The 69598-nt window shown below is 44.1% G+C and overlaps 7 protein-coding genes across 8 annotated transcripts in view; 4 read left to right on the forward strand and 3 right to left on the reverse strand.

Moving 5' to 3' along the window:
- Window positions 1–11600: 11600 nt before the first annotated feature.
- LOC100832668 (transmembrane 9 superfamily member 2) lies at window positions 11601–15590 on the reverse strand. Its single transcript, XM_003573402.4, has 8 exons — window positions 15277–15590; window positions 14994–15191; window positions 14283–14323; window positions 13581–14160; window positions 13355–13492; window positions 13113–13269; window positions 12553–13037; window positions 11601–12104 (listed from the first exon to the last, which is right to left on the reverse strand). Exons 2-8 carry the CDS (start codon window positions 15137–15139, stop codon window positions 11885–11887), a joined length of 1767 nt encoding a protein of 588 aa, XP_003573450.1. The 5' UTR covers window positions 15140–15191; window positions 15277–15590; the 3' UTR covers window positions 11601–11884.
- A 3683-nt stretch (window positions 15591–19273) lies between these two features.
- LOC100832977 (dnaJ homolog subfamily B member 4) lies at window positions 19274–21481 on the forward strand. Its single transcript, XM_003573403.4, has 3 exons — window positions 19274–19845; window positions 20237–20655; window positions 20815–21481. The coding sequence occupies exons 1-3, from the start codon at window positions 19678–19680 to the stop codon at window positions 21257–21259; spliced, it is 1032 nt and encodes a 343-aa protein (XP_003573451.1). The 5' UTR covers window positions 19274–19677; the 3' UTR covers window positions 21260–21481.
- A 718-nt stretch (window positions 21482–22199) lies between these two features.
- LOC100846311 (choline-phosphate cytidylyltransferase 2) lies at window positions 22200–24055 on the forward strand. The gene is made up of 8 exons (XM_003571403.4): window positions 22200–22405; window positions 22540–22653; window positions 22746–22841; window positions 23006–23048; window positions 23142–23297; window positions 23393–23461; window positions 23560–23670; window positions 23756–24055. The coding sequence occupies exons 1-8, from the start codon at window positions 22203–22205 to the stop codon at window positions 23849–23851; spliced, it is 888 nt and encodes a 295-aa protein (XP_003571451.2). The 5' UTR covers window positions 22200–22202; the 3' UTR covers window positions 23852–24055.
- Window positions 24056–24747: 692 nt separating this feature from the next.
- LOC100846616 (secretory carrier-associated membrane protein 5-like) lies at window positions 24748–27589 on the reverse strand. Its single transcript, XM_024462081.1, has 12 exons — window positions 27540–27589; window positions 26977–27079; window positions 26844–26906; window positions 26620–26653; window positions 26413–26535; window positions 26231–26293; window positions 26063–26156; window positions 25917–25962; window positions 25707–25774; window positions 25584–25632; window positions 25417–25482; window positions 24748–25095 (listed from the first exon to the last, which is right to left on the reverse strand). The coding sequence occupies exons 1-12, from the start codon at window positions 27587–27589 to the stop codon at window positions 25063–25065; spliced, it is 792 nt and encodes a 263-aa protein (XP_024317849.1). The 3' UTR covers window positions 24748–25062.
- Window positions 27590–27984: 395 nt separating this feature from the next.
- Window positions 27985–31340, reverse strand: LOC100833291 (NADH dehydrogenase [ubiquinone] iron-sulfur protein 6, mitochondrial). The gene is made up of 3 exons (XM_003573404.3): window positions 31122–31340; window positions 28553–28637; window positions 27985–28382 (listed from the first exon to the last, which is right to left on the reverse strand). Exons 1-3 carry the CDS (start codon window positions 31269–31271, stop codon window positions 28273–28275), a joined length of 345 nt encoding a protein of 114 aa, XP_003573452.1. The 5' UTR covers window positions 31272–31340; the 3' UTR covers window positions 27985–28272.
- A 7199-nt stretch (window positions 31341–38539) lies between these two features.
- Window positions 38540–44747, forward strand: LOC100833713 (alpha/beta hydrolase domain-containing protein 17C). Of its 2 annotated transcripts, none has more exons than XM_014901678.2 (5): window positions 38540–39467; window positions 40272–40308; window positions 41145–41381; window positions 41481–41528; window positions 44016–44747. In XM_014901678.2, the coding sequence occupies exons 1-5, from the start codon at window positions 39166–39168 to the stop codon at window positions 44442–44444; spliced, it is 1053 nt and encodes a 350-aa protein (XP_014757164.1). In that variant the 5' UTR covers window positions 38540–39165; the 3' UTR covers window positions 44445–44747. The 2 variants fall into 2 exon arrangements, with proteins under 2 accessions (XP_014757164.1, XP_003573453.1); XM_003573405.4 differs by having other exon boundaries at window positions 38544–39493.
- Window positions 44748–63791: 19044 nt separating this feature from the next.
- The window catches only part of LOC100834026 (probable mixed-linked glucan synthase 6), a 6270-nt gene continuing 463 nt past the window's right edge, over window positions 63792–69598 (forward strand). The window contains exons 1-3 of the mRNA XM_003573406.4: window positions 63792–64243; window positions 66267–67014; window positions 67779–69598. The exon at window positions 67779–69598 is cut by the window's right edge and continues 463 nt beyond it. Coding sequence (XP_003573454.1) covers window positions 63948–64243; window positions 66267–67014; window positions 67779–69554 — 2820 coding nt within the window. The 5' untranslated portion in view covers window positions 63792–63947 and the 3' untranslated portion in view covers window positions 69555–69598. The remainder of the gene's footprint in view (window positions 64244–66266; window positions 67015–67778) is intronic.

Consider the following 69598-nt stretch of genomic DNA (forward strand, 5'->3'; position numbering starts at 1 on the left):
ACTAAATTTATAGTAAAAATATATCTCATATACGAAATCAATAACTACAAAAGTTTATTCACGATAGATATAGTGATTATGATTTGGAAACGCAAATGTTAATAGTTGTGCTACACGCTGTATCGAACTTTCGAACGTCCGACAGTCAACAAAAATTATACTTGATATATTATGTATGACTTATATTCTGTAACAGAGAGAGCATGCGTGTGAGTTATTATATATGGCAACTTCTTGGTGGTGCGGTTAGAGCGTTACTTGATACTCCCTCCATTTCACAAAGATCGGCGTATTTTGTTTCGTTAAGACAAGGCTTTGACCAATGACAACTCTATTAATATGTGTTTTTACGTACATGAAATTTATATCAATATATTCATCTTTAAAATTCTTTCTAATAATCATGATTTTGTATGATATAGGTTACATATTAATAGTGTAATTCTTGATCAAAGCATTTTCTTCACGAAACAAAATACGTCAATCTGTATGAAATGGAGGGAGCATAAAGTAACGACTAAATTTCCTAAATCCCGACACTTATAATGGATCCGACGAAGTATTGACTTGTCTAGATTCCTCCGTCCAGAAATAAGTGACTCAACTTTATCTAAATTCGCACGTATCTATACGCTAAAACACGCCTAGAAAAGTAAAATCTAGACAAATCCGAGTCATTTATTTTCGTACGGCGGGAGTACTGAACGTTGCGGCAACAAGGCAACAGCCCGCGTGTGGCCGTAGCGGGGACGCCGATTGGCACGCCGCGTACGGCCGGCGGGGGAGCGAGCGAGAGCCGAATCGAATCACACATCCAGCAGACACACTCGTGACAGAAAGAGAAGCCCCGCCCCCCGTCTCCCCCCTTCCCCTCTCTCTCCATCGGTCGCTGTCGTCCACTGCTCTCTCCCGCAAGGGTTGACGAAACTGCCCCCCGCCCCAACGACCACCACGCCTCGCAGGGGCAAAACCGTCCGCTCCGATCCTCCTCCCCTCCGGAGAACTTCCTTTGCGTGTGCTTGGGTGGGGACCCCACACACGCGCATCTGCATCTCGGCCTGTGCGCACACACACGTCTGCGTCCGTTTCTCCATCCGTCTCGGCGGCTTATCGCGAGATATACATGTGCGCGCACGCACGCGCGGTACGATATGTACTCCGGTGCGTGGGAAGGCGTGAAAGGAGAGACGAGATGAGACGAGACGTGGGGGTGGGGAGGGAGTCTTTTTAAAGCCTGGAGCTGTACGCTTCTTTCCTGTGTCGCAGAGAGAGCAGGCGGGGGGTGGGAAGGGGTGTGTGTTTCCTGCCGTCCCTTCTCGACACGTCCCTCTTTCTCTACCTCCTCTCCCCGTGTGCCCTAGTACGTGTATCTACTCTCCGTGTTTGCGTACAGTTGCGTACCTGTCTATACATCCTTTTCTCTCTACAAATAATAATACTAGCTTGGGGACGAATTGGAAGGCTCGGGGAACGAAAAGTCACACTGCCCTGCGTTACAACGTAGAGCGAAATGATTCGACAACGTCGACACCTGTCATCTCGAGCTTACCGAACATTTTGCATGTCCAGCCCTGCAGACATTAAATGACTCGAGCCTGTCTAGATGTCCATTTAATATGAGACGGAGAAAGTAATTCCTACCGAATTCAACATTTGTATTGATTACGAAGGGAGTACTAACTTGATGATTTAAACACTTATTTAGTTCGCCAATGTTAAATGACTCTTAGTGAGGTTAGTTTTATAGAGACTATAGATAAATACAAACATTACATAACAAGCCAATGTAAGATGAGAGAGAATGAATAACCTCACTCTAACGTACTAGAAGTGCAAAAGGATGACCTTGAGAGCAACTTCTGGCCCTACCTTAGTTCAACCATGCAAATGAACAAAAATTTGTAAAATCACATTGCTTTATATAAAACTAGTTCATTTTTTTCAACTAAAAAGGGTTGGAAGGTACTCTTAGGGTCGTCTTTTTGCACCTCTAGTTACAACTACAAGGGCACAGACCCGCCCAAAAAAGCATCGGGTGTATTACAAAACATCGAACACCCGAGGTCTGTTACCCATTACATTCTTTTTCTAAGATGTTTAAACTTTATACTAAGTCAAACATTTAAAATTTGGTCAAGTTCATAGAAAAAACACTAACATCTACAACTCAAAATTGGTATTATTAAATCTGTCACGATATATACATATATAAATTGATAGAAGATATACTCCCTCCGACCGGTATTACTTGTCTCAAATTTTCCAAATACGGATGTATCTATGTGTAAAAAGCGTCTAGATACATGTAATATTTCGACAAGTAATTCCGGCCGGAGGGAGTAGTAGATTCCTATAAAATTTAGTCAAACATTAAACTTGGTCGACAATTTGACTTGGAACACAAAGCCACGATATGTTATAAAAAGATCGGAGGGAGTTGTACAATGCTAGGTGCTTATTAAAAATAAAATACTCTGTTCCTGCCTGTTTCTGTAAGATACGAGCTTAATTAGGACATCTTCAACAGGGCACAGTTACATAGCTTGCATGTCATCACTTCTTTTTCTATTTTAATCTCATCTATCCTTTATTATATAGGGATATTTTATTTTGTACTTTTCTCTTTCCTAGCAGGCCCACTGTCATCCCCTTTTCTAGTCTTGGTACCCGTGTAGTAGTGGTATCTTGCAGAGAAAACCATCTCTTCAACTTTGGTTCAACCTCAGCCCAAGAAGTAGGAAAAAGAATATAGGTAGTCCCTCCATTCTATAATTCTTGTCGAAATCTTACATGTATCTAGACACCTTTAGAAATAGATACATTCATTGTTAAACAAATTTGAGACAAGAATTATAGAACGGATGGAGTACTTGCTTAGTAGTACCCTGTTGGAGATACCCTTGGTACGGAGTAAAAAAAATAAGCATCAATGTTTAAGAATAAATCGATTTAATCTTATAAACACCATTACGCATGAATGCTCAGAGGAAAATAAAACACATGCTAACGTACTCGTTCATCATGAGACGGAGAGTACCCGTCAAGAAATGAGGAAATTGTACATTCCACTCATCTTTGTGAAGGTTGCTGCGGAAAACACCTACTCGACAATTTTTTTGTGGAAAACACCCACTCGACGTCTAATCCGTTGCACACAAGTTCTAATCCGTGTTTGATCTCGTTAACAAGCATTCTGACCGATGGGGCCCACATGTCAGAGACACCCTGGCCTAAGGGGGCTGCCACGGTGGCTCATCCCCTTCCTTGAGGCTCTTCAAGGGAGTGCGCTGCGGCGGAGGCGGCGCCCAGGCCCGCAGGGCGCGACAGCCCAGACACCGCCCGCGCGCTCGGCTTCTTCGGCCGCTCCATTATCTAGCTGCCCAGCTCCGACCTGCTCTGCAGGACCTTGCACGGGCTCGCTGCGGCGCACGGCGTGCGTGAGGCGTGATCAACCTCATGTCGAGTGCGTTCTGCTCCGCCGACGTGGTCGCCGACGCCAACCTGTCTTCCACGCTGGAGCTGCGGGAGCTCATGGAGGACCTCACTGTGACGGTCGCCAAACCCAACGTCTCCGGCCTCGTCCCTTTCCTACAGTGAGGTAGGTGCAGACGGCGGCGGCAACGAAGGATGGGATCCATCTGTCTCACGTGGCAAGCCGGAGCGGCCAGGGTGGCTATGACATGTGGGTCCCACCGATCAGAAAGCTTGTTAAGGAGTCCAAACACGAGTTAAGACTTGTGTGCAACGGATTAGTCGTCGAGTGGGTGTTTCATGCAACACCCTCCCCGTGACGGGGGTGGAAGGTACAATTTCCTCGTCAAAAAATTTACGTCGACGCTCCCTGGAAAAGGTCCTAAGCGGCGTTTGTACATGGGCGGTACACACTACCACGCATAGGATCCTCGCCACGAAAGGACTGCCCCGTCCGTACTATACTGGAGTACTATAAGCCAGAACCACACACATAACAAGAAACCAAGAAAACCAAAAAAAAAAAAACGGGGCGAAAATGAAAACCCTAGATAAATGGAGGCAGACCCTGACAACCACTTTCGTTTTCTTTATCGGGAGCCTTTCCTTTTCTTCTCTTCTCCATACGAGAAGAACAATCAAGCGCGATTCATGACAACACGCACCACAGAGGTCCGAGATTCTCTCCTGCGAGATATCTTCTCGCGACACGACACGGTACGACAAGTAGGCGACAAGGCACGATACTAGGTAAAATGGGCGCTTTTATTTTTTAACGGATGCGATGGCTTTAAGTTGTTCACAGGTCACCAGCACACGAGACCGGTCAGGCAGGCAGGACGGCTCAGGAGGTGTCAGTGCTAACGTTAGCACCAGTGTCACGTTCACTCGATCTCTCTCCTTGCTTTTTTAACGTTTTATTTTTCGTATTCTTTGGATCAGTAATTACTGAGTACGGAGTACGTGATTTATTTATTTTCTGGGTGGAGCCGCGCCTCGTGACAAACACGCTAGACTGGTCAAGGCCAACGCTAAATCCACAGGCATTGTACTCGTAGCACTCCCAGAAAAATAAAAGAGGCTTCATCGTATCTTTTTTTTTAGAAATGGGTACGAATACATAGCGGCAGATTACTCCGCCTACAAAAATGAAAAAAGTAATCTTCTTGTTAGTATTATACAGAGGTCCAGATATAGAAATGGCATCCTGTCCCGTGGTAAACTTTTCTGAATTTCAGACACGGTGTCAAATCAATATGCTCCCCAGTAGTAAATTATCTGTCCCAGCCTTTTGACCTAACTTCATTTTGGCGCAAACTGAATAAGCTAGGGTTAGAGTGTTGGACAACAACATCAAGAGAATCTAAAAGGGGGACCGCTAGCTCTTTGTTGAAAAGAATAATGTTTCTTAAGACAAATTAAATGTATACTCGTAATATTGTGGATCTACCCAAGGTTTTTTTTTCTTTTCTTCCTTTTTTCTTAGATCATGGGTGTCCCTACGTTTCCCGCCTATCATCATGGAAAGAAGAATGTCTTTGCGAGAATTGGCCAGGAGTTGCTGTCCGAACCAAAGCAGAATTAGCACAATGTGTACAGATGGCACTGTCAGGACCATCAAAAAGGCTAAATTAAACATTTAAGCAGCTGCAAGGAAAATGATTAAGATGGTTACACTTCTCGATCAAATGGTGGGCCACTGAAATTGACCTCGTCCCCTGGTCCAGAATAGCATGTTTATTCTCAATTATTGAGTCCTTTCTGTGGGTTTTTTCAAAGGACATGGGTAAGTGCACCCAAAGCGTGTTCAAAATTGTTGGATTATTTAATCAATTCAGTACTTCAACTTCAAGCTACGATTTCAATGTGATGCTACTCCACTGGGTTATGCTTGAGTCAAATTAATTTGTGGACAAGACAAAGGATGGGCCTGGCTCGAGTCAAAGGTATTTATCTGAATACCAATATTTTGGCCAAATAACTAGATACTACGTATATGTAGCACATGTGTGTATAAGGGCCTTTTTGATTCACAGGATTTCAAAATCGCAGAAATAGGAAAAACATAGGATTTGAATGTCATGTCATGTTGAATCTTATGGAAATTCAAAATACAGGAAGTTGTTTGATTGAACCACAAGGAAAAATGTAGAATTTGCTTAAAGGATTATGTGCTACTCATTTTTGTCATAGAGACAAAGGAAATTTTCCATGAGGTTGAAATTTTCCTTTGGAATTGCATGCAAACTAGTCCACAGGAATTATTCCTGTGGTTTCAAATCATGTAAATCAAACGAGCTATAAAGGAAATATTCCATAGGAATAGAACCCTTCAAATTTTCTATGAAATTTCTTTGAATCAAAGGAGCCCTAGATGGAAAAGTAAGTCAAAATGATAAGATGTTTAAGCTACTTATCCTCAAAACAACTCCCTCCTCCCTTGGCCTAATGGCCCAATTCTCAACTGAATCAAGTTTATATCTCCAAAAACATGGTTTTCAAGTGTAATTTTTTTGACATCTTGAAACTTTGAACACCAACTCTAAAAATCGTAGGCCCGTCCTTGGACCCAAGCTGACGTATCCTGTTTGCTTTTTTCGAAAAGGGAAAGCGATCCCCGCCTTCCCGCCCTCTGCATCAATTGATTCATTCTGTTTGTTGTTTCTATGTGTACGTCAGTGCACGTTACGGTAGGATTCATTCAAGAGGATTATCTTGGTTTCGTTCATATTCTTTTCTGATAACTTCAGGTGCACAGATTTATCTGGAAAAACATGAAAGCGATGGGTAATATAGTTACAGAACTTGGAAGTAAGAAAGAACGAGCTGGCCTCAATTATGGTGTTCCGCAGGCCGGTAATTGCTTTCCAGAATCCATTTGGGAATTTCAAGCAGAAGAATACTTTTTGCAGTAACACATGACACGTCAGTCTCATCGTCAGAGCACGCAGCCAAAGAGAAAACTGTATAGCTAAGCTTCAGGCGTTTCTTTTATAAGAACATGCAGAGCTTGCACGCCACTGGTCATTAAAAATACATGCGTTTCTGAGTTCAGAAAACAAATCCGATAAAAGATTGCTGGAACAAATCAGTATTTCCTGCATTAGCTCTCTTTGTTACTTCTTCCGTCACATATTTAATGACTCAATTTGTCTAAATATGATATATCTATACCGAAAAAGCATCTATGCATGTAAGGGCATCCACAGTATTTAGAGATATAATACCTCTAAGCTGGGACCCACCTCTTATCTCTAACCTTATCACCAAATGCTGCAGTCTTTAGAAACAATTTCATCTCTATCAGTACAAAGTACTATGATGCTCTCACATAATCTTTTTTCTTACTTATTCTATTGGACTTCTATAGCATAGAGGCTGCCTCCAAAGAAAGAGGCATTTCTCATCTCAGATTCTTAGAGGTAGGAGATTGGAATGCTTAGAGGTTGCCTCTAATGGTTAGATGCATCTATAGAGGTAGAAAAGCTAAAGACCGTGGATGCTCTAATATTTCGTTCACTTAATATGGGACGGAAGGAGTATAATTTCGAAGAGGACATGGCGAATAATTTCTTCGTCATATTTTACGGAATATGTATATCCTTATGCGCCTATACACTCGGGGGAACTTTTAGAAACGAGAAATTACATTTTGCTTAGTGGAAGATTTTGCAGGAGCTCGGTAGCCAAACAAGATTTTGGACACGTAACATATCCATCGAGGGGTCATGCCATGCACGTTGTTGGAGGGGGCATTTTCAGCTGCAGAAGAGTATTTTTGCAGTAACACAAAAATTCTTCAACGTACGCTGCGGTTGCCGACCAAAGTACCAAACTCGGAGCCAAATTCTTCAACGCTACGGCCACCGTCCAAAGCTCGGATCGAGATTGACAACACCCATCGTCGATCTGATATATCGGAATCGTCGTGTCTAACAGACCGGATTGAAGCACCTGGTAGGAAAAAGATCCAAGGAATGTAGCCGTGCAAAAATACAGTCATGCTTGGTATTCTACAGTTTTTAACAAGTAAACTGAACTCTTGATAGACGGCTCTATACAAATCTGGAAGGAAAAAAAATTCAACCATACAGCTCAAAAGCAGCGAAGATGTTTTTTTTTGTTAGTCTTGACACTCTAACCCAGAAGTGTACGGTAAATCACTCCGGTGATGATATTTCAGACCGTCTTTGAAAGGATTTTGGTTGTAGGCTGGTAATTGATCACAACTCTAGCTAGCTATTTAGGGCCTCTTTGGAGTGAATACTGTCGGAGATCACCTTAACTATATTTGTCAGCGCATTTTTCCTGAATTCAAAATTGAGCAGACAATGTAATGAAAATCGGTTCATGTTGGTCATAAAACCTTATACGCGACTTCCGTCCGGTGTAGAACAATCGTTCCAGTTATTCGGGCAACAAAACCTGGATGAGGCCAGAATTTGTCACTTTGTTTATGTTCTCACAGTTACCACAGATCATCAATCCTCAAAGCAACGGCATTCCAAAACAGAAGCAATATCCTTACAAGAAAAACACAAGCAATACACCAGAGGGATTCATTCCTAAAATAAAACACACAAACACCAACCAAAAAGTAAGGAGTACTGCTCGGCATCTTCATCTTTTTCATTTTTTACTCGTAGAAGTACCTACGTACTTCCTCTCTCCCATAATATGAGGCACGTACGCATCTCTAGATTCTCAATTTGATTAATTAAATATGTATGTTTCTTAACAAATAGTACATCATTAGATTCGTTGTCGAAAAAACTTTCTAATGATATAACTTTTTAATTATTTAATTTATATTTAGTTAGCAAAATTAACGATTTAGGGATGCGTACTTGTGCCTCGATATTATGAGACGGAGAGAGTACTGTACTGCCGTTTTACTTTTCCTTCTCTCTTCACAGGCGAGTGAATCAGTAATACTAGAGTGACAGAGAGTATTCAATATAGGCATTCCAATTAGGTCAGGGCACATGCGCCTGCTGCATCTCGCAGAAAATGGAAGCACCTGCTCTTGCGCTCCCCACCAGTAGTACCTCTATTTTGGATTGCTGCCCGGTTCCTATATATACACCATGTTTCAGTTTTAGAATACTCATCCCAATGTTGAAATACGGTCCTGTGTTTGCCTTTCAAATTTCCCCCCTTCCATTTTGTGTTTTGATTTCAGGAAGACTCAGCTGTTATTTTCTCTCCTGCAAAAGCATAGGTATGCTATTTTCCTCATTGTTAATAGGCTGTTTAATTGTCAGCTCTCTTCCTTCATTTTTCAGCCTTACACTGTCTATTAGTAATGATTTCCTTTTGCTCTTATTTACTTTGTTATCTTGCTGAGATTGAAATTTATGCGTAACTAATGAGATAAACTATATGTTCTCTCTATAGTTTTTGCCCAAGTAACTTTGCTGTTCTTGATCCTCGGTGACATTTCCAACCTTTGGAGCTTTCTTAGGCCATCTATGTGTCTGGTCCAAACACACTCCAAAGAGGATGCAAGAACCAAGGAGGAGTGTATCACCACGAGCTAAACAGTTGTACAAAGGCAGGTGCTCTGCCAAATCCATAGGAAAAAAAAGAGGGTCAGCATCATCTTCTGGTGAGCCTAGCATTTCCCAATCCCCAGTGCTCTGCCTGCCTTCCAAATGAGTACAAACACAAACTGAGATTTCTTTTCTCTCCCTCTCTCTCTCTCCCTATACCTCTTTCCTTTAATGCGACTAGACTAGACTCATCGTCGGCAGAGGACTCTGGCTGGCTCCAATATATGCCCCCACAAGCCGCTTTTGTTCCTTACACATTTGTATGTTGTCCACCTATCATTGGCCCAAAAAACTGGAGTAGTACCACAGCACGGACTAGGTCCATTGCATATGGTCTAAATATTTTTGAGGGATCTCATCTTGTGTTTTCAGTCCAGATATTTGTGGGAATGTTGCTGATTTGGTCTTATTGCCTAATTTATATGTCTGGTTTATACCTGTAAGGTTTACCTTATTTTTTACGCTTTCCAGGTATTACTATAAAATGTCACCCATGAATAATGGGAAATTATTATTGCCAGAGCAATGAAAAGTAGAAACAACTTATTGTAGCCATGATGGTTTGGACAGTTTTTGGAGACGGACCGAGAGCACCGTGGTACCCATAGATTCCGGCGACCGATATATTTGAATAAGCTATTTCTAGTCCCCAACCGTTAGAAAACATTTCGTGGAATAAATCAAAGGAGTGTCTATATTTTGCACGGGCAACCGATTTTTTTTCTTGTTCCAATCATGACCGATCGAAAATGTAACATGTTTCCAGACAACTAAAACCAAATTGGCACATCTATTTTACGAAACCAAGACCGAATGGATCGACAAGCGGGTGCATGTAAACGCGACACGGAAGCAAAAGCCACATAGGATCGTGTCATTCTCCATTGGTACGCGTAGCAGGCCGGTCCCCCAAAGCCTACACTACACACACCCTCCTTCTCTCTAGGGAGGAACTAGGAGAAAGAGACCCGGTGGTAGTGTTGGGTTGGATGGACGTCGACGTGGACAGCTCTGTCTGAAAACCGCTGATCATCTTAATTAGACTCTCCAGGACATATATAATCTCTTCCACTTTACACAATATCTTCACTAAAAAAATTAGAATAACAAAGAACAACGACCGATTGCTGGTAATCAACGTCCCCATCATCATCAGAGTCCTTAAAAGAAAATTAAGACGAGGCATGCGATGCAAATTAAATGTGGAATCCATCCCAGGCTAGTTCCCCAACTAACATCACCAAGAATCTCTTTCTCGCCCGATATATCGCCACAGGTACCCTGATACCTGTCGCGAGACGAGATATCGTTGGCCGTTGCGATATGGGGAACGATGGGTGGCCTCGCATCACTTCAGCCAGCTCCATCGCTGTCTGAATTTCTCTCTCTGTAGACATGCAGCATGAACAGACAGCAGGGCTGGGACTATATAATTTGATATTGATAGAAACGATAACAATAATGATACTAACAATATTGGGAATATGTCGCTGGCTGAAAGGGATTGATGGATGGATGGACGCATAAACTCCTTTCTTTCTTTCTGACCTTTTCTTGTGGATGGCTACTCCTGCCTATATTTCCTCCTCCGCCATACACATGCAAAAGTCTAGCCTCAGATTTTTCCTTATATGCAGTAATTTCTCCGTTCCAAAATAAATGATTTGAATTTGTATCTGTACAATCATCTATACAAATTCAAGTCACTTATTTTGGGACGGAGAAAGCACTCACCTAAGCTAAGATCACCGAAAAAATTCACAAACCTAAATTTATGTAGTGACTTAATTGGCTGGGATAATAATCGTCGCCGGTTTTCCTAGTTTTCGAATTACCGGCAATTTGCGTACAGAAAATACTTGGATAAAAGACCCTGAAGAATATTTCGTACGTAAACTTTATGAACAGGCAGCTCCATGTATATCCACAGATGTATTTGATGGGGGTGAGTTGTCTGCAAGCAGAGGATTGTTGGGTTTGGGACAGCGACGTATCTGGCCCTCCCGCTTTGGAAAAGCCATCAAATGGAGCTTTCAAGGAACAAGGAGGAAACTAATAAAGGATTAGCTATTCCTTTGTAGCCTTGTCGGTCCAGGGGCAGGCCCTCTCTCTCTATATATATTCCATTCGAGCTGGAGTGTTAAAGCTAGACTGGATAGAAAAGGCTTTCTCATTTGCTTCCCAGATTGTTTTAGTTTGGACAGTGACTATCGTACACACATGTATAATGCAGAATTATCAGCTTTGCAGGCAATTTTTATTCTTATTTTTTAAAATGAATCCAAGTTTGGATAACCAGGTAATTCTCCAGACTCCTCCACAGGAGTACATGTCAACCTTTTCTAGTCATATTCAAAGATACAGCCATCAAGAAGTCTCAACTCATACTTTTCTTACCACTTTTTAAGAGGAAAGCTAGAATAGAACGTTTGGAAAAAGGTCCCATACTAGGCCAAGCCCATATGCTTTACAGCGCTAGGCTTAGATTGGGCCAATTTGCGTCCCATGACTGGTTTAACTTAGGCCCATCTGCCTCCCAGGTAAGCACAATGCTAACAAGAAACTGGGCAAACAGGCGATTCAGGACACTGAAGTGTCACATTGACTAGACTAAATAAGAGCACAGGTACCATCACATCATTATAATGCCGAAGCTATAGTATCAGTTCTACGCTACATAGTCATTCTTTAAGAGGACAGCAAGATAACGTAACAAGAGAAGAGGTTCATACTGACGACATGCAACTTGCTTGGACACAAAATTCAGGCGCAATCTCGTGAACAATCGTCCGATTCGTTCCACCCGAGCTTCTCTGGTAATAGCCATGTCTGGTGTCGCCACCATGGTCTAGGTCACTAGCTCACTCGCACTTGATGGAGCGGTAAATGTGCCGCACAAATAGCAGTGACGCACGGAAACCAACTGTGCCCAGCATCAGGAAGAAACCGTAGCAGACACAGGTCATGTAGCCGAAGAAGAAGGACGTTTGCATGAAGCCTGACATGTCTGACCGGGCATGGTAGTAGTAGATGCAGTAGAAGAAGATGAATATGCCAGTGGAGCCTCCACAAAGGACAGATCTGCAAATAGAAGGAAAAACTTTCATTCCACAGGCACAAACAAAAAACATGTGATGCAAGGAAGCATTAGGTCTGAGTAATAGAATCCGAGAATATGGAACATGGTTTCCTAATATGTAATGTGTTTTCTCCTGAAGTGCCTCTCAAGTTCTGTTGTTTGTAGTAAGTGTTTTATGTATAACTAGAAGCATTACTATAGATAACTTTCAAACACAAACAGTGGATCTATGCTCATTGCTCATTATAGCATAGTACTGAATACTGATCTAGCATGCCATGTACCAAATAGTTGCTGAACTGCATGTTTTTCTACAGTTTAAATTTTGGTTTGGATCTGTGGTCATGAGCAAACATAACAGAGAAGTAACCAAGTAAATATGACAAGAAACAAAAACATTAACATATGAGGATAAAAGCATCAAGATGAATAAATGTCCTGAACACTGACCTCCACCACCACTTGTGATCCTCAACAGCAAGCTGGAAGTATGTGAGGGCCACTGTGACAAACGCAGTGACGATGATGAGGATAATGAAGACAATGAAGAGGATGCTGTAGATGGTGTATATCTTATGCCCCCAGATGCTGGCAAATATGTAGTACAGCTCAATGTAAATAGCACTGAAAGGGAGGAACCCTGCCATTGCCATCTGAGGAATGGTGCTTCGGTACCAGGGCAGCTCAGGGATTTCCCTAGGATACTTGGTTGTGCGGCAGGGAGCTTGGAACTCTGTATTGCTATTTTTCCCAGCTATACCACCTAGCACTAGCAGGGGAGAGGTTACAAGTGCCCAAATGAGAATAATGACAATGATAGTACCGAAAGGCAAAGCTGCTGTGGCACTATATGCTATTGCAACGGTGTTTAGGAAGGAGAATGTCAAGAAAAGCGGGCCACAGAACAAGCAGCCAGTCAATATCAGATTCCTCACCTGAAACATAAAGGCAGAACATGTCAAACACAGCACCAAAGACTTGAAGAAACCAACCAATAATGGATGCCTTACCCAGTTTGTTCCTTCCAGCTGAAGATAGAAGGAAGTGGCTGTGTATCCAGCAATACCAGATGTAAGAGCGTAGATGACAACAAGGGCAGTAAAAAGGGCTCCTCTGTTGTATGGATAGAAGACGCCAACAATTGCAAGGAGAAAGATGAAAATTGCACTATCGAACAAGAAGAATTTGTTACTTGTTAGATCATTACAACATAGTTTAGATCATAGATTAAACAGACCCAGTAAGTTCTTACAGGGCAAGAAGCTGAGAACCAGATCCAATAATCGCTGCAAAAAGAGATTTTTGCTGCGGAAAACGGAAGACGTCACCATGTATATACTTCCATCCAGTCTCTTCCTGGTCTTCAAGGGACTCATCTTCATGGGAATATCTTCAACAAAAGTGAGGCATTAAGAATGATGTTAGTAAAGCTGTACAATCCATGCAACAACAATGGAATGTATTGATTAAGGTCTTACTTGATGAAATCGTTCTTGAGCACACGCATCAGGATTGTTGCCAGAAAGCCAGTCAGGAGAAGTACAGTTACACATGAGTTGATGATGGAAAACCAATGGATCTCTAGGTGTTGCGGCATAGAGGAAGACTTGGAGTATTTTTCCATTCTTTTCTCAAAAGGAATATCCGTCTTTTTCCATGCTACTGAATAAGAGAATTCTACTGGTACTTCCTTGTCCTCTGTGATATCTACAGCCACATTCGGGTCTGTTTGGACATTAATTTCTACGACACGGTCATTGTTGTACATGATGTCAAAGTGGATGTGCTTAAAAAGAAGGTACTTTCCAGCCCCTTGCTCCTTATCCTTCTCCAGTTTACCAAGGAATCCCCATAATGGCAGGTCATCATAGTACATCTGGAAGTAGTAATCCTTTGCAACTGCATCCCGGAGCTTGGCAACTTCCTCCTTGGACAATGTTTTCTTGCAGAGAGTCTTGGAGTTCTTATCTTCCTTAAAGTTCAACTCGTATGGTGCATCAACCAACCGATCACCGTTTAGAACCTCCCCGAGAGCCTCCTTTTTGTCCTTCGGGTGTTCTATTACAGGCCCAGCAGCAGTTAATAAGAAAGAGAAATGACTTGGGCATAAACCAACAAAGAGATTGCTAAATAAAGCAAGTAACATAAAGGCATGCGGCATTAGAAGAAAGCTCACAAACCTGGTGCACAAAAGGGTAGATCATAGTAGCGGTATGTCTCACTGCAACACACAAAGAGTAACTCAATTATTGATCTAAAGAAAAGTAAATCAATTTTAACAAGTGCCGATTAAGTAACAGAACATGGTTGCAGTCCTATTGTAGAATTGTTTTTTGATGTACTTGAATTGTGACTCGAAAAAAAAAGAGGTACTTGAATTTTGAAATACTGAAATTACCGTACAGTTCATGTGGCGTTTTTGTCAGGCCAGCAGAGAGCTACTTTGGGTATGATAGAGCTATCCATACTATTTACTACTCCCTCCGATCCATAATAAGTGTCACGTTGTACTATATCAGCGACACTTATTATGGATCGGAGGTAGTATCGTGCAAGTGAATTACAGAACTTATGTACCAACTACTCTAGCTCCCTCTCCTGGCACTGACAAACCCCGCACTTGCAGACTTTGGCAACTCATAGCTACAAGTAACACCCACCGCCAGAAATGCTTAGAATCAATTTAGCAGTAACACCATTCCAACTTAACCACAGTTACCGGCAAAAACACCAAACCAAGTCCTAAGTCCTAACTCATCCATCTCTACCCAGACAATGTACTCTTCACACAGTGCAAGGGCGAGACAACCGACATGAACTACAAATCGCAAGAGTAAAGACAACAGACAAACGTCGATCCCTGGTTGCCGAGCACCGCAGCAGAATTATACCTTGGGTTGTGGAAAGGGCCGACCTTGTTGGCGTAGAGCGGGACACGATCTCCCTCCTTGTACCGGTGGTCGGAGCCGTCGGCAGCAGCCCCCAGCAGCACACAGGCCAGAACCGCCACCGCAAGAGCAGCAATCGCTCTCGCCATCTCTTCCTCAGCCAGCACCTACCACGACCCCGAGTTCCAAAGGGCGGCGGATCTAAGATGACGCGCCCCGAAATTCCGAGGAGGTCAGTTCGGGTTTAAGAAATCAGTGGAGGAGGATGAGTAAAACGAGCTCGTACCTCAAGGAGACCCAGCCAAAGGCCCGAGATTGCGGACGGACGGGGCGGCGGAGAGACGGCAGGGGGGCCGCGATCTCGCGACGAGGCAGGACGGGGGACGGTGAGGAGGCACCGGCGGTGACACTAGGAAGAGTTGCGGCGTCGGCTGGTGGCGGCGGAGCGGCGAAGGGGCTAAAGGGGAGAATTTAGAGCCGCATTGGGGGAGAGGGATCGGAGCTCGGGTAGGTCAAACCATGAGAGGGAGGAGAGTCGGAAGGTGCGTGCGAGAGAATGCGAGATGGCGGAGAGGAAAAAACGCCGTGGAGGAGATGACGTTTTTGACTAGGGATCGGAGAATTGACGAGTACAGTACAGATTTGGTAACATATAAAACGAGAAATAAAAATAAATACTGTATATAAACTTGCTCGACAAAATAATAGTACTTTCTCCGTCCCAAAATAAGTGAGTCACCACATTTTATTAGCTTAGTCCGAGTGAAATATTGACTTGCAAGTACTCCATCCGTCACATATTAAATGTCACGACTCTGTCTAAATATGCATGTAGTGTCTAGATACATGTGTATTTAGAAAAAGTTGCGACACTTAATATGAGACAGAAAAAGTACTATTATTTAAGCATTAAAGACTATTGTTACTTAAGTTGACAATTAATCTAATACTAGCAGTGTTATCTCTTATGTAAATTTTTGGCGATTAAATTGATAACACGTGGTTTTTTTTTATCGGGATTACACGTGGTTATTGTGACACAAAAGTGGTAGCACTGGTTTGTATAAGAAATATTTTTTCAATGGTATAATAGAGCATATATTTTTTCTGTGCCTATTTGTTGGTCAAAGTTCAGCATAAGTTCATTCCAGAGTATTTTGCAACAAAGTATTACACAAATTAGGTATTCCATCGAGATGACTTTTGTTTTGCAGGACGGCATTCAAATTCCATCTTATCGGACGGTACATCATTTAAGCTATTCAAGAGGTTGTTTCCGGTGCCAGGAATTATTACCGTATTTAATTGTGCTGGCACGAACGTTCTTTAGTTGTGTGTGTCATTGTAACCGAATTAGGCTTGAACATCAAGGTGAAAACAAAAGATCTCAATAAAAGTGCACATATGACTACTTTCTTTGTTACTAAATATAAGACGTCTTAGTTTTGTCCTAAGTCAAACTTCTTCAAGTTTGACCATGTTCTTTAGTTGTGTGTGTCATCGTAACCGAATTAGGCTTGAACACCAGGGTGAAAACAAAATATCTCAATAAAAGTGCACATATAACTACTTCCTTTGTTACTAAATATAAGAAGTCTTAGTTTTGTCCTAAGTCAAACTTCTTCAAGTTTGACCATGTTTATAGTAAAATCTACTAAGATTTAGAATATCAAATAAATACTATGAAAATATATATCATGGTAGATTTGATAAAACTATTTCAGAGTTGTAGATGTTGCTAGATTTATTTTCTATAAACCTGATCAAATTTGAAAAGGTTTGAGTTAGACAAAGTTTGGATTTTTACTTTTAGGAGTAGTAAACAAAGTGCACCAAGAGACGCTTCTCTCCCTACGTACCATCCAGTGCACACCACACCCATATAGCGAGAAAGTGTAGGTGGAGATTCAGAGTCAGCGATGTGGTTATTTGAGTCTTTGAGGAGAAGCTCTGAAAGATTTAGTAGCTCAGAGGTCATAAAAGGACAAATAATGGAAATATGTATAGGTGTATTTTTCCATTAACTTACTTTTATCATGGAGTTTGGCAGGTTTGCATCCAAATTGTAGCTGACCGTTTGACACGATGGGAAAGTTTACCTACTCCCTCCGTCCAACAAAAGATGTCTCAAGTTTGTCAAAATTTGAATGTTACACATGACTTAGTGTATAGATGCATTCAAATTTAGTCAAAATCAATACATCTTTTGTTAGACAGAGGAAGTAAAACAATTTTGTGTCGTTAGAAAAACACACAAGTGCAGTGAAGTCGAAGCCTAGATAGATTACAAAATAGTCAAATTGCATATCAGGGTCAATCAATCTGCTTACCGCTTGATCTAGACATTCAAAATCAGAAAAAGTCAAACAAGACGTGCAATATACAATTAGAGATGTCAGTACGGCGTGTATGCCATCATTGCCATGCATGCGTGTAAACAAATTCAAGTACTCTTCCCTAGAACCGATTCGAGATAATACATACTACTCCTGTACGTTTGCATGCTAGTAGTAGTAAGCATGTAGAAACATGCATATCAAGTACTGGTAGTGCTGCATGCTAAGTAAATGTTGCCATTGTCATATACCACTGCATCCTACGGAGTACTATTTTCGCCATCATGGCTTGGGTTCAATAATCCTCACAGCCGTGTTAATGAATTGCACGACGTAACTTAAGATACGACACAAAAGAGATATTGTCACATTTATATTGGAAAACTCTATCTAATGGTATAATTTTTATATACATATCTTCAATGTATTTTTTATAAAAGTTTGGCACAAAACCCAACAGAGACCTTATAAATCCCAACAGAGATAGTATTTCTGTTCCGAATTAAATGACATTTTCGAAACTAATTTAATTATTCAAAACTTCATTTAATTCGATGCATGTGGATCCCACATATCTGCAAGAGTGACCTTTCTAGGCCAACCTTCAATTCTTCAAGCCAAATTTCGAACAAATTGTTTGAACCAGATAGCTGAAAGCGGGACATAACCGACGTCCTGCGCTTGCATCCCTAGATATGTTAATTCTGATAGTGAAAACAGAAAACAGAAGCAAGGACTAACTAAATGGATTGAGATTGAGCTAGCCATGTCCCGCGATTCATGGAGGAACACGTGCCTTTGCACCTCCAAAACAAAACTACGAAAGTGTGTTATCAAAAGGCTAATTGGAGTGTCAGCCACGACAAAGTGGGCAAAAAAAAAAGGAGAGACATATGAGAGCGACCATGCAAAGAGATTGCACCGCTGGTAATATTAGCCATCTGTTGGACGCACTGGCAAACAAGCAAGCAAGCAACGTGCAGAGATCCTAGTCGTGCCAGCCTCAACCAAAGAAGAGCTTAGCGAGCTAGCATCCATGATCTGTTCCTCTCCTTTGCTACCGTCACTCCTCATCTCCTACACATGGATGACATGTTACTTTTGCTTGCCTTTTCTTCTTTCAGCCCCTACCAGCTCCACACAGAATGTGCCAGGTGGGTTAATTAGTTTTGACCTTTGACTATTGAAAGCTAAGGTTAAGCTCCACAAACCCAACACTCTCGCCGTTTTGAAACATGGTCGGATTAATTTACGTAATACAAGCATATATTATATTTCTATGTTGTTAACGATTGCGAAAAAGTAGAAGCTCTGTGTCATCGTCCATCGGGTCAGCTAGCGATCATTCCATCGTTCAACATGACCGATCGATCATTAGCAAGGAATTACATCGATCTCTGTTTCTCTAAAAGACATGTTGAATTAGCATTGCATCTTTACTGATGTGTTTCACAAAAGATGGCTAAGACTGTTTGTTCCTCCTCCCCGGTTGCTCAAGAAAGTCAGAGCAGGAGGAACAAATGTCCTAAACCATCCCACGTGAGGTCCTTGTCTATTCCAAATCTCCCTCTAAGACCATTTCAAAGCAACACTTATTAAGATTTCGCAAAAGGGAGAAAATAAATAAATTCCATTAATGTTTTGTTCGATTTCATAAATGACAAATCTCATCAAGGTCTTACTATCAATGTTCCATCCCTGTTTCAAAAAAAAAATGTGGTCTCAATCCCATCACGACTCTCGAGTGCGACATGGATTGCGATCCACAGAGTTGTTTTTAGCAGCATTTCCACATCAAATAAAGATAGACAAAGAAAGAAGGATAAAGATAATACCTGCGAGCCAGGTGGATCACGCGGCCCCACATGTCGGCCCCACGTGACACGCCGGCCTGCCTGATGGCGCGTAGTAGTAGCTATTTTCTGCAAAAGCAAAAGCGTGGATTTTGGGCGGAGGGATCGTCCGTCGTCCCCAATAATGCCGTGACAAGCAGCCAACGAACGCCTCTTTCCGAGATCTCATCCCCCACCTTGTCTCTTTCCCCTTCCTCCCCAGCGAATCACAATCGCCCCTTCTTGACCCCTTCCAATTCCGATCCCGTTTCGCGACAAGCCACCGCTTTCTTGGCTGGTTCTTCCGGATTGGAGACAAAAAAGCCGCCGCCGCTGCTGCTCCTGCCATTGCTGCTGCTTCCTGGCGTGATTGGGACTAAAAGAGGCAACCAGGGCTCGATTCGAGGCAAGCTTGTTTTCGGATCCAGGGCGGGAAGGGACTGGATTGGCGGTGTGTTGTCGGTCTTGTTGTTGTTGTTGTTGTTGTTGTTGCTGTTCTTGGCATGAGCGTAGGGGAAGATGGGGCTGGACTACTACAACGTGCTCAAGGTGAACCGGGGCGCCACGGAGGACGACCTCAAGAAGTCGTACCGGCGGCTGGCCATGAAGTGGCACCCCGACAAGAACCCCGGCGACAACAAGGGAGAGGCCGAGGCCAAGTTCAAGAAGATCTCCGAGGCCTACGAGGTATATATCATATGGGCACTGTATAATTAATTTGTTGCAGCTAAACCTGAATGATTTACAATGCTAATCCTTCTTGGAAATGCGCCGTGCGAAATAAATTTAGCAGCAAATGATAGCATCTGTTTCGTCGTGCGATTCAGAAAATGTTTCTGATGATGCAAAATCGGAGGGAATCCTCTTTTTTTCTTTTTGCAATCATGTCGTTTATTGCACATTGCGTTTCAGGTTATGTCAACCTGGATTTTTGCAGGCACACAAAAAATGTTGTGCCTGCTTTCAAGGTTCATATGTATATGTTTAGACAGTTCAAGAAATCTGTGATTAGTTCTTTTGTTCTGAAGAATGCTGCTCAAATTGCTGAATTTTGTGACCAATGTCTATTGCCTTTCAGGTTCTGAGTGATCCTCAGAAGAGAGCGATATATGATCAGTACGGGGAGGAGGGCCTGAAGGCATCTGCAGACAACGGTGGCTCGTCATCGTCATCGATGAATGGCACCGCTAACCACCGTTTTAATCCCCGGAATGCCGAGGATGTGTTCGCTGAGTTCTTCGGTAGCAGCAAGCCTTTTGAGGGGATGGGGCGTGCCAAGTCGATGAGATTCCAGACAGAAGGCGCTGGCACCTTTGGTGGGTTCGGTGGTGGTAATGACAGCAAATACAGATCATACAATGATTCCGCTGGCACCAGCTCTAGCCAGCCCCGGAAGCCACCAGCTGTGGAGACGAAGCTGTCCTGCACGCTTCAAGAGCTATACTCTGGTTCAACGCGCAAGATGAAGATATCTAGGAACGTGGTGAAGCCTAATGGGTAATCCCACTGTTTCCTGTGAAATTCCTGCAAGATTTCAATGAATCCCTGCTTTCCAAACTGGAAGTACATTGAGATGTCAAGAACATGACGATTGATGCATTGCCATTTCGTTTCTGTCCCAAAATGCATTTTACTTACCTGCTGATTTTTTAACAGGCAACTGGGGACTGAATCCGAGATTCTGACGATCGATATAAAGCCCGGGTGGAAGAAAGGGACCAAGATCACATTCCCAGACAAGGGCAATGAGCAGCCAAACCAGCTCCCTGCAGATCTCATCTTCGTCATCGATGAGAAACCCCATGATCAGTACACAAGGGAAGGCAACGACCTCCTGGTCTATCAGAAGATTGACCTGGTGGATGCATTGGCAGGAACCACGGTTAACCTGAAGACCCTTGACGGGCGTGATCTGGTGATAAAGCTGACAGACGTGGTGACACCAGGGTATGAGCTTGCAATCGCAAAGGAGGGGATGCCTATCGTCAAAGAGAACGGGAGGAGAGGAAATCTGAGGATCAGGTTCGACGTTGATTTCCCAAAGAGGTTGTCATCGGAGCAGCGGCAGAATATTAGGAAGGTTCTTGGAGGGCAACCTTAGCAGCAATGATCAAACCCCGGATGCAAATTCAGCTACCCTCTAGTTCTCCACGAAATGCAGACTAATTCAGATGTTCTTCTTTTTCAGTTGGCTTGTATGTCTAGTTACTTTTGGTTTGCAGGAATTTCCTGATTTGCTCCTTTGTTGACAAGATAGCAATATTAATTGTTGACTAGATACAGATTACAGTGTGACATTGAATTTTTTTTTTCACCTCTTCTATTGCATGTTTCAACATTCATTTGCAAATATAACAGATTTCGATCTCTTGCCTTTTGTGAATTGTCATGCTCTTTGAAGTAAAAATATTCTGAGTAATGCCGAGCGCTCAAATTTGAAAACATTGCCAAATTTGTTTTTGATCAGTAGGATGGCGGTTTAGTTCATCATCTTCCAACAAATCTCTCCTATTTCAAATTCGACTTCAACCGATAAATATGAATCAAATCACACCAGCAAATCCATACCCTTGATAACCCATACAATTCAAAAGAAAAGTGTCATGCCACGGTGGGGGAACTTTGGGTTAGACGGACCAACTTTTACATAGATTTAGGCTAATTTGGAGAGACAAATAGGCTAAGTACTTCAACAAATGTTTTAAGGTGAAGGAGCATCAAATCTCTACTTATAAGCATTAACATTGCGCAACTCAAAAAAATACGTATTGCAATTAGAGACAAGTGGATCCAGACATGTTTCTGAAATTTGGTTTGAACATAAATTTGAAACCTATCAAACATTTCTCACCCAGCACAGACCTTACCCACCTATTCGTAAATAGCAACGGCCTCGCTTGAAAAACGGGCCCCACCCTCTTCCTCCCTACAAAAAAAACGACACTTTTCGCGGTTCCCTTTCCAAGCCGTAATTTTTTTCGCGCGCCCGCCGAAACCACCGCGTCCGGGAGCCGTCGGATCGCGAAACGGACGGTGTTCGATCGATGAAGCAGGCGGAGGAGAACTCGGCGGCGGCCGCCGGCGCCGCCCAGGAGCCGCCAACGCCGACGCCGACGGTGTGGTACGACCCGATGTCCCCGACGTCGTCTCCGACGGCGCCACGGCCGCCCGTCAGGGTTTACGCCGACGGCATCTACGATCTCTTCCACTTCGGCCATGCCCGCGCGCTCGAGCAGGCCAAGAAATCGTGAGCCCCGTTGGACCCTCTTCTCAATCACGATTTCCTTTCTTGTTTCTTTCTCTGAAAGCATTGACAACATTGTTTCTGAATTTCTGACACCAATTTCTGAATCTCTGGCATGGATTTGTTGTCTTCGTCAGATTCCCCAACACGTACTTGCTGGTGGGCTGCTGCAGCGACGAGGTGACCAACTGGTACAAAGGCAAGACCGTCATGACCGAGGAGGAGCGCTACGAATCGCTTCGCCATTGCAAGCAAGCAACCTTCTGTTTTCTACTTTACCTCCTCCGTTTCTGAATTTTACCTTTTGTTCTTATTACTGTCCCATTTCTGAATCTTGTTGAAGATGGGTGGACGAGGTCATACCCGATGCTCCATGGGTCATCGACGAGGAGTTCCTCGACAAGCACCGCATCGACTACGTTGCTCACGACGCTCTCCCGTGAGTGTGTACATACTATATTTATGCAGCATTGCATATTTCAAATCAATCTATGTATCTAATATAGATGACAGGTGTTCGAGAAACAAAAATCTATGACTCTGTGTTTTGTTGATCAGTTTGTGAAAAGTGTAATTGACTCACTTCATGTGATTTGTTTTCAGGTATGCAGACGCAAGTGGAGCTGCCAACGATGTCTATGATTTTGTTAGAATTGAATATCTGAATCCCCTCCTCATTTTTTTTTTGGACTAAGCAATGCTGATGGTCAGCTAACTGGAAAATGTGTTGTTTGGGCAGGTCAAGTCCATTGGCAAGTTCAAGGAGACGAAGCGCACCGATGGCATCTCAACATCGGACATCATCATGAGGATTTTGAAGGATTACAACCAGTACATCATGCGGAATCTGACCCGGGGGTACTCCCGCAAAGACCTTGGTGTGAGCTATGTCAAGGTGATCATCAGTTCCAGCAGTAACATCTCCCAAAGCAAAGGAAGGACACCAAGCACTAATGAATTACGTGTTTTCTATTACTGTAATGTGATCAGGAGAAGCAATTGAGAGTGAACATGGGGATTAGCAAGCTAAAAGAGAAGGTGAAGGAGCATCAAGAGAAGGTGATCCAAGTTACTCTACAAACCCCAAAAAAATTCGGCATAGATCTTCACATGATTTTGCAAATGATAGTGATAGTAACTTGGTAACGCATATGCAGATTCATAGTGCAGCAAAGATTGCTGGAAGCAATCCTGTGGAATGGATGGAGAATGCCGACCGTTGTATCGTTGGGTTTCTTGAAAAGTTTGAGGAAGGTTGCCACATGATGGTAAGCAAGTCTTTGATTAATTTAATTTATCCGCAGTTGTCAATACAGTATTTGGTGATTATGGATCGTGTTATTTATTTGACAGGAAACTGCAATTAAAGATCGAATTCAGGAGGGGCTGAAGAGGAGATCCAAATCAGAGTCGGAGCTGAACCTTTCTGGATCGGACTCGGACTCATAAAGATGTTTGTGGGAATCAGATTCCTGCAGTAAATGTATAGTATTAGATTAGCATGTTGTTATAGCCTTGTAAGACATCAAACTGCAACGGTGGTTTATAATAGGAGGTTATGTACCATTGAGAACAATAATTTTTTGCGGTGACCGATCAGTCTCTGTTTCTTAAAGATTGCTCATTTGCATTTTGCCTCCTAAATGACATTATTCCTCTGAGAAACTTGGATTTGCAGTACATGATCTCATTCTTGTGATTATGTTTGTCAATGGCCATGTGTTATTTTTATTTATTTCTTTTCGAGGAACCGGCAGGATAGAAGTTATTTACAGTGCTGCCTTTTCATTAAGAATGATAGAAGTTATTTACAGTGAGGAGCAGGTTTTTTGAGGGGAAATGCCGAGGAAACCCCAACGAGAACAAGAAAAAACTAGTCGGGCTGTAGCACTGTGTGATGTCCTCGAAGCTCGCAGGCAAGATGAGTGACTTCGACCTAATTGAGAAGCTTAAGAGTGAAAATGCGACAGTTCGCTCCTTCCTGGCTTTCCACCAGACGTAGATAAGTCAACCACTTTGCTTCCTCTTAATGTCCTTGCCAGAAAGGAAAAGGGAGGCGTCCCACCACTCCTCTGATTGCTTCTCCTGAATAAGATCATGTGTAATTTTATTGGCCATGTGCTATTGCCACCAACTAAATATCATTCATATACTTCTCCCTTTTCTTTCAGCTACCATGATATAGTTTTCAGGGTAGTATTGGTTATACACTTATACATGAAGATGCAATTGGTAGCGGTTCGTCAGATTTAGATAAGCTGGAGCTAGCCTATTTGCAGAACCCAATGTTACAATAATGTATTTTTAGCAACCAAGAACTAAATTTAACACATGCACATGGAGAATTCTGTTGATTCAGAAACACCTAACGAAAATAATATTTGTTATCCTGAGTCATACTCCTAGTATACCATCAAAACAATTTCCCCTCTACATACGAATACTAGAAACGGAAGCTAGCTATTTTCTAATCTTGCCACCAACAATTCGGTCCTGATACTACAGTATCACATAAAACTTTGATCATCATACAACACAACTCAAGAAATTAAGCAGAAACAGTTCATTGTCATTCACCCTGGACTTCCTGTTTTACATAATGATTTGATTATTTGGGAAACTGTTGTCTTCAATGATTTCACTGTCTCATTGTCAGTTCTTCACCTATGCCCTCTGAAATACATGTATACTCCCTGCAAAACAGTAGATTTGGAAGGATGTCATGAAACCACAGAAACTGTAGGATGTCATGTATGTTCACTAATTGCGCATGTAATAATATGGTAAAGGCACAACAAAAGCTGATCATTTCTGGTAGTCGAGGAGCCATACTAGAAAGCAAGGAAACAACAAAAGTTTCTAGGCATATTCTTTTTTAGTTCCTCTCAAAAAAATTGTTTTTCTTTGTTGAGCTTGCAACCAAGTGAACTTATAAGAGTGATAGTACAAACAAAGAGAAGATGTTCCATGAAAACAACAATGTGAAAGAAATGAAAGGTGGAACCGACAATAACCTCAAGAACCCAAATACTCATAAGCGATTCCGCAGTAAATAATATGAATCCAATTAGATACAGTACCTGCATTACTCCAAAAAGGACACAATTAAGGACTCACGGCAAGTTTTAGTGCTGAAGTAAAATATGTTCAAAGTTAACCATAATAGCGCAGAAGAACTAACCCCGACGAACATATCTCCGCTTAAAACATCGATAGCAACAAGAATTCCCCTGATTTCAGGTAAAGAACTGTATCGAACTATTGCAGTTGGAAACTTTGGCAAAATGAAAAATGCTTGACTTACGTAAGAGTTTTTCCCATGAATATTATTGGAGGAGCAATTGCAGCAATGACACAAAATCCAACATGCACCTGGCACATATCAAGCCATCACTATGCTCACCAGTGCATTACCATAGGATCAAACATAAAGATAGAAAAATGCAATAGGGTTATCTTTTTAGTTGAAGGTTATTAGCATGTGGAACTCAGCTCGGTGTATAAATAGAAGTACCGAGTAGAAGATGAAAAACTGGCCAAAGGTCACCACGCTATCGGTTCTGGTGTACAAAGGTAAGATAATTTTGTTACCATATTGGCATTCTCATAGAGCATTTCCAGATAATGGTAATTTACTTGGAATTTTAATTGAAAAGAAACCTCATGGCCTGGTACAGAGGCCTGTACCATAGTATGTATGAAAGAGGACATCCAAATATTGCATAGATGACGGCAAGGAGAAAAAGAACAATATCTGCCATAAAAAGGAGACATGATGTAAAATATGCATGCTTAAGAAAATGGTTTATCTGGCAAGATATTTAGCACCTTCCATGTGAATTGATTCGACTAAAACTGCAAAGACATTCCAACTGAGACAGACAACAATTCCTGCAAGAAGAGCAGCCGATGAACAGGAGCTGAACTGATGATACTTCGTTCTTATCTATGTTGAAAACTATCAGCAATAATCTCAATTAATAGGAGAAAACTGATGTAAGGGTAAAAACCTAGCCAACTAGCAAATGCTGAGTACTGCAACTTTTGAGCATGGATGGGTATTTCATTGGCTATATCATGATGTATGATGGGGAAGAACGGTGGCCAATTTTTCACTTCGACCATGACACCGGCTGCACAACCAGATGTATATTTCAGAATTCAGACAAAACGTGAAAGCATGATGGATTTATCTTATGATGCTCTCTTAGGACTACCTCTGTTCATTGTATTCTCCCTTTGTATGATATCCTGCAACAAAAGTCACACTTCTGATTCTGAAAACTCTTTGAGGACTCACTTTCATAAATTTGTTGACTAGAAAGACAATAATTATTGGACATATGAAGCAACCCAAATGAACATATGACACTCTAAGATTACGAAATAATTGTGGAAGTGAATCTATAGGATTTCTAATTAAGTGAAAAGGAGAACGGACCCGCTCTCTCCTCTTCAAATCCTCCTCCCACGATAAGAGCTCTTTCTCCCGCTTCCTCGGATCCTACATGAATTAGGATTATCATTAGGTGTACCAAGAACACAATATTATCTTGTGTATGAACAATGTATACATATAGTGGGATGTCGATGGTGGCGCCATGGTTAATGCTGCCTCCAAAGCCCGCCGGGATCCAGGATTTCTTCGATGGAGCTGGTGCCAATGCCTGTCCATTATGAAATACAAACGATATGTCCCAAGAAAATAACAATCAACTGTCATCATGATTCTTCACAAAAAATGACACTGAAATAACACCCCGCTTAAACTCAGGCTGCATACTGAACTACATGAGAGTTGGATTGTTCTATTAGTATGCATAGAAAATGATCAGATCAGATAAGTCCAATGGAAAATCAAGATATAAAAGTTGAATAATTTGATCTAATCTCAATAAATCTATCCAAAGAAACCTCGCAAGCAGACCAGAATGCAAAACGATTCAGAGCATTTTGTTCTTCTAAGAAATTCAATCCAGACAGTCTCGATACAGAGATCATCAGAACGCATGGGTCTTTTTTTTAACCAAAGTTAATCTGGACATGAGAAACAATGCTCCAAAGAGAAATGTCTCATCAAAAGACAAATAATTTGAACCCCAAATAAGAAGAAGAAACATGTAAAGTCTGGAATACCGCTGTAGGATTGACATTTTCGTCTTCAAACGGATTTGTGTTACGAGACATCATTAGGAAGATCCCTCGGCATGAATAAATCCCTGTGTTGTCTACCTTTGGGATGAGCCGAAATCTGTGCTGCAATAAATCTGTGCATGGCCAACGAAAGGAAGTTAGTTATTTTCAGTTAATGCTGGCCGTCTAGCGCTTTGGTCCTTATTGGTTGTTACATTCCAATACCATCAGCCCCTCGTTTTATTACGTTTTACCTTTTTTATCCCTTCTTCCTCTCATTTTGGAAAGTGTAGGAATTCTTACAGAACTGTTGATTCGTAATCTCACAGAATTCACGAAAAATCCTGGGTTGTTAGTTTTGTCTTTTAAGCAGTTTAGTACATGCACGTTATAGACTGTAAGAAATCAGAACAGAAAGAAACACAGTAGGCCTGCGAAGTGGAATTTGATGGAGCTGAAGAGACAGAATCAATTTCATGCCCCGTTAAACATAACAACTGCATCCAGTATCCACATTGCAGTGAGCTCGATACAGAAAATGCATTGATTCAGAAATGAGACAAATGCCGTCTATAGAAGATCAATCTGAAGTTAACGCGGCGTTATTATGCCATACACAGTAGGAGGAATTTTCACAGATAACACTTTGCTATCAAGCGTAATACACAATACACTGGCAGACATTGTAAACCAAATAAGGAGGCAACAAATCCAAATTTCTGCAGTATCTTCTCTATTTAGTGATGGTGGTCTTGAACATAGCGAAGACCACAGTATTTGCACACAGCAGGGGCCTCCAGATCAAGGCAGATATACTCGATTGGATGGCCAAGGGCAGGGTTACTATCTGTATATATAATCCAAATGGAAACAGTCAGCCTTGCAGAAAATGAATGCCCATGACTCCATGGGTGAGTATATTAATATATGTAGCAAGCGAAAAAGGGACCGAAGCACGGTAATGAGAATTTGTAAAAAAAAAAAAAAAAAAGCAGGCTAGAGTTTGCTTTCGCCTACCCCCTTCACAAGCGACAATTCGCCCTTCAACCTTGATCGGCGGCACCTCATTGATCAGTTCCATCGGAGATTTCTTGCTTGTGTCCTGCGATAAATAAAATCAGAGAGGATCAAAAATTATAAACACTCCTTTCAAAAGAAAAATTATAAACACTGGCAATATAATGAGTGACAAAAAATATCACTGTCTTCAACCAATAAAGCTCACAAATTAGGTAGTTGTGCAACTTAAGTTGTGAATATCACACGACAAACTCATGCCAACTACCTGGTATATTGGTATAAGTACAAATTCTGCTATCTTTGAGGATATGGGAATCCCAAAGCTAAGAATTGACTTTCAGGCATCACTTTTTGACAGCGCAAGGAATATTGGTCTTTACTCAGTTCAACAATTGACCTCTCATATATTATTGCTGCAGTAGCCACTTGCTATAGTAGTTCCCAGAAAAGCCTCAAAATGATACACGTCGTTTAAGTTTTACTCAGTGAATAGGCGAAAACCAAAATCGATACTGTCCAAGTATGGTAGGATGGTGTTGGACTACTGGGCTGCTGGCTGTGACATTATTGTAACAGAAATACAATTGGAAGATTATTCAGATACATCATAAGCTCTTGCATACATTCTTATCTGTAACCTATGACATGAAATGAGGAGAAAACGGTTTCACTTGATCAACAAGGTCGATATAACAAATTGTTAGAAGGGAGGTCCAGCCATAAGTCGGTAAAACATCTGTAACCTATGACATGAAGAAATGAAGTAATACAAAAAGGAAAAGAAAGAGAAAACAAAAATCATGATCAACTAAGCCCTCTCGAGGGCTTGCTTAAGAATAAGAAAGAAGAATCTTATGGAAATGGAATAAGGTTTGATCCTATTCATGGGGATTCCGTAAATATGCCATTCCAAAAATAGAAACAATCGGGACTTTTCGGAGATTGGATGCAGTTACTAATTCATGATCTGGCATGTACAGAATGAAAACTTCATTCTCGATTCTACGAGAATTTTTATGAAAGCGCTTCATTTGCTTCTCTTCCATGGAAGTTTCATTTTCCCAGAATGTATCCTAATTTTTGGCCTAATTCTTCTTCTGATGATCGATTCAACCTCTGATCAAAAAGATAGACCTTGGTTCTATTTCATCTCTTCAACAAGTTTAGTAATAAGCATAACGGCCCTATTGTTCCGATGGAGAGAAGAACCTATAATTAGCTTTTCGGGAAATTTCCAAACGAACAATTTCAACGAAATCTTTCAATTTCTCATTTTATTATGTTCAACTTTATGTATTCCTCTATCCGTAGAGTACATTGAATGTACAGAAATGGCTATAACAGAGTTTCTGTTATTCGTATGTATATTTAAAACAATCTACTAATGGTCTGCTGACTGCCAAGCTTCAGCAAAGATATAGAAACAAACTTAAAAGACACACAATGCATCAAGATATAATGTGTCAAAAAAACAACAGAATGAGTGCATGTTACGGGACATGCAAGGATTACACATCTCATCAAGGATAATCGAAGAAACTACAAACCAGCTGTGCCTTCCTTCACTGAAACCTTATCGTTTTGTAGGATTTTAGAATCATAGGAATAGAAAAAGTAGAGGGTTGAGATGTCATGCACACTTCCATCCTTAGGAATTTTAAATGAGGTCTCACCTAATGTGTAGATTCCTAAGGAATTAGATCAATTTGGGACCAATCCTTAGGAATCTAGCACCTCAATTCCTATGAAACGAATGCTACAGATAGGAAAAAAAATCCTAAGGTTTGAAATCCTGTAAAATTCCTACAAACCGAATGAGCCCTTAATGTTAATTTCACAAGAGCATCGGATATATTGTATGATGGCTACTCCTACTCCTATAAACATGAAAGTTTTTACTCAGGAGCTATGGGCCATGTTGAAGTTTATTTAACACCTAACAAAATCAATTTAAAATGGGCAGCATAATTTAGCATGTCATCCCCTTGCATATGTGTTTAGCTGGCAGCTGTATAAACCCATATGCGCATCACCATTCCTAACACTGTCAGCAATGTCCTTGACAAGAAGTCAAAAATCCCACTGCTTACAGCCTTACACATCAGAATATCCCTCCGAGAGGAGTTCAAAACTATTAAACTAACCAGCATCCGAAAATGAAATGGGCTATGCCAGTCCATGCATTCATACACAACATGTTGTATCAACAAGCGTAAACTTACCATAGCAAACCTAAAGATGAGACCTTGAGATCTACTACCAATTAACATCTGAAGCCATTAGCACAAACACCTAGCGCCAGGCATGCCCGGAACGTCTCAAGAGACAGCGAGATCGACCTAAACTAAATGCGGAAACACAGAATCAGATATTCAACGAAGGCAGGAACAAACCTAGACATGGATTATTACAAGCTAAGCCGATCGCCAAAACCGCACGCGGGACACCCAATAAGATGCGATCTTCACCCCGAATCGAGAGATAATCGCGCCGCGAGAAAAGCGCCAGATTCTCTAATAACCGGATCGAAATCTAGAGAACTGGAGGAGGATGGGCGGGTGGGTACCTGCATCCATTTGGCGGTGTGACTGCCGACGACGGCCGCGGCGCCGACAGCCTTCTCCGTGGAGAGGCCCCGCGCCGCGCCGGCCGGGGCGGTGGTGCCGGCTAGGGTTTTGAGGAGCGTCGGGAGCAGCCTCCTCGTCGCGGTCGCCATGGCTGGTGATGGGAGGAAGGTCAGGTGAATTCGGGAGAAAATGGAGAAGAGCCTCTGTTTTTTTTTTCTTGTTGGATTTAGATTGCATCAGGAAATAGGCCCGGCCTATGGTCCCATCCACTCGGCCCAAAAATACTCGGCCCACATTGGATTTAGATTGCATCAGGAAATAGGCCCGGCTCATGGTCCCATCCGCTCCCCCGTAAAATGCCTGGGCCTAAATTCTTGCTGATTAGTGGATGCGACTGCTTTCCCTAAAAAAAAGTAGATGCGACTGCTACAATACATTTTAATTTCTAGGAGTACTGTTTTTGAGGGATTTAACAAAATACCACCATGCTCTCCAGAAAAACACACACCAAGAGATACTGTCATTAGAAAATGGACATAAAAATGTCCGTTACATGTGGCTTTAGCATTGATATTTTTTTTGGCTATTTTTCTTCTTAGTTATTTGTTCCCATTTATCTGTTAGTGGAAAATTGAAAAATATTGATCTCCTTTTTTTGACAGGGTAGTATTGATCAGTTGAATGCTAGTAGATTTTTCTGCTGTGAACATTTGCTTCTCTCCTTGTCCTTTTGGTGAAACAGGCCACTCTGTAATTGCAGCCTCTGTATGTACTTCAGTACCTGTACATCATGTACTTTGTACATCCATCCATAGTTACTGCTATCTAGTGCATTTCAGCATTCATGTACCCAAACAAAAGAAAACAATTCTACCCCTCACTCCTGATATCAATGCATTGATTCCTCCATCCTCCTTGACCCTATCCTGTCCTGCTACATCATACATGCATGAACCTGAAACCTACCCACAAACCCCTGCAGAAATAGCACCAAAAAACATTTACAGCCTCTCATGATCAGACCATGTCTCCCTTTTTTCCTTTCATGGTCAATTGGAGACACTGGATTTCTGCTTGTCTAGTCAAGCCGCCATCTGGCCGCACATGCACCTGTGATCGACAATGAGTCTACGAGACGAGGCCAATTCGTCAGGGGACAACTGGTAATTACATTACATTACTCTAATCTCAGTTGTTTTGTTTTAACTACTAGTAAGCTAGTACTCCAATGCCATCACTTGATCTCCTAACCGTTGGAAGATCACGAACGCTTTGCCCAAGAGAATCCAATCTTGATTGGCTCTAGGACAAGCAAAGCAAGCAAGAGTCCATCATCTTCCTTGGCAACACCAGGCCAAGATCCACTTGTTTAATTAATCTAATCTGGTGGTCACGTGCATGGGGACGCTGGAATAATACCACGCTTGATGCATCAGGGATAGGGTTTATGATCTATTAATCAAATCCATGTCATTATAAAATGATTACGCTAGAGAGGAGTAGGTAGGTTTACTGTTGATGGTTGAATCTATGTCTTGGGGTGCAGGGAAGAGTTGAATTCATGCCTGGGATCTATGATCTTGTTTTTGTCTGTCAGCAGTCACACACACACTTGACTGCTACTTGAGGATCTTTTGCATGCAATTCTTCTTAGAGGGACTGTGAACCAATTTTTTTCAAACTCGGCAAGAATCATATTTGTAAGTTTAAAATTTCCAAATAAATCGTGCAATCATGCTAGCACTACATGGCCTTTTCTTGTAAATTTCATACTCCCTCCGTCCAACAAAAAATGTCTCAAGTTTGTCAAAATTTGAATGTATCTAGACATGACTCAGTGTATAGATGCATTCAGATTTAGTTAAAGTTAAGACATCCTTTGTTGGATAGAGGAAGTAAGAAATTATGCTCATTTGTGAGCTGTGCATTTTGTGATTTTTGCACAGCTCCTGGATAATCATTTTTTGTATAAAAAATCAAGGCCAAGTTCTACACATTTATTACTGTTGTATTTTTATATTTTAAAAATTAAAGGTATGATTATTGTTAAATTTAAATAAAAAAAGTTGGTACAACAAACACATGTACCCATGTTCTGGAAATCTGGACTAACCTGATTTGCACGTATGTAGAAGCGATTCTCTCTATGTGCGACAACAAAAACAAGCGTTTGAGAAGTAAATGATAAGTCCAAGACAATATTTTAGGAAGTGTTGCGTGCATCAGTGGTTCCCGTGGATCAGAGAAAGCAAGCAAGGAACAGCCACCCTTGTCATTGCAATTTTTTATTCAAAGTGCATCTAAAAATGTTTCGATATGCTCTTTCAGATTTCCATGGGATAAGATGACAATTTTTGTCTTGATCCCTATGATGAGCATAGACTGACAAAGTGCCAACACAGAAGTGAAAGGGTGACAAAATAAAGCCTTTGTTTTCGACCTTTGAGATCACTAAACAATGAAGTGAAAGGGTGATAATGTAATGAAGACAAGAGCACAATCTCTGGGGAAATATCTTTTACCTTTCCCTGTGCTGTATCTGCATCTGCAGTTCACTATAAAAGGGTTAGAGTGACGGGCAACAATTTAATTATGGAAAGAAACTAATTACTCTTTGATCTTGGTCAAGTGAGAGTGCTGGTGGAGTCTTTTTGGGATGAGCAAATGCAAATAGATTACTGAATTTTATATGAGATCCTTCTGATCATTGATGCATGTTTTCTGTTGCTACGTCAAGTAGGAAAGGACTCGATAACCATGCAATCTATACCAATATGTTAAATTAGAGTTGGTGGTGATGATAAGGTCGGCCCCGTACGTCACTTCATCGATATTACGAGAGATTGCCACCGCACGCTACACACATAGTGTTTTGTTTCCTTCCAGCGCCCGCGTCCGTACCGAAACGTTTTATTTCCTCATGTTCCCCTCCTTCCCTTCCGCGCGGAGGTTGAGGCCGAACTCAGATCCGCGCACGATGTTGCGCTCGCCAGGAGGATGGCGATGGCGGATCCACAGGCATGAGGAAAGACTTGCGCGCCCACATCGGAGCTGGCGGCGGCGGATTTGATCTCCACGGGCCGAGAGATTTGGGATCGGGGGTTGGGGACTGAGACGAAGACGAGCCGGCGCCTGTCGCGTGCCCGCGCACGCGTCGCGGCCTGCCACCTGCTGCTCGGTGCTAGGCGGCACTCCACGGCGGCGAAGATGGCGTCCCGCGATCTACGACACATGGCTTCCATCGGGGCACCGTCGGGCGTAGGAGGCGTCGGGCCCAGATCGCGGGAGAAGCAATGCAAATTTCTTTACCCGGTGACTGGCACGGTGGCACCCCCTCCGCTGCTACCTCCTCCCCCACTCCGACCCGGACCTCCTCTCATCCAGCAAGGCGGCGGGCCAGCGACTCGCACCTCCGGCAGCGCAGTCTGGTAGTCCTCTCCCGAAAGTGCTGGTTAGTTCCCCATCCCATCCCTTCCCATGGCGCCAATGGAGGCAGCCAGGCGGTGCTTCTGCTCCCGACAGCGATATGGAGGTGGGTCAGAAGAGGAGGGAGGCAGCGCTGCTTCTATCGGCGCTACGCTGCAGTGGAAATGAGGAGGTGAATTGGGAGCGTTGCTACCCTGCCTGCCGCCTGCGAGTTCGAGTTGGTGGGGATCTCAGGGATTTTTTGGGCAGAGAACAGAGAGAGAGAGAGGGAGTCGGGAAGGAAAGAAAGTCTGGATGGAAAGGATCGAGGGAGGCACATGATGTTGCAAAATCGATGTTGTTGATGCGTTCTTCTCCCTGAAGCTTTTGCTGCTTCTTGTTGCTTTTTCTGGCTTCTTACTTAAGCCCTTCTTGTAGAATCTGGAATGTAATGGATGGCTACATAAACTTGTTGAGTCAGGATTACACCGATTGCTCAGACGTTAGAAAATTTTGGAAAGAAGCGTAGGCCTTGAATGGCTACTTAAATTAATTTGGGTGTTACATCAAAAGGAGAAAATTTGTGTGCTAGACAAAGACAAACTTAAAAATGTAGGGGCCCTTGAAAGATTCAAACATTGATATGTGCAACTTGTTTAAAAAAAAAGTGAGAGCTACAAAAATACTCCCTCCGTCTCATATTAAGTGCTGAAAATTATTACAGGTATCTAGACGTATTTAAGTATATATATACACGTTCATTTTTAGACAAATTTGATCATTTAATACAGTACGGAGAGAGAGTACGTGGTTTTTACTCAAGAGCATGTGGTGAACATCGATAGTAAATTTTGTGTTCCGTTGCAATCGCACGGGCCTGCTGTAAAAATGTGACTGGATAAATAACCCGCAACAGCGGGAAAACATACCATCGAACTGCAGACGGCAGTAGTACTACTACAACTACAAATAAAAAGCTGTCACAAATCGATCTGTCAGCTAGGCTTTTGGAATCACACATCAATAGTGAAGGTAACTATAGATGTCTAAGGGAATAGTGGATCGAGAACTTTCTGCTCATGTTTTCCTTTAACTTTTACTCTCAAAGCTGTAAATATTCGCTAGATTTTGGACGAAGGACAATGAATGACACACCCTGAAACTTACCACTAAAAATGCCTCTGGAGTCTTGATTCTCGGGCGTTCCAGACCTCAAATCAACGGAAAAGGTGATGTTTGCTGCTGCCCTTCAAAGCCATGGAAAATGGAGCAAATTTCCTTTCAAATACTCCTTTGTATATATGCCCGATATAGTAAAAAAATTAAAAGAACACTTGGTATAATTAGTGCACTTTCCATGTTCCTACATTGAGGGCCAGAAAGATGAGCCGTTGGGATACTGCCGGTTGGGCAATAACTTTGCAAATTTATTGGCCACCTACACCCACGACAGTGCCATTTCTTTCTTTTTTCTCCTTCCTCTTTGTATCTGCCTATCTCTCTCCAGACATGTATGGCCCGGTTGCCAGTGGATGCCTCATGTTGGTGTGTGTGCGGCACAGAATCCTCCGTTGATTTGAGGGCGTAGAGCTAGCGGTGATGTGCAACAGAATCGACCCCCGGCCCGGGTCGATGACACAAGACAGGTTTGTAGCCTAGGGGGTACTTGTTGCTTGCTCCTGCGCTTAATTACTAGCGCCAATCCTACTAAAGCCCCACTACACTACACATATGTGTACTATGTCCCAAAGTACACCACCAGTCCGGAAGAACATGCTACCACAAAGGAATTGGATTGTCCTTGCTGGTATATCATTACCATGATTATAATTAGCAGCAAGGACATGTGCCTTGCTCATCATGTCAGTGGTTTAGCTGCTCCTACTGTGCTTCAACTAGGATTTGGTAGCTTTCCATTTCCAGGCTGCTTGGATATAGAACATGATTTTAATCTCAAGGATATATGCTCCATATTATTTTAATGAAGATTTTAACTAGTACAATGCCTACTACACAAATAGGGTTACTAGCCCAAAAAATCTCCATCCCATAAAGTTGATCTAGATAATTAGGCACAAAGATGATGTGCTAATTAATTAATAAAGCAAGATCAACTTGCCAACAACATCAACAACAAGCACAAGGATCCACAGAGGCTACCTAGAGCTACTGGAGTGGCAGTAGACCATGAGGAGCACAAGGACCTAGTAGCACCTAGAATCATGGGAGAAAAGCCAAGAAACCCTCCCAGAGACCCACCAAATCATGGGAACCAAAGTCAAGAAAGGAGGGAAGGGGGTTTGGCAACTTGGGAAATGGCAGAGTAGCTAATGCCTAGCTAATCACGCCTCCTTCTAGCTTAAACTCCACTCGGTGATGTGATCTTCATTCCAAAAGGCAGATTATACATTTGTCAACATATTCTTCCTTTTGAGAGCAGATTAATCTGTGTTAGGCGGTGATCTGACGGGTGTTAGAATGGCTTTGTCTTTTGTTCTCATCTGCCACTTTTTTTTCGATTTTTTTTTTGCACTCGTTGGTTGATCTTCACCTATTGGTAAAAAATCAAGACGCTTCAGGTTAAGAAATTTAACTGCATGCGTACAGATGAAGATGTCGGTGCATTCACCGTATCTGCGAGGTGTGAATGATTGGCAGCAGTGTCTCGATCGCCTCCTCTCAACCGTCCAAATTTTCTTAGTCTTTTACCCTTGCGCATGCACGCACGAATCCTGGCCATCCATCCGTGCGCTGGAGTAGTTGCTAATTAACCTGCCACACGATGACGACCTTCACCGCCTTGCTCCCTGAGTCCACAAATAACATTTTTATGTTTGACCAACATTGTTGAAAAAAGTATCAACATATATGGCCTCAAATCGGTATATTATGTAACTAAATTTCAAAACGGATCTCATGACACTAGTTTAGTGTCATAAATGTTAATACGTTTTCCAAAAAATCGGTCGAAATTTAATATTTTTGACTTAGGACAAAACAAGATGTACACTTATTTGCGGACGAAGGGAATACATGGCTCTTTTGGACAACAGCCAAGAGACCCAATTTTGTAAGGTCATTCGCTCCCGACCGTTGAATGAACTCGCAATAAATAGATGTGCACGTGTCCAACAATAGTTCACTTATTTACTCCATTCCAATGTTAGCATCACGATGTCATGGAGGAGAATCGCGAAACCCGACAATCTCTCTTCTCTTAGTAACATGCTAAGTAATGACTTGTTGGAGACCCTTCGATCGTGGCATCAGGAGGAGTTCAATTTGATGACACCAATGATAAGTTTTTTGTTTGAATCCACGAGAGCTCAATCTCGTCAGCTCAATCTCGTCTCTTAATATATAACATGCTAAAGTATCGGCTCATCGGACATGCCTCCGAATTCAGTCATCACAAACAGTCGGTTTGATATTCCATCCGCTTGTGAAATCTAAATAAAATCACTTTTGTTCTTGAAAATCTCATGTTACAAAGTTTCCAACGGGACACCATTTCCACCCATCAAACCATCACATTAATCATTGGTCCTCCCTCCTTGGTGTGCCTTGCGCCGGTCCTCGATTCATCTTGCCTAACCCAAATTTAGCAGTAGTATACATCTCAGAATAGCTATCCGCGTACGGTACTACAAGTATGGCGGTGGTACAACGGTGCTAATGCTTCGTAGTACCGGGATCTCACGGAAACTGCCACATGCATAGCACCTTTCTCTACATCTTCTTTTCATTTACTAAAAGATATTTAAATGTAATTACTCTAGCTAATTAATAAAAAACATTTTATATACTTTAGAGAAAAGAAAACATTGATTCCTCCAACAAACATCCAATGTTTCCCCCTTTTCCTGCACGTCTCCGGGCCAATCCAAGGCCGTCCGATCGCTGGATCAGACGGCGGTCGGTCCACCGGAGCCAGGGAAGTCAGCCGTTTCTACTCCGATCCGTGCGTGCGGGCGTGCGTGGGCATGTGACTTTGGCAAAGGAGGGGCGGTGTGGTGTGGGGATCCCCTGCGCGCTTTCTGCTGCCGCTCTGCTCCAGTTTCATTTCATCATCGCCTCTATCCCCTACACGCACGCACCGCAGCAGCAGCAGCATCTCTCTCACTCACTCACTCTCTCTCTTCGTCTCTGTCTCTGTGCAGCAGCATGAGTAATAAATGGCAGTGAGCAGCGTGGCTGAGGCGGAGAGAGTCTGCCACTAGTGCTGTGCTGTGGACAGCAGCAGCGTCCGTCCGGCTCTTGCTTTTCTTCTTCCTCTTTCAGTTTTCAGTTCTTGGTACCAGCAGCAATCAGTTTCTGCTCTTCCCAGTTGAAACCGCACTAAACCCTGTCAAAACCTTCATCCCCTCCCCCTGATCCGAGCAAGAGCGGATTGATCGATCCTTTCACGGGGAAATCTCCGAAAGAGAAAAAAGGTTGATTCTTTCTTTTCCGCCCCCCAAAAGTTTCATCTCTGAATCCGTTGAGCCCGGAAGCGCCGGCAAATTTCTTCCCCCAAACCCCCAGATTTCTCGATCCGTTTGATCGTTGGATCGTTCTTGTCCAAGATTCGCCTGTGTGGGGGTGGGAGGAGGGGGAGGGGTTTCCTCTGATGAGCAGCAGCAGCATCGCCGCCCGTCGATGACTGAGCGCCGCCGATGCTGTCGGGGTGCTCGGTGTCCAGTCTCGCGGCGAGGTTCGCCTTCTTCCCGCCGGACCCGCCCACCTACGCCGTCCGCAAGGACGAGGCCACGGGCCGCCTCGTCGCCTCCGGCGGCGTCCCGCGGGACAGCGCCATGGACGTGCTGCTCGTCGACACCGCCAGGGGCACCAAGGTCGTCGCCTTCTACCTCAGGAACCCCTGCGCCCGCCTCACCGTGCTCTACTCGCACGGCAACGCCGCCGACCTCGGCCAGCTCTACGACCTCTTCGTGCAGCTCAAGGTCAATCTCAAGGTCAATCTGATGGGGTTAGTGATGCATTGTGCTTCCTGCCCATCTCCACGACATCGCGCTCTGTTTTTGGTGTGGTTTTGTTGCATCTAATTGATTTAGTCTGTCCTTTCGTTCCTTTTATTAACTGCCTTGAAATATGATCTGAAAAATGTGCTGTGCATTTCTTGTTGGTATGTGATAGTACTACTGTACTGCATTCATATGGGTGTTATTTTTCCTTTTCCCCTTTCTGAATTTTGAGGTGCAGCAGGAACTGTGCCTTTTGATATCCAGCAGGAGCTGTGCATGTGGGCTATTGAATAATGAACTCTGCTTGGTTTGACTGAATTGGGCGAGGAAAGTGACGTTTCTTCGATTAGAGTTGTCTGGATGCATGTGGGAGTGGAACCCTGTTGTTTTTCCTGTTGTCGCTCCTAGAATTTTGGATAGCTGGGGGAAATTCAGTGCTTTATAATGAATTATTAATCTGTGGGGGTGCGATATCAGGCAGACTTGGTTAATGTGGCAGATTTTTTTGGGAACACGATGTGGATCTGCAGGCCAATTATATTAAGATGGACGAAAATGATGCCCTAGGAGAAAAACCTTAGGCTTTTCTTTAGTACCAAAATTTGAAATAGATAATTATGGGTCTGATTTGGGAGCATGTTCAATCCTCGGTTACAACCATATCAGTCTTTATGTTCAGTAGGGTTCATTTCTTTTCTTCTGTTTCCATTTTAATGTGTTCTGGAGGTACACAAGACATTTGCTGTGCAGAACATGCTGATGTTTGTAATTTAATGACTGCAGGTATGACTACTCGGGGTACGGTGCATCTACTGGCAAGGTAAGTAGCTTATTTACCATTAGTGAACTCTGTTTAACTTTACCCTAAACTCTAGTACATCAGGTTGAGAGTTTGGTGAATCAGTGGTCGCTTAAGAGTTAAGTCACTTGGGTAAATTTTGGTTACCTCTCCCGGCTAACACAGACGTGGAATGCTGCTATCTGCCTAACTGTACTGCAGAGTTTGCACCAATCAATCTAAAAAAATATGTACTCTAGATACCTCGAGAAATGTGGTCCAATTTCAGTTTCCAAGAGCATGCTGCATTTAGCTTCAACAGAAGAGAGTTTGGCCCATGCCTGGCTGGTGCATTCTAGGCACATCATGGCCATTGTACACTTTTGTCTTCAACCACACATGCCTTTGTGAACTTCAGGCTACATAATATTTGGGTGTGCCTATGTACATTTGTTCTGAACAGGAGATAGAGACCTCTATTTGAACCAAATATTATGTAGCCTGAAGTTCAGAAAGGCATGGGTGGCTGAAGTTCTTTTTTTTGCTGCTTCACACCCGAAATGTTACAAATGAAGATCATGTTATGTTGATAGTTTAGTTTCTGTTATTTGTTTTGAGGTCCCTGCAATCAATTGCACCCAGAGTTTCTGCCTTAGAAAATGCCATGTATTGTTGTGTTTCAAATTTCTGTTTTGCATACTGGGTATCGCTCATATTATTGTCTGCTTGTCCATTGTGTTCTTATTTGAGCTAAATCAGCACTTTGACTTACTGCCACTTAACTGGCCTTTGTACTCAGCATCTGCATGCCCATATTTCTTCCTGAAGAAATGCATTTTTGTGGAATGGTTTTTAAGTCTTCTTTTGTTGAAGTGCAGCCAAGTGAAGAGAATACATATGCAGACATTGAAGCAGTTTACCAGTGCTTAGAAACCGAGTATGGAATAAGCCAGGAAAATGTTATCTTGTATGGACAATCTGTTGGCAGTGGGCCAACATTGCATTTAGCCTCTCGTTTGCCAAGATTGCGTGCTGTGGTTCTTCACAGTGCTATACTGTCAGGCCTCCGTGTTGTTTGCCATGTGAACTTTACTTTCTGCTTTGACATTTACAAAGTAAACGTCTTGAATTGATTATTTCATTACAATGTCTACCTTGTGTGCCATTAGACTTTAGATAGCTTTTACTAATGTTTAGCTAACTTGTCTCTGCAGAACGTCAAAAAAATAAAGAAGGTGAAATGCCCAGTGCTCGTTATTCATGTAAGTATTTTACTAATAAGATATCAAGCTTTTCCTAGACACACTCGAGTTCTTCTTTGACAATTGGTTATACTCCACTATCCTGACATCTGCTGATTTTGGCATTTAATACATTTAATATTTTGGAACATCGTAGCTGCTTATGCATTTTTGGTGTTGTTGCTGTCCTTGCTGCTACTAGTTGCATGTCCAGGAGAAATAATGCAACTACTTCTCTTGGTAATATGTGGACCATGTATTCATGTTGTAAGAAGCTCTCGTCACCGTAGAAAAGGTGTGAGACATTAGGTAGAAATGTACTGTTGCATATTTAAATGTTTCTGCAGAAGTATTAAGTGAGGGACCAGAGAAATGTAGAGAAAGAAACACATTTCAGTCTTTTTTAGAGGAAGGTCAAGAGTCAAGACTACTACTTCCACACTTGTTTTTTTTCCTGAGAAAATACAAAGCTTGCATCTCGATGCATTGATAGAAGAGAAACTTATGTACAAGCCCAAGTAAGGGCAAACACCTCCAGATACAACACAACACACTACTCGCCTGGGGTCTCTGGAAGGACCGCCCAAGTCCTACTGCCCCGGCATGGACCCAAAACCTAGCTTCCGATTTGACGGTTGAGAGTAGACCTGCCAAGTCAGCATGTGCGTCGTCGAAGACGCCGCATTGCGCTGCTTCCAGATCCACCAGGCAGACAGGGTGACCAGGGAGGCGGTGCCCCTTGCGGGCCGCCCGAGGAGTGGAAAGCGAAGCGACCCTCCACCAGTCCACAAAGTCCTCGGTGCCCGACACACTTGTTTTTAAAGCCTTGGGTTAATGTTTTGTGTTTAATCATCCAACCACCCCACAGCCCCACACTTGTTTTTGTGTGTGTAGAAAGTACATTCGATCTGGGATGCACTGTCCCACACTTGATAGGCTAATTCACCGGGTAGGAGTAAAAATGAACAGAATGGCCATTGAACACTAGCACTTCTGATGCGCTGGGATATGCCATTAACAGTACATTCACCCTAAGAGCTTATTTGATTTCATTCAGCCTGCTGTACAAATAAAATACGGCATCGGCAGGCCTTGCCTGACCCTGACTTGACTTCCACTATTTTGGGCTTTGGCTGAGCCAACAGCCCAACACAATGAGTAGTGTAGCCACATGTGACATGCTGTGATGGGAAAGACTAGGCCCGGAAGATCAGGCCTTTTGTGTCCGAAACTTGCACAACTCATACTGAATCTGAAATCCAGTACAGTGATTTCTTTAGGTTTGGATGAAATGCATAAGTTTAGCACGTTCAAAAACTAGAAATGCCATAGCTCCCAAATAATACCAGTTTACTGGTAATGGGGTGACAGAGTTTCCAGTATTTTACTTTTACTTGGCCTGTCATTCATAACTTTATCGGTACCAGTCTTCCTGATTTCATAGTTGATGGTGTCAACACGTGTTGGCTATAGCTCGTACTATAATTGTTTGACACTCTGTTCCCAGCTGTGACCTCTCTTTATCACTAAATAATTTGAAACTTGTGGCCTTACTACATGTACCTGCACCTGAAGATACTTAGTTGAGAGATTAGCTTGCTACTTTCAGCCGTTCTAATGTGTTAAATAATAGATACTTTCTCTTCGAATCTTGAACCAATGGAACATATCTTCTAGCAAACCCGTATTCTTGTCCTATTCTCAGATTTGGAATTTTGGACCTTTAAGGAAATACTTCAACATCGATATGGGCTTATCAACACAGCATTCATTGCATTTGTCAGATTGTAGTGATCTAGATTAAAGAACGGCCCTTAAGTTAAGTGTATTCCTACAGTATCGTCCACTAACTTGATGTAGCTTTATAAGCTAGAAGTTATAACAGATCAGATCATTCCATACATATGTGCCACCAAGTCACCAACTTATGAAGCTCATGGTGCATCTTCAGTTGCCCTATCTTTTATACAAGCAATGGGATTATATTTAATCAACCATGTCATATGGTTCAATTGGAATTCTCTGTCACATAACCCTCCATGCTTCTATTCTTACAGATGTTCGCATTCCATACATTTCCCTTGGTTACAGAATTGGAGTTATAAGTATGTGGTTACTGGTACTGGACACCATCTGAACAATCTTCTAAAACTGAACTTGTTACCTGTGCAAGATACCAAACATGACTATTATATTCTTGACTAGACTACCATGGGTTGCTTGATAGGATCAAGCTCGCCCCTTGTGGCTAACATTTTCGTGGGCACCATGCCAACACTTATTTTCCTTAGCCAGCCAAGGCTGTTGAGCAATCATGAATGGCCTCCATACTTGATGTGTGCTAACAATTATCTAAACTGCTGTTCTATTTTATGATGAACCATTTATTTAATGGACGTTTTGTTCTGTCCATACTTTCTGTCTTAAGTTATTGAAGTCCGAATTTTCCTATGCACCTTCATGTTGTGTAGAAATGATGTGTTAATGGATACGGATTGACATTTGCAGGGAACTGATGATGATGTCGTGAACTGGTCACATGGTAATGAACTGTGGAAACTGGCAAGGGAGCCGTATGATCCATTATGGATCAAAGGGGGAGGTCACTGCAATCTGGAGCTGTACCCGGACTTCATCCGCCACCTCTCCAAGTTCATCCGTGAAATGGAGAGTATGACAACCAAAACGAGGCTCAAGAAGATCCGAGAGTCCCTCCAACCAGCAAAGACTGTCTACCCCGCACACACCGCAACGACTACCACCTTCACCACTAACTGCTGCTGCCGTATCCGAGTCCGCAAACCGACCTGCCCCAGCTGCAATTTCAGCTGCAGCTGTTGTCATGCATTGAGGAATTGCTTCACATTCCGTCCATTCAAGTGCTCGATCTGCCTCTCCTGCAACTGCAGGAGCTGCTTCAACTGCTGCTGCTGCTGATGCAGTGGAGTCGCTCTTTAACGCAAATCTATCTGTGCGTGTGTATAGGGGGAAAAAAAGAAGGAATGGTCCTGGAGATATCTAACCCTTTAAATGTTGTAGGACAGAACCTAGATTTTCACTTAGCTTCAATCTTGTATGAGAAGATGGAGATATGCTTGTGCTGCTCCTTAGTATCCAGTTCTTCCCAGTTCTTATGTACTTGCTCGTCAGGTTCGAACCCGCCCATCTCAGCTGTTCTTGTATGTTCCCATGAACTCTGTTGCATCTGCAATTCTCTGAATTCTCTTGCATCTGCAGCTACATCAGATATGTCCAGGCCTGACCGTTCAAGGCCCCCGGTCTGTTCATTAAGCAGGTAAACAGAATGGGGATGAATGAACATGCTCTCATTCTATAAACCCAGATCGCCCATTTCGCTGCAGATTGTCTTATTCAGGATAGGATTAGGTTAAGCCGTGGCGCTCTCCGTATTCTGGCAATTCAGAAGTTGCAGCGGCAGTAGCAATACACTAGGCGTAGGACTGTAGGAGGACCACTGCCAACCCTGAATGAAAGAAATCATACACCTCTCATTGATGCGTGTAGATTCAGAAACTGCCTCTACGAAGCCAGCTGCTGAATAATTCTCTCTGCTGCAACAATGGCATGTGAGGCCATTGAATAACTGGATTTCCTTTCAGAATGCGTGCGCGTGAGTCAACTGAACCAACACAGCAGCAGCAACAAGTTTCTGATCATTGCAGCAGAACAGGAGCTTCTGTCCTACCGAATCATCCTAGATGGTCCAAAAAGGCGAAAACCCGGCTAAATATCTTACGGAATATGTGATTCTCTCTTGTTAGCACAGGCCATAATTGGTAAAAAAGAACCGGTCCGTGATAACGATTTTCAAACCATATGCGATCGTCACAACATCTGAGCTTCTGGCCTGTCTAGCAAAATTCACTGCTCAGACAAATCCAGTTCGTCAGGCCATCGACATTCTGTCTGATTCGGGGTTGATTACCAATCACTGTTTATAAGAATCGGGTAAACGATGAACATCCAAGGTAAGAGGTACAATCGTCAGGTCGGCATCCATAGACACAACAGATATGCCATGGCATTGCTGTATTGTGGTTTTTTATCTTGTAGTATGTATATAGGTATGTATTGATCCATGCAAGGTACCACTCAGTGTTGAGCTGGGCATACAGCTGTGGCAACCATGCCTTCCTTTGCTTGTACTTTTGCCCTGTACCTTTCACCATAAACAGTCTAGCCTGCCTAATTATGCTACAAATTACATCCAAACCAAACAAAATAAAGAGAAACCATGCTTAGCATATAGTATTATTGTGTGTGTGCTTCAGTCGTCATCAGTTATTCAGTCCTATATGTGCTTAGTGTAATGGCAGAACAGGACACGTCAAATAGCCCAAAGATCCTGGTGAGACAAGGACAGGATTGGAATTTGCTGAGGTACCACTCACTCACTCACTAAGCCAACCACTGTTCCTGCCGTATAGCAGCACAGTACACTGTATTATTAGCAGTACCCCAGTATGTATATTTATATTTAGCAGTAGCTCAAGTGTCTCAGTACACTGGTCCATGGCGGTGTGTGACGTGATGGGGAAACCCTCTAGCTAGCTTTGGTTGCATGCAAATACGCAATGCTCTAACCATGCAAATTAAAACATGATTTTCTTGTCATTTTTTGTTTTTCAGGTCATGGGTGTGCATATATGTGTTTATAGGTTGGGTTGATTGATTCTGTTGCTCTTGTTTGTTGTCTATTCTTCCATGGCCGGCCACATCTTGCTATCTGGCAGATCTTGTTCTGTTGCGCGGCCCTGGTTGGTGCTTCTACTTAATGGCGCGCTCTTAATCATCGGTGGCTCCATTAACTTAAATTTAATCGCATGATTTATGGGTTGTTTATGCTGATCTTTCAGATTGTCAATACAAGAGGGGAATCAAGAAGGGGCAATTTCTTGTTGGCGTTGGGAATGAGATTAAGGTAAGGTTTCTGATTCTTCCTGACCCTAAGTCTGGATAGAACCCAGGAATTTTGGAGGTACCAAAGGAAGTCACTGAATCCAGCTCTGTAGTCTGTACCAAAATAGGTTAAAAAAAATCATCAGTTCGAGACATGCCATATATAAACATTCTGTCCTTTTTTTTTCTCGCTTCAAATGATGCATTGCTGATCCTTTAATTCATTTCGTCTTCCTCTCACTTTGCATATAATAGTATATTATACTTGTTATATATGCTTACTTGATTTCCTGAGCAGCATTATTGTGATCTTCCACTTACTTAGCATATCTATACAGAATGGTTCACTGCATTTGCACATTTGGCAGTGGTCGTGGTGTGGGGTGGGTAGCTGAGGAGTCCCCCTTACACCTGTGGGACCCACATGGATAGATATGAACATGCAGCAGGAGGAGGGGCAGAGACAGGCCTGTAGCATCTGCACACACTGTGTCACAAGGAATGCCATGTGTGTGCTGGTGACTGGCCATTTGTTAATTAGCGGTACGTTTCTTGTTCCTTGAGTCTTCGCTAGAACCCCATGCCCCCAAAAATGCTTTTCTGGAGAAAAAAATGATTTTCTGGGATGGTTGGTGGCACATATGCACAGTACGTATTGGCATGTTGCACATCAGGATTAGTCTGACGACCTAATTATTCGTTTTCTTGCTCTATTTAGTATTATTGGATTGTAGTACATAATTAAGTACATTTATATCTGCCTGACTTACCACATGATTGTGCTGAGAGCCCTGGAGATGTTTTTTGCGCCGTGTGTGTGTAATGATTAGTAGAGAGATAAATTATGGGCCGGATGATGTAATGTAGCAGCATCTGGAGCTAGCTCTGGCTGTTTATCTGGAATGACCACATATATGTATAGCATCTGGTTTCTGTCTCCAGGGGATGTGACCAGGATGATGCTGATGCAGACCACAGAGGAAGAATTTACAGTAGCTTAACCTGTTAACCATGCATGCATGTATAATATAGTTAGTGGGCGGTGGCATGTTCTGCACATTGGGGTAGAGTGTGAGGTGACTACAAGTAGTTATCACCTTGCAGACATGTTCTGCAGGAGGAAATCAGTTGATTGTGCAAGCAAAGAGGTGGAGGGTTTTTTTTTTGGGGGGGGGGGGGGGGGGGGGGTCGTGTCAGGGAATACCAACACCACCGTAGACGTTGACCACTAAACTAGGAGTACAGTTCTCTGTAAGCAGCAGCAGCAGCAGCAACAGGAAGCATAAAGAACCTGCATGTATATAAATACACTAGTAGCAGAAATCATACTTCGTAGAAATCCTGCAGGGCTGCAGCTAGTAATTCCCCAGACAATTCGAGCATGACACGCGGGAGTCCACGCATACTCCGGTCCAGACAGCAAAAAGGCAAGTTAGTTTAGTGGAACGTGTGTGAATTGCGACCGACAGAGATGGAAGGCTCTGTTCATTTGTTTTTCCAGCTGTTTAGGTAGCCGCCGCATTGCAGTGCAGTGCAGTGCAGAACTAATTCGAGGCAAATACTGTAGTATATATGCAGTAGTCTAGGAGCTTTTTGCCTGCTGTGTCGATCGGCCGACAGGAGGCCGGATTGAGGAGATCGACGCAGATGGACGAATGGATCGGCCGTTTTTTTTGTCAATGCGGCGCCCTGTGGTTGGTTGGCCCGTCAGTCACCAAACCCAAAGATAGAGCATGGGTCAACACAGCCTTGAAAAATTAACTTAAGAACACACTCCCTGTCGATCGATCTCTCCGTGTGGGGGCCAGATTGCCAGACCAGGCGTGCGTGGCACGGTGGAGAGAGCTAGCTAGCTCGCCAGCCAGTCATGAACCCACAGTCCCACACGCACGCAAAAACGCAAAATTAAAGGGCAAAGCGCATTAGGTGTAGCCAGGAGGCCAGGGGGGAGGGAGAAGGAAATGGAGATCGAGGGTCCATGCACGGGGCGACCGGTCTATATGTCCAGATGGAAAGTTTGGAGGCTTTCTCGCCCGTTTCAGCACGAAGAAGAAACATTGTGGCCAAAGGTCGGTGTGAAGTTTCTTGGTGGGATCAAGCATGAAACGCGGCGTTTGGGTGACTTACGCTCTGCCTTGCATAGATGACATACTCCTTCCGTACACAAATAAACAAGTGTATTTTTATGTACTCCGTGTTTTAAGAAAAAAAAAATTGATCAACTTTATAAGAAAAAGTAGCAACATATATGATGTTGAAGTGGTACATCATGAAATTATATTTGAAGACGGATCTATTGCTACTAATTTGATGTGCTGTTGTTTTCTACATAGTGGGTCAAACTCTAAAAACTTTAACTTAGGACAAAGGTAAACGTACATTTATTCGCGGACGGAGGGAGTACCTCGGCCGCGCTTTACAGAGCGTTGCGCCAAAATGCCAAATTAACCCGAGGTTGGCCTGGGATCGAACTGGCATGTCTAGCCTTGAAGTCCATACTTCCATCAAAGCATCACACATGATTCTTATATTGATGATGCACCCGCTGGGTTACATTCTTGAAGAAAAAAAAGACGATGATCAACGCTGATCTAAATGTACGTTCCATATTAAAGGTGGATATCATAACACTCACTGCTTAAACACATTTTTCACATAACCCCTGGTACAGTTGTACTCCCTCCGTCCCATATTAAGTGACTCAAATTTGTCTAAATATGGATGTATCTACGGCTAAAAAACGTCTAGATACATGTAATAAAAAGTCACTTAATATGAGACGGAGGGAGTACTTATCACACGACGCCTTATGGAGTATTTTATTTCCGGTTCTCTCACCTTCTCGACCGCACATTGTGGATCTGACGGTCCACGTGTATATATGTTTACAAATTTGCACCAAATATGTCGCTCTGCGATATTCATGCTGTCAATATATCACAACCGTGGACCTGCGCAGATGTGTTGGCGACGATCGAAAAGGGAAGGGATGACGGATATATGGAAAGGTGTTGCTAAGCTACCTACACACATCGATCTCCAGTTATAAAACGAATTGATTTTCTAGTTATAAAACGCATTGATTTTCTAGTTATGAAACGAATTATCGTGTCGCGTCAGTAGGTAGGTACTCACTCCGTTTCATAATTCTTGTCGAAATATTACATGTATCTAGATACTTTTTAGAAATAGATACATTCATTTTTGACAAATTTAAAACAAGAATTATGAAACGAAGGGAGAAGGGAGTAGGTAGGTAGCAGCCTAAGTGGCGCCACGCATCGATCGATCGATAAATCACTCGTGCTAGTTAAAAACCGAATGGACGGGTGGATTGTAAGCGATCGGGATAGCTAGCTAGACTGGAAACATTGATTGATCCGGGCTGGGTATTCCTAGCTTGAGCAACAGGGGGTTCCAAATGTTTCGATCGGTACGTGCATTTGGCCTCGCAGATACCGGTGTAGCAAGCGAAAGGTGGTGGGTCAATTTGCAGGTGGCAAACAAACAACGTACGGAGCGTTAAAATTACGGTTTTTTTTCCTTGGCCAGATTTAAATTACGTTGCTCCGTTCGGAATTACTTGTCACTGCTTTAATACAACTTTGCAGTAACCTGCGGCAAGTAATTTTGGCCGGAGAAATTACTTTCTTATCGTTTGTTGTTGGTTTTTCTTGTAAAAAATTCTCGACGCGACTAGAGTTGTCGTTCGTTTTTACTTTTCAAACGTCGAGCCCGGCCGGCACTTGCCATCGATGGATGGGATGGGATGGGATGGATTGGGTTGGGTTGTTTGGGGCAGAGGCGGGCGACACGGGGGTCTCTGCGGCGAGAACAGCAACCGGGCAACCGAGATACGGATGAATCGGCGCAAGCGCGTGCAACGTACGGGACATTCCCCGCGACGACAGAAACCCCGCAGCAAACCACGCACACGCAACGAATTTATCGACCTGCAGGCGCTTAATTCGTTTTGGGGCAAATCGTCAAATCCCCCGTGTGTTCCCGGCCCCGGAGCTGCCCTACCGTGCAGGGGAATTGCGTGCTCTCTGGATCGACCCTACCCCTGCCACTGCCACTCGCAGCGTAGTACTAGTAGTACGTACGTGACTTTGCCAGGGCCAAGTGGCACGCCGCGCACGAACGCACGACTCTGCCCAGCCGCGCGCGAGATCCACACAATATCCATTCACCAAACACCACGCACTAGCTAGCTAGCTAGCCTCTCTCGCGCTACTCATGTTTCCACCAAACACTGCCCCAAAAAACACAAAAGAAAATCTGCCCGGACACGAATCAAATCGGTTAAATCCATTGATAAGCCGGTTTATATATGCGAGTGCACCAACGTACCACAAAGCCATCATATGGATGGATGTGCATTTTGCTAATCTGTGTCGATCGATCGCCAGTACAGTACGTAACTTACTTATGTCGATCCTAGTACAGCCGATTAATTATCTAGCAGTTGGTTAAGCTTGTGGGGGTGTTTAATCGCCGACCCTTCCCAAACACTCCACCGTCGACATACATGATCCTCAATTCCTCATCATCTCGAGTACCTTAACTAATTAGCTTCCACTCAGAAGCTTTAATGTGTTCCCGGCCGGATTAGTTCGACGACGATCGATCGAGGACTGCGCCGCCTCAAGTTACACCTAGCATGTACGACTCCCTGTCGTACCAGCTCGATCGCCAAAGGAAAACAAAAGAAGGGAATGTCTTCCTCCACCTCAGCTGAAAAGGGGTACTATAATGTTGCTCAACGTGGAGTGCTCCTTGAATTCGCAGCCTTGTGACATGGGATGGGAGTATGTAATTAACCTCCATCAGTCAACAGTTCAAATTTAAACTTTTTCTTACTACATCTCTGGGACGTCTTAAATGTGCTCAAAAAGACTAAGATTTAGTGTGGCATTGCTGAACTGTGCTGAACTTATTTTATAATCTGCTGTCGAAAAATACACACAAAAGTAGGAAAAAATTGGTTAGCCAAATGCGGGTGAAAAAAAAGGGGATTATGATACCGCAATGCCAAACGCAGCCTAACACATCATCTTCTTTTCTTTTCTTTTTTTCGCAAAGACTGACAGTATAATACATCATCACAAGACAGGAGATCACGAGATCCTGAATATCTATTTTTTTTAAAAAAACTTTTCACGCTATATATATAGTGGTACTTACACATATGTGTCCCTTGAAGGGTACCATTAGCTCATTTAAGAATGTTTCATAGAGCTGGCAAACTAAATTGAGTGCGGGGGCATCTCTTCTCTTTGCACAATGCAGACCACGTTTGAATATATTGAAAAGGCGTTGGAATAATCAAACAGGGAAAATAATAATAAAAGGCTAATTGACCAATTTATTTCGATTAAGAAGTATATGTGTAACGAGAAACAAGCGTCGGAGTCATGTAGGAGGAACGGCTCTTTTTAAAATGAGAAAATTAACAAATGTTATATTCAACGGAAAACAAAAAACAAAACAATTGACTTATAAACATCACCAGGGCGCATGTTTTTCTTAAACAAGCAAAATTGATTCTCACAGAAAAAAATATATATAATGAAACGGTACCAGTACCCGGCCAATAGAATGTTACAGGTCTTTTTTTGGGACAACTTGCCGTGTTACAGCCTTACACGACAAAGGTCAGAAAAGAAGCTTCGGAAGTGTCAGTGCTACTCCACGTATAGTAGTAGTACAACAAATGTTACTGTCAAAGAGAAAAAGAAAAAGCGGTGGCAGTACTTGTTTGGGTTAGTTTCAATGTGATGTGATGTGTAGCTATGGCACTATATACGGGGATTATATATAGAACTAAGGCTACTTTTGCTGAAAAGCATCAGTCAATTTATTGGTGACAAACAAACCAACAAGCAAATCAACGATGATTGACTTATAGTGTTATATATATAATTTGCAAACGGTGTTAGAGCAACCGCAGTATGGTATACCTTGTACATTGTGAGAATTGGCCATGGGACAAAAAACTTATGGCAAGCCATAAGCTTGTGGCTAGCCATAAGAAATAAAATATAATATTTCTATTATTTTTTCTCTCTGGTTTCTATGAGTGACATGTAGGCCCATGTAGGACCCACCTTATATACTACGTGACTATATCGATTGTGTACATTGCCAAAAACCTTTTGTTTTAATTTGTGTGTCCCAGCTTGTCCACAAACACCGATGACGCTACCATGGTTATTATTTCCATCTCCTAGCTTGTGGCCTGTCAAATGATTGACTGAAAGCATCATCAATCATCATGCGAATGCGAGGCCCTCTTTCTTTTTTCCATGTTTAAATATTTTGATATCCTTTTTTTGCTTGTTCCAACAAGGTCCACCCAAACTGTCGGTGGTGGCATCTCTCCTCATGCATGCATATACCCTATTTAAATTAAATCCGGAGTTTCTTTTTCTCTTTCTTGTCTTCCTTCTCCTCTTTTGTGTTTCTGGCTTTCTTTTAGTCTGTTACTAATCATGCATCATCATCATCAAGCTTAGCTATGTAATTAATCGGCCCGGGTTGACCGTTTGGTTTAATATATTTGCTTTCTCCCTGTCGTAATCTTTTCAGACCCCACGTCCGATCGATGATCTGTACATGATGTACTGTCATTCTTCCAGTACGAGTGTGCCACGTGTAAATGTAAGTACGTGCCCGGCCCTTCAAAATGTTCTGCTACACGTAATGACAGGTCAGTGTACGTGTTTTCCTTAGTAGTAGTGGCAAGCCATGTTAATTTGGACGACCGCGCAACGTTTATACATAATGAGCATCTTGACGTCACGACATGTGCAAAGTCCCGAAATAAACATACGGGCTGCGAAAGACGTAATCACTCGATAGGATTTATTAAGATGCCGCATTTACTAATTACTAGATTTGTACAGAAATCGTAAGGAATGCATGAACTGATTAATTATGCAGCGTATGGAAAGTGTATACTCACGCATGTATTTAGACATGAAAAAAAATCCCATTAGGTTCTCAAGCGTGTATTTTATTTTGGAAAAAGAGAGCACCAGGCTGCTCCTAAATTTTTGAGAAAACGATTTCACTTCTCCTAACCTCTACACCAATTAAGGGTGCACAAAGGGGCGAAAGCACCAGTACGGCAAGGTGCGGGGGGCGCCATACATGAACTACGGCCCACAAGTCCAATGTAGTAAATTGCGGCCACATTATATCGGGCCTCTGGATAATGTCCTTGCCTCGTGACTCCCTAGTCCAGCCTCTCGTATCCGGCCCACTCGATCTCGCTAACTGATCATCGCCAGCGTTAAGACTTCCTGTCTTCTACGTTGTGGACCAGGGACGTTCCCGATTCCCAGGCGGCGGACAGTGTGAGCCTGCGATTCCCGTCTCCACTCTCCAATCTTCCACTGCCGGCAAAAAAGAGAGGGTGGCACGCCAGGTTGCCAACATCGGCACCGACAAGAAGCCTCGGCCCACAGGCTGCCACTTCCTGACTCCATTCTTCTTGTGTAAACTCTGGCACACTTCAAAATTTATCCTACGTTCGGCACTGGGTGCACACAACATTTAAATAAGAGTATCAAGATTTAAATCTTATTATTTTAGTATGCGGAGCAATGCACACACTCCTCTATCCTGAACCAAGCGCGGTCCTCGTGAAAAATAAAGTAGGAACAAACCCTATAAACACGAGTCGATCCTGAGGATCGAAACCAGGCGATCAAGCTGCCCACTAGCGGGACCAAACACTGAACCATGGCTCTATTCGCAACATGTAGAAATAAACAATAGCATCCGCCCTGCGCCCTGCAAAATGATTTTTTTTCTAGAATATACCCAAACAGGTGTATCATATATGCAAAATGATTTTTAAAAAGTGTTTATATTCGTAGCTCGCATGAAAACAACAAGGCCGATCAACCAAATTTAATTAGCTCGCCAATTGCAGTGCTCTGCATTTGCTGTGTTTTGCACCGGTAGTTTGAATTCTCCTTTTTTATTTAAAGTGCATTGGGATACATAAATTTTATCGACAACGATGAAAATATTATTATTATTTTCACTTATGATTACTGGAGCCCAAAGCTCCAGAATCAAATGAATGCCGCTAAATTGCACCACACTTGCAGTGACCAGTTAAGTTACTCCTCCGGGGCTATTTTCTTACGGTTCTTGGCGCGTACGACGTACCTACTTGACCGGCACATATACGATGATCAGTGCACGCTAAACACAACGGCCGCACACAAAAACACTACGTTTTGTACGTGTTACACATGGAAGCACATTAATGATTAGTGAACCCACTTTTGTCCATAAGCATGACACAGCAAAGCGCCATGGAGACAACTAGCGAGGCTTGAACGCCAACTCCTAATAATAATAAGTAATACTAGCAGCAGTACTATTATTATAGCTTGAGCAATCTGTTGATGGCGCCATCTCACCTTCCTAGCTGGATTCGGTTTCCTCTCTTTCTTCTCGATCGATCTCTTGCATGTCGTGTCACCATCAGAGCGATCTCGAGATTCGTGCGCCGTCGGCAGCAGTAGCACCAGCACTGGGTAGGCGGAGCTAGAAAGTTCAACCATTGGGTTCAGTCCTTCGTAAACATGGGGTTCAATCGTAGTTTTGTCTCTAGATTATATTGAATTTTACCATTTTTATTCGGTTCAGCTGAACCCAATGACAATACACTGGCTCCGCCTATGCTGTACCGGCCTGTAGGTGACTACGTGTAGTGCTAGCTCTCCCACTGTTACGTCGTTTTTATTTTGTTTGATTGAGCGTTTGATTGCTCCTCAAGAAATTCCTCCTCGTGTGATTGAGAAGCTCTGCAGACTTCCGTCTGGCCGGCCCGCCGGGGTTACTGAAGAATCATTCCAAGTATTTTAGAGGTTGGTACAATACTACACCTCCGTCTACAATGCAGCAACACACTACCTATGTGTACGAGGCCACGTGAGCGTGTATGCAAAATTAATGGTACACGCGAAATTGTGGACAAGGTACAGGGAGTCCCCTTCTCACTTTCATTTATTGGTAAACTGCGGCTTACCCTGCAATTAATCTGACTAATCGGAACATGCGACTTGGCAAGCAGAGACGGACAGATCCCCTGAATCGTCGGCAGACATTCACTCCTATAGTCCTAGAGCAGCGGATGGGGGAGAGCAACAAACAGCGATTCCCATTGACATTCCGAAGCCCCCACCCACCGATGGATAGAAAACATGGAGCAAACGGGCCAATGGCATCACGGACGGGGCTGAGCAGCGTCCGGAGTAGTAAAAGAAAGACACAGAGGCGTTCGTTTGACCGGTGACGCGCTGCTAATAAAAAGAGAGGAATCTCCAGGCGTCTGCCATTCGCTACCACCACCGGCGCCGCCGCCAAGCTGTTTGGTGAAATTAACGCGTCAGTCACATTGTGATTGTTGGCTTGTTGCATTGCATATGCGCCCTCCGGCCCCATCTTCGCGCCGCCCGTCGGACGCGGCAAGGCATTGCAAGGCAAAAACCCCATGTGCCAGTAGTAGTCTCATGGACTGACTTTCCTCCCGTTTCCGCTCATGTCGGGCCTCTGCTTCGGGGGCTGCCCATTCCGGCTGGCTCTGCTGCAGGACTAGCCTACTTTAGTCTGCCGTGTCGTTTATTTTACACGATAAACTAAACTAAAGTAAGATAAACTAAGTTTTGTTAAGGATTCGGGCGCCTCATATGCATGTGCGAATGTGCGGCCGGTCATCTCTTCCTATCTGGCCATCGACCTGGACCGACCATTACTCCTGGATGCGGTGTGTACACACCACACAGAAACAAGACCGTGGGAGGAAATCTAGCTGGGAAACAAAGAAAGAAAGCTTGCGCGTCAAGCTCGGGCCTCGGGCTCTACGGGGGGCGATATACTCATGTCCATGTGCCCAGCTTGGCTGTCAATCGACGCGGTGAGACTCTGGCTTTATGCCGAGGCCGAGACCAGGGTGAGGTGGCAGCCAGCCGAGACTCGGTCGATCCAGCTGGGACTTTCCCACCGCCACACGGCAACCTACATACTTACGCTACTGCACACACGTACCGATCTACTAATTGATGTACGCATATCCATCGATGCTGCATGCCTAACACAGTATAGCTACTGGATAACTGGAGTACTACTAGTGAAAGATCGTAGGATGGCGCGGGCGCCGCAGCATGAAGAAGAAAAATTAAAAACGATTTCTTTCTTTAATTGATTACCTGCTGCTCGATCACCTCAAGGAAAAAAAAAGGTGAGGAATCTACGTACCTAGCTATATACTGTATATGCCTAGACATGATATAGCTGCATGCTGAGAGTAGTTGGTACGTTTTGCGCATGGTCTCCACCGACACGAACGCTCGATCGCTCGACTTGTCTCGCTACGCACGTACAATTAAACAGTTACGTACCGTAAGCACGATTCTCTGTCTATGTACTCCCTCCGTTCCGTTCCACGATTATTGTCGAAATATTACATATATCTAGACATTTTCTTTAAGAATAGAATTATGAAATTTGAGACAAGATTTATGAAACGGAGTTAGTATTAACTAAGATCCCTCGTCAACTAATCAAGGTGAATCGTGTTTGGCCTCCTTGAAAGGAACCACACGCACTCTTCTTCGGTGCCGGGAGGAGTGGTTCATTTTAGTTAGCACACTTGGCTTTTTCCACACGTGGCCAAAGTGATTTGCGGCTCGGCTAGGGCGAACGCTGGTGGCCGAACCGTTTTTCTACTTCCTCTGATCCACATTAATCGTCCAGATGTTACATGTATCTAAACGTTGTTTAGACATAGATACATCTAAATTTGAGACAACTATAAAATATGGATCGGAGGGATTACTGTGTTTTTCCTGTCTAGAGCGACGCGGATGGAGCATACACAAGACAGCGAGGCCGGCATATACGAACGTACCCAGGAGCGGTGGAACGTAAGCGGTGCGGTGCAACAACCCAACGGGACGGTCGGTCATGTCTGAGCTAATTAACCAGGTCACATTGAAAACACCCCGCACGTGTACATATCCGATCGATGTGGCGTACCATAACCGGCCAACTTAGCCCGACGAGTGGGCTTTGTCTGTCATATTCATTATAATTTGAGAAATCAATGCAGAGTGAAAATATAAACACTAAATGGGGCACACCGGTGAAAAAATACAGCAAATGCGGTATTAAATGGTCAAAAGTAAGTAAAGTTATTACTTTGTGTAATTTTGGACACTCTGTTGATAGGAATACAAAGGATTTTACCATTTTTTTGTGGCGGAGAAAAAAGTGGCTTGACTAATTAGCCAGTCGTGAAAGAAACAAGTCGACCGAGTTTGATCCTTATGGTCTAACTTATAAGTCATAGTTAACGACCCGATCGAACACGTGTTAATATTATCATTGCTTCTAGTCAATTACTATCATCGATCGCGAATCGAGTTTGACATGAGTACGTACTAAGTTGATCGATGTAGCCTCGTCGAAAGGAACTATACGTAGTCTAGTTGTGTTGCATTTTTAGGGTTCTTCAAGGGAGAGAAGTGTATATCAGTATATGCAAATATAGGGGGGAGATGAAGGTGTACGGTTGATCAGCTGAGAAAGAAACTAGTCAGATTAATTTCAGTCGCTTACAAAACAGAGTAGTTCCCAACTCCAACACGTGTTGGTGCTATAGCTGGTTACCATCATTCACCGAGTCGACGCAGTAAGTCATTTGGTTATCTAGCCTTGTTGAAAGGAACTACACTAGCTGTCAATTGTGCGTGATGCATTTTTAGTAGTTCCCCAGTTAATTTCACTCTAACTTTATTCCTACAGTAAATATTCCATCATGTACCTTGTTGAAAGGCATAGTTACCGATCGATCGTCCCAGCCGGAGACGTGTCAATTAATTAATGGTTCTTGTCAGATTACAGTGGTGAACCGAGTGCAACACTCTAAAGGTCCTCGTCGTCGAAAGGAACTACTCTAGTTAATCGTGCTGCATTCCTAAGGTTTTCTGGAATTGAAGTGGAATATATACATGTGTGTGTGCAAGATCAAAGGGGGATGCCATGCGCCGTACATAACTAGTCCAGTTTAATTTTTGACGAGCTTATAATTGACATATCAACGAAAACAAAGGCGTGTTAGCCACCGGTTAACTATTAGTAACAGCGTGCAAAAGTTGAGATTTTTCGTCACATGGAAAGGAACTACTCTGAATTAGAAGGTCTTTGATGATCAAAGGTGAAAGGAGCTATAGTCCAGTTAATATTAACAGTGCTAGCGGTGAAAATAATGCTTGAGGTAGAAGGTCTATCTAAGTTACAAGGAACAATAACTGGTCAGTGCAAACGTACCATCAGAGTCAACTATAAGGATCAACTCCACTTTTATCACGCGAGCCTACTGGCTACTCTCTCTATTCCCAATTAATTGGCGCCGGCTATTTTTCAAAAATACTCCTATTAATTTACGAAATCAACCTGCACCGCAAGAGTAATAATTACCGATTGACTATGATGACCGAGTGTAGCTCAATTGATCTTCTCCTTGAGAGCAAGCAACTCTCGGAGTCTCACGAGAAGGGCTGCAAGCCTGCAACAGAGCGAAGAAAAGGAACCGAATGCTACCATATTTGTTTTTTCTATAGCAGATTTTTTTTAATAAACTTTGGAAACGAATACTTAAGCAAATAATGTCGAAAACGAATACAGAGTGAATACAGTACATTTGAAGATACAGTCGGAAACTTCGATCTAAGTTTAGGTGTAGTGGCTAATCAACCAACTATTAGAGAAGCTAACCCTGAAGATCTAGTCAAGTTAAAACATCAGCCTAAATTGTACTAACTTTCATTTCTAATGTAAGAAGTTCTAGATTTGTCCTAAGTCAAACTTGTTAAAGTTTGAGCAAATTTATACTACCTACGTCCTAAAATAAGTGATGTGGATTTTTATAAGAATCTATACAAATCCACGTCACTTGTTTCAGGACGGAGGGAGTAGAAAAATGTATCAGCACCTAAAATATCAAATAAGTAAACTATGAAAATGTATAACATGGTGGATTTAATAGATGTTGGTTGGTTTTTCTCTAAATTTGGTCAAAGTTTTAAGACATTTGACTCAAGACAAATTAGCAAGAACTTCTTACATTTAGGAACGGAGGAAGCAGTAAGTAGATAGGCATTAAACTATGTACAAAGCAATATGGGTAAATCATGTTAGCTAGGATGGTAAAAGAAGTAAAGATCGAGAATGAAGGACAAGGTAATTAATTAATATTTTACATGGCAAACCCTTTTGGGGAAATACCTAGGGGCGAACCCAGAACAAAATCGACCAGGGGTCCTACACATAAAATGGTTCCATATAAAGTTATTATAGGGGGTGCACTCTTATGAATATATATAGTAGCTAGGGAAGGTAAAAATGAATGTTACCGGGTGTCCACTGCTTCCCCTAAGCTCTATGTGGGTAAGATCTTGAAATACCATGCAGGGGTTCATGACGACAAATTGAACTTCACTATATCAAGGGTGTTCACAGAACACTAAGATTTACAACTAGTCGCCAACTCATCATGTCCGGCTTACAAGATGTGTAAATTGTTGGCATGTATTATAGCTCACGCGGAAGGAAAAATCTAACCAGCTAAAAGTAAAAGAATTTGTATTGAGCAAGTGTTTCATGGGTGGAAATGTTGAAAGCTTCTCTTCTTTCCTGCTTCCCTCCCATGCTTGCTTTCTATTGGACTAGGTATCGTAATAAATCCATACATCCATCTGCAACACATGAAGTGATGACTCGATCATGTGGTGTACAGAGGTGTCAAGTTCGTAAGCTTCTTCTCTCTCACCATTGCTTGCTCACTTTCCTCGGTAGGCATTGCAATCCATCTGTACACCAACACAATGCAACGGCGGTGGCCGTGGTGGTGTACAGAGGTGGCAATTTGGAAGGTTCTCTCCCCCCTCCTCTAGTCTTGCCCATTTTCCAATTATGCATCGTAAGCCATTAATCTATCCATCTGTCAACGCTCTGCACATGGTGATGCTCAAAGTAGGCCATGCCCCTTCTCCCTTGCTTGATCGTTTTCGAAGTAGGCCATCAATGCACACGCACGACGGTTCTCGAGGCGGTGTATCGACGTGGCTAGTTTGTAAGCTTCTGCCCCTCTCCCCTTGCTTGCTCGCTTTCTGGATAGAAATTCTTATCAATCCACCGATGCATCAACATGACACATGGGCTATGATCGACCGATCAAGGTGGTGTGCAGTGCTGGCAAGAGTTCGGTGGCTTTTTATCGTCTTTCTGACTCGGCATCGCAATCCATCTACGAACTCGACACATGCACACACGTGGCGATGCTCGAGGTAGTTGCAGTGGCTGCAAGAGTTTGGAAGCTTTTTATCGCCTTTCTGACTCAGCATCATAATCTAATTAACAGTGGCGACAAGTTTCCGAAATCTTTCTATAGCCTTTATGACTCGGCATCGTAATCTAACCAACGAACTCATCGCACACACGCACACGGCGATGCTCAAAATTGTGTGCAGTTGCAGCAAGAGTTCGGAAGATTTTTATCACCTTTATGACTCGGCATCGTAATCATCTAATCAACGAACTCATCACACACACGCACATGGCGATGCTCGAAATTGTGTGCAGTGGTGGCAAGAGTTCGGAAGCTTTTTATCGCCTTTATGACTAGGCATCGTAACTAATCAACGAACTCATCGCAGACAAGCAGACGGCGATGCTCAAGATTATGTGCAGTGGTGGCACAATTTCAAAAGCGTTTTATCACCTTTATGACTCAGCATCGTAATCTAATCAACGAACTCATCGCGCGCGCACACGCACACGCACACACACACACACACACGGCGATGCTCGAAATTGTGTGCAGTGGCGGCAAGAGTTCGGAAGCAATTTATCACCTTTATGACTCGGCATCGTAATCTAATCACAACGAACTCACCGCACACACACGCACACGGCGATGCCCAAGGTTGTGTGCAGTGGCGGCAAGAGTTCGGAAACTTTTTATCGCCTTTATGACTCGGCATCGTAATCTAATCAACGAACTCATGGCACACATGCACACGGCGATGCTCGAAATAGTGCGTAGTGGCGGCATGAGTTCGGAAGCTTTTTATCGCCTTTATGACTCGGCATCGTAATCTAATCACAACGAACACATCGCACACACGCACACGGCGATGCTCAAGGTTATGTGGCGAGAGTTCGGAAGCTTTTTATCGCCTTTATGACTCGGCATCGTAATCTATTCAACGAACTAATCGAACACACGCACACGGCGACGCTCGAAATTGTGTGCCGAGGCGGTGTTACAAAACCAGCAGCTCTTTTGTCTCGACCAGAGCGGGTCATGAAAAGAAGCCGCTAGAGTTTACCCCGATCGAGCAGCGTGTCTCGCAAGACGAAGTAATTAAATTAAGCAGCGGACGTTCGCTCCTTGAGGTACCTAGCTCATAGAAGCTAAATAAGCTTTCCGGAGTAGGAAGGCAGCCGCACGTACGCCGCGGATGGACACATGCATGCATGCACACTGCATTGCATTGCACTTGCATGCCGTCATGGATAACCACAGAGCTCTAGATCGAGAGTTGCTCATTTGCTTTGCTTAATTGCGGCGTGAAGCGTTAAAATTGCGTGCGTTCATTCGAATCCATCGCAAATGCAATGCTTCGGGACGACTGGTAATATTCATCCATCAATGCTTGGGGCTCCCGTGCCAAATTAAACGGCCGTTATATATGCATGTGGTTGTGGAGCGCTAGCTAGCTCGGGCACGTCCCTGTCGGAACAACTGGGCTAAATTGGCACGGGACGGGCTGTAGACCTCAAGCTTAATTAATTCAAATCAGCAATGTGCCCCACGTTAGTTCGAGGAGCGCCATCAAGGTACACGGACGAGCGGACGATACGCGCCCTAGCTTAATTAACGCCCCTATCTCCTAAGTTATCGGACATTCTCCACCGTATATTACTAGTTTCCCGTTGCCAGGGATACCCATCAAGATTGTACGTAAAACGGGCATTTTTTTTCTCTTTACGGGGACCATCAATGTGGGCGGAAATTTATCGTGCTCTCGTGCATTGCCAAAAAAAAACAAAGCATGCAGCTAGCGGTAGAATTGGCCGGGGCTCTGCATGCATGCATGCACCTTTTGGCTGTGACCCAAGTTAATTCATTGCTCCTAGCTAGAACGAACGATCCCTGTCTTTCTATATCGTCTCCTGCTGCGTGAGCACTTTTCATCTCACAAGACAAGAATATGTGTGCGCAGCAGCACCCATAAAATGCTTCCATCTCTTTCATTCATCTATGCATTTTACTGCTTCTGCCTCAAGTGAATGCCACTACCCCAAAAATGCCAAGTCGCACAACAAAGACTGGTCCTGCTTTTATATATATTGGCACATAAATTTGTATGCAGAACAGGAGCGCTCGTAATAAATGAATTCATGCATGCATGGGCGTCGTACAGACAGAAGGCAGCATTGCATTGCAGTCATTTCCATTGTAATAAGGTCATCGATCACACACGGTCACAGCTAGGAAGGCTTGTACGGTACTACACTGGAACCAGCTCACGGAAGCATGGCAATGGATGCTGCTACAGACTATACAGAGGAGAGGAGAGAAAAGGCAAAAGAAAAGAATCTTCGACCTTAGCTAAGCCCAGGCTACCAAAGATGTGCAATGCAAGCGCAAGCCCCACCATGCACCACCAAGCTAGCCAGACCAAGAAATTATATCATAATATCCAGGCGCATAACAAACAAACTAATCATCACCCCCTCCTTTATTCCCCCCCTCCCTGATTGCACCACATTACTAACATTATTTACGCCACATTAACGAATCGGCCAGGAAATCGTCATATCTTGCTGCACTGATCACATTACAATATTCCTGAGGCGCCGAAAAAAAAGGCAAAGGGCCGGTTAGTTATTTAATCCATGGAAAATTGCCGGTTAATTAGTTTTCTTGGGCAGGGGTATCGCAGACCACATGGGCACGTACTGTACAGGCAGGCAGACGAGTGGAAGCAACCTGGTAGGTAGGTAGGAGAGAACAAACAGAAGGCCACCACTATGATGCGCTCGCTCGCCACCTACGCATTATACGGCGCACACAGAGATTATAATTATAATTACACAGCGGTAACACATTACAGCAAGCGCAAACCGCAAACCGCAAAACAAGAAAAGGGGAGAGAGAGAGAGAGCCCACAGATCACTGGAGGTTGGTTAGCTCAAGAAGACAAGCGAGCGGCGAGAGCTGAGCTGAACCCCTCTACCGACACTCGTCTGGCGCCCCCCATAAATCCCCCCCTCCCCCCGCCCCGCTTTACTCATAAACACAAACAGCAAAGCCTTCTTCTTCCTCCACATCCTTCCTTCCATCTCTTCGAGCTCTCACAGGCAGCCTTAGAGCTTCTTGCATTGTGGTGGGAGCAAGTAGTTTGGGGGGAGATTGGGACGGCGGCCATGGCGCCAGCGGTGGCCGGCGGGAGCAGCCGGGGTGCAGGGTGTAAGTGCGGGTTCCAGGTGTGCGTGTGCTCTGGGTCGGCGGCGGTGGCGTCGGCGGGTTCGTCGCTGGAGGTGGAGAGAGCCATGGCGGTGACGCCGGTGGAAGGGCAGGCGGCGCCGGTGGACGGCGAGAGCTGGGTCGGCGTCGAGCTCGGCCCCGACGGCGTGGAGACGGACGAGAGCGGCGCCGGCGTCGACGACCGCCCCGTCTTCAAGACCGAGAAGATCAAGGGCGTCCTCCTCCACCCCTACAGGTATAACACACACTGCCGTCCTGTACCACCTCACTCCATTAAATTCTTCCCTGCACTACTTGCTAGCTGATATCATGGTAGCAGTAGGAGAGTACTGTGTTCATCTTCCATCTACCCATGCCAGCTAGTACTACTTGATTACTGTACTTCCAATTCAATTCATGCTTGTTTGTTTTTATTAACATGTTATTAGTAGTATTGCTTAGTTTGTTTTTGAGCGTGTTAGTGTTATTATTAGTACTAGTGATGCACGCATTGGGCAGCGGTTTTTGTCAGTAGGTCAGTTACGCGGCATAAATTTCATTTTGGCCGGTTGTTCATCAGGATTAGGAGTGCCTAGTTAGCAGCAGTTTGTTTGACTACTAGTACTCCTGGCCTGGTCGGTGTTAATTACTAGTATTAACCTGACTAATTAAATTAAATTAATTTACTTTTTGGGGTTAGTTTAGTTTCTCCCAGACAGTTGCACGTTAGAGCCGGGCCCGGGCTCGAATCCACCCAAAAACAGCGCGTCCCGGGGTGTGCTGTCGGCTCGGTGCTGCGCTGTTTTTTTTCTTTTCTTACTCCGTTTAGACTGTCTACATCCTCTGATATGTGGGCCCGGTAAAGGAGGCGTTTAAGCCGTTGGGCCTGCCTGCCGCAGCTGGCAGGTGGGCCCACGCGGCAGCCACCCTGGCGGCTCATAAATCCTTGCCCCTTTCGTTTCGACTCGAAAAGAAAAAAAAATACTGGCTGTGGGGGCGTTGGCTTGGCCGCTTTTGCGATGGGAATCCGAGGTGAAACGAAATGAAGCCAGGAGGAGGGAGACAGTAGGCATGGCTTGCATGTGAATCCAAGCAAGCTATCATTGAAAGCTTCTTTCTTTTCCTTTCTTTTTCCCTGCATGGGTTAGGTCGGGCTGCAGTGACAAAAGTTAGTTATAATACACTTTTAGCCGGGACTGGGATAGGATGTGGGGAAAGACAGTAACGTGTTCTTGTTTGTCTCCAAAGATTTGTACCCGTGGGTTGCAGTAAGATGAGAGGTTTCTGGTTTCTAGTTGTAGATGCGGTGCTGCCGTTGTTGGTAGCTTTCGTCGAGGCTCTTTTTTTTTTTATGTAGAGTACTAGCATATTAGGGGGAAAAGAAAAAAAAGGAAGAAAGAAGACCATCACGTCATACATGTCATAAAAGTCGGGAGGAAAAAAGGCAGGAAAAGAAGTGGTGGCTTTGCATGAATGTGTGTGTGTAGAGTCGTGTTGGCTGGCACCCAGGAGAGGAGATGCATGTGCATATAGGAAAGAAAAAAAAAGGGCACGGTTTTACATTTATGTGCTAGCTAGCTATAGCTGTTCCAAGTCCACCCACCTTGCACAACATTATTTTTGCGGAGCACAAAACTAGCAACGCTACAAGATTTTCTGCCGGTGAACGCGTGCAAGGAGCACCCAGTTTTAGTAAAACGTTTGTTTTTACCAGAGGAGGATGAGAGATTGAGAGCTAGGAGAAGGTTCCAAGTCCCTTTTTGGCCTTAATAGCCTCCCAAAAATAAATGGAGGAAATGAGAAGAGCGGTCCATGATGGAGCGAAGGAAAGAATCCAGCCCACTGGGAGTCATCATCCTTTTGGGTCCTACCGACAGGCAAGGCATGTCGGTGCCAGCTCACCACGCCTCATTGACCTGCCAGCTCCCTTGGCTGTCCGCCGCGACGCTCGAACACGATGCGATGCCCCCTCTTACCGCTTTTTTTTTGGCACTCACTAAAAATTAATTAATTAAAATCATCATCCCCACTACCAGCACCATTGCGCTATATTGCTAGCTGTCTCTAAGTTGGAAAAAAGATGAACATGCCGCATGTCCCCCCCCAATTATTGCTCCCAATCATCACCCACCAACAAACAAACACCACACTGGGTTATTATTAATCCCAACAAGTTTAATCTAATCTAATCTAATCTAATTGACCTGCACAATAATTCTTTTTTCCTTATTTACTGCTATCAGTAACTGACAGTGAATTATCTGTTGTGTGAATGACAGGGTGCTGATCTTTGTTCGTCTGATAGCGTTCACCCTGTTCGTGATCTGGCGTATCTCGCACAAGAACCCGGACACGATGTGGCTGTGGGTGACCTCCATCTGCGGCGAGTTCTGGTTCGGCTTCTCCTGGCTGCTGGACCAGCTTCCAAAGCTCAACCCGATCAACCGGATCCCGGACCTCGCCGTGCTCCGGCAACGCTTCGACCGCGCCGACGGGACATCCACATTGCCGGGCCTCGACATCTTCGTCACCACGGCCGACCCCATCAAGGAACCCATCCTGTCGACGGCCAACTCCGTGCTCTCCATCCTGGCCGCCGACTACCCGGTGGACCGCAACACCTGCTACATCTCCGACGACAGCGGCATGCTCATGACCTACGAGGCCATGGCGGAGTCGGCCAAGTTCGCCACCCTCTGGGTGCCATTCTGCCGCAAGCACGGCATCGAACCACGCGGGCCGGAGAGCTACTTCGAGCTCAAGTCGCACCCGTACATGGGGAGAGCGCACGACGAGTTCGTCAATGACCGCCGCCGGGTGCGCAAGGAGTATGATGACTTCAAGGCCAAGATTAACTCTCTGGAGACTGATATCCAGCAGAGGAATGATCTGCATAACGCTGCCGTGCCGCAGAATGGGGATGGGATCCCCAGGCCTACCTGGATGGCTGATGGAGTCCAGTGGCAGGGGACTTGGGTCGAGCCGTCCGCTAATCACCGCAAGGGAGACCACGCCGGCATCGTCCTGGTCAGTATATCGATCTTGCTTGCTCTGTTTTTACTTACATTTCTGCATGGTTTAGTAACGATGGTTGGCGTAGTCTCGTTGTCGTGGCAAATTCCCTCGTGGAATATGTTGTTGGTTAGGCTGTTAGGGGCTCGTCATTAGTAGTGTCCATGTGATGGGGATTGGGGAGGGGATTTGATGGGGGTGATGGTGGAGAGGGCAACCACCATCGGACATGGAACAAGACATGCAAGAAACGCATCGATGGATGCTCTCTTCTGTTATGGTCTTCTTGTGTGGACAGCCAGCAATTCTCAGTTTTTGATGCTGTGTCTGTGTGAGTGTGACGAGGTGGTTGGGCTGGTCCTTTCCCTCTCGTCCCGACATACAGCTGCAGCGTCGGCCGGCTTTAAACACGCCCCCCCTCCCATTTAATTCACCTGCCTGCCCTGCCCCTGCTTTGTCGTTAACTTCGCCTCCCTCAATCATTCATTCATTACTCTAATTTTGCCACTCAGTTAGTCCTAGATCTGCCCAAGTACAGTATATACAATCTTAATAACCTTACTTAATTAAGTTACTACTTGTTACCCCTGCACACAGTCACTGTATCTAATTAACCACCCCTAGTTTCACCCAAGGTAGTAGGAGTACTGTAATTAGTAACAAGTGGCAGTAACAAGCATGTCCAGCTTTTACTGTTACCATTTCGATTTCACCCGAGGTAATTAATTAGGAAGGGTGGATCTGGGACTGATTAAACTTTTTTGCAATGCAATCCACAGGTTCTGATTGACCACCCGAGCCACGACCGCCTTCCCGGCGCGCCGGCGAGCGCCGACAACGCGCTGGACTTCAGCGGCGTGGACACCCGCCTCCCGATGCTCGTCTACATGTCCCGCGAGAAGCGCCCAGGCCACAACCACCAGAAGAAGGCCGGCGCCATGAACGCGCTCACCAGGGCTTCCGCGCTGCTCTCCAACGCGCCCTTCATCCTCAACCTCGACTGCGACCACTACATCAACAACTCCCAGGCCCTCCGCGCCGGGATCTGCTTCATGGTCGGCCGGGACAGCGACACCGTCGCCTTCGTGCAGTTCCCGCAGCGGTTCGAGGGCGTCGACCCCACGGACCTCTACGCCAACCACAACCGCATCTTCTTCGACGGCACCCTCAGGGCGCTCGACGGAATGCAAGGCCCGATCTATGTCGGCACGGGATGCCTCTTCCGGCGCATCACCGTCTACGGCTTCGACCCGCCCAGGATCAACGTCGGCGGGCCATGCTTCCCTGCTCTCGGTGGCCTGTTCGCCAAGACCAAGTATGAGAAGCCCAGCATGGAGATGACCATGGCGAGAGCCAACCAGGCCGTGGTGCCGGCCATGGCCAAGGGGAAGCACGGCTTCCTGCCGCTCCCCAAGAAGACGTACGGGAAGTCCGACAAGTTCGTGGACACCATCCCGCGCGCGTCCCACCCGTCGCCGTACGCGGCGGAGGGGATCCGCGTGGTGGACTCCGGCGCGGAGACTCTGGCTGAGGCCGTCAAGGTGACCGGATCGGCATTCGAGCAGAAGACCGGATGGGGCAGCGAGCTCGGCTGGGTCTACGACACTGTCACAGAGGACGTGGTGACTGGCTACAGGATGCACATCAAGGGCTGGAGGTCCCGCTACTGCTCCATCTACCCGCACGCCTTCATCGGCACCGCCCCGATCAACCTCACGGAGCGGCTCTTCCAGGTGCTCCGCTGGTCCACCGGCTCCCTCGAGATCTTCTTCTCCAAGAACAACCCGCTCTTCGGCAGCACCTACCTGCACCCGCTCCAGCGCGTCGCCTACATCAACATCACCACATACCCGTTCACCGCCATCTTCCTCATCTTCTACACCACCGTGCCGGCGCTCTCCTTCGTCACCGGCCACTTCATCGTGCAGCGCCCGACGACCATGTTCTACGTCTACCTGGGGATCGTGCTGGCGACGCTGCTCATCATCGCTGTTCTTGAGGTCAAGTGGGCTGGAGTGACAGTGTTCGAGTGGTTCAGGAACGGGCAGTTCTGGATGACGGCTAGCTGCTCCGCCTACCTTGCTGCTGTGTGCCAGGTGCTCACCAAGGTGATCTTCAGGAGGGACATCTCATTCAAGCTCACTTCCAAGCTGCCTGCTGGGGACGAGAAGAAGGACCCCTATGCCGATCTGTACGTGGTGCGTTGGACTCCACTCATGATCACTCCAATCATCATCATCTTCGTCAACATCATCGGCTCGGCGGTGGCCTTCGCCAAGGTGCTGGACGGCGAGTGGACGCACTGGCTCAAGGTGGCGGGAGGAGTCTTCTTCAACTTCTGGGTGCTGTTCCACCTCTACCCGTTCGCCAAGGGTCTCCTGGGGAAGCATGGCAAGACCCCCGTCGTCGTGCTCGTCTGGTGGGCATTCACCTTCGTCATCACCGCCGTCCTCTACATCAACATCCCGCACATCCATGGAGGAGGAGGCAAGCACAGCGTGGGGCATGGGATGCACCATGGCAAGAAGTTCGACGGCTACTACCTCTGGCCGTGAGCGCGCGCCGCGGGGCCGGCGCGCGGGGGTCGATCGGGACGAAG

The sequence above is a fragment of the Brachypodium distachyon genome, chromosome 3 (genome assembly GCF_000005505.3).
Source record: "Brachypodium distachyon strain Bd21 chromosome 3, Brachypodium_distachyon_v3.0, whole genome shotgun sequence".
Classification (NCBI taxonomy): Eukaryota; Viridiplantae; Streptophyta; class Magnoliopsida; order Poales; family Poaceae; genus Brachypodium; species Brachypodium distachyon.

Excerpts from the sequence above, each read along its gene's own strand:
- LOC100846616 (XM_024462081.1), bottom strand. The coding sequence starts at position 27,589 with ATGTCTCGTAACACAAATCCGTTTGAAGACGAAAATGTCAATCCTACA. Across the intron at positions 25,775-25,916 it reads AGTTTTTCATCTTCTACTCG|GTGCATGTTGGATTTTGTGT; the intron begins GTACTTCTATTT and ends GATATGTGCCAG. Across the intron at positions 25,483-25,583 it reads GCGGAGATATGTTCGTCGGG|GTACTGTATCTAATTGGATT; the intron begins GTTAGTTCTTCT and ends GGAGTAATGCAG.
- LOC100832668 (XM_003573402.4), bottom strand. The coding sequence starts at position 15,139 with ATGGCGAGAGCGATTGCTGCTCTTGCGGTGGCGGTTCTGGCCTGTGTG. Across the intron at positions 13,038-13,112 it reads AGCTGGAAGGAACAAACTGG|GTGAGGAATCTGATATTGAC; the intron begins GTAAGGCATCCA and ends TTTATGTTTCAG. Across the intron at positions 12,105-12,552 it reads GATCACAAGTGGTGGTGGAG|ATCTGTCCTTTGTGGAGGCT; the intron begins GTCAGTGTTCAG and ends TTCTATTTGCAG.
- LOC100833713 (XM_003573405.4), top strand. The coding sequence starts at position 39,183 with ATGCTGTCGGGGTGCTCGGTGTCCAGTCTCGCGGCGAGGTTCGCCTTC. Across the intron at positions 39,494-40,271 it reads CTCAAGGTCAATCTGATGGG|GTATGACTACTCGGGGTACG; the intron begins GTTAGTGATGCA and ends TAATGACTGCAG. Across the intron at positions 40,309-41,144 it reads ACGGTGCATCTACTGGCAAG|CCAAGTGAAGAGAATACATA; the intron begins GTAAGTAGCTTA and ends GTTGAAGTGCAG.
- LOC100833291 (XM_003573404.3), bottom strand. The coding sequence starts at position 31,271 with ATGGCGACCGCGACGAGGAGGCTGCTCCCGACGCTCCTCAAAACCCTA. Across the intron at positions 28,638-31,121 it reads ACACCGCCAAATGGATGCAG|GACACAAGCAAGAAATCTCC; the intron begins GTACCCACCCGC and ends TATTTATCGCAG. Across the intron at positions 28,383-28,552 it reads AATTGTCGCTTGTGAAGGGG|ATAGTAACCCTGCCCTTGGC; the intron begins GTAGGCGAAAGC and ends TTATATATACAG.
- LOC100832977 (XM_003573403.4), top strand. The coding sequence starts at position 19,678 with ATGGGGCTGGACTACTACAACGTGCTCAAGGTGAACCGGGGCGCCACG. Across the intron at positions 19,846-20,236 it reads AGATCTCCGAGGCCTACGAG|GTTCTGAGTGATCCTCAGAA; the intron begins GTATATATCATA and ends ATTGCCTTTCAG. Across the intron at positions 20,656-20,814 it reads AACGTGGTGAAGCCTAATGG|GCAACTGGGGACTGAATCCG; the intron begins GTAATCCCACTG and ends ATTTTTTAACAG.
- LOC100846311 (XM_003571403.4), top strand. The coding sequence starts at position 22,203 with ATGAAGCAGGCGGAGGAGAACTCGGCGGCGGCCGCCGGCGCCGCCCAG. Across the intron at positions 22,406-22,539 it reads CTCGAGCAGGCCAAGAAATC|ATTCCCCAACACGTACTTGC; the intron begins GTGAGCCCCGTT and ends TGTCTTCGTCAG. Across the intron at positions 23,671-23,755 it reads AGGAAGGTTGCCACATGATG|GAAACTGCAATTAAAGATCG; the intron begins GTAAGCAAGTCT and ends TTTATTTGACAG.